The 72,089-nt window shown below is 40.6% G+C and overlaps 2 protein-coding genes and 1 pseudogene across 2 annotated transcripts in view; 1 reads left to right on the forward strand and 2 right to left on the reverse strand.

Moving 5' to 3' along the window:
- Positions 1-3,774, forward strand: part of LOC147612113 (cytokinin hydroxylase-like) — a 5,666-nt gene extending 1,892 nt beyond the window's left edge. The window contains exons 4-5 of the mRNA XM_086783992.1: positions 1,586-1,943; positions 3,043-3,774. Of these exons, the coding sequence (XP_086640118.1) occupies positions 1,586-1,943; positions 3,043-3,480 (796 nt within the window). The 3' untranslated portion in view covers positions 3,481-3,774. The remainder of the gene's footprint in view (positions 1-1,585; positions 1,944-3,042) is intronic.
- An 11,756-nt stretch (positions 3,775-15,530) lies between these two features.
- On the reverse strand, positions 15,531-25,173 carry LOC147612114 (uncharacterized). The gene is made up of 3 exons (XM_086784167.1): positions 24,043-25,173; positions 23,823-23,970; positions 15,531-15,592 (listed from the first exon to the last, which is right to left on the reverse strand). The coding sequence occupies exons 1-3, from the start codon at positions 25,171-25,173 to the stop codon at positions 15,531-15,533; spliced, it is 1,341 nt and encodes a 446-aa protein (XP_086640293.1).
- A 31,074-nt stretch (positions 25,174-56,247) lies between these two features.
- LOC147612115 (uncharacterized) lies at positions 56,248-66,889 on the reverse strand (annotated as a pseudogene).
- Between the last annotated feature and the right edge of the window lie 5,200 nt (positions 66,890-72,089).

Raw genomic sequence — 72,089 nt, forward strand, 5'->3', positions numbered from 1 at the left:
TGGAATTTGGCGTTTAAGAGAGAGAGAGAGCCTGAGAGGGGCTCGAGCGTCGAGGCTGGTCCACCATGCAGAGTTCAGAGTCCAGACTGAAAAACCTTTACGAGTTTGAGCCACAGCCTAGTAAGTTATAACACAGAAATTGAGGGAGTTTTGTTTTTCTCCAATCTAACTTCTATGTCCAAGCATTGCTCAAAGCCTCAAAATTTGGGAAAAGACAGGTTAGTTTTATCCCCGGAGCTTGCTTAACTTTTTAAAAACCAGCCTCATCTTGAAAGGAAAAGAAAAAATACTCCTTTCTTTTTTTAAAATAATAGTAATTGGATGGAAGTATGAAAAAGTGGTTGCCTTTTTCCCTTCATGACAGCTTGACTCTAAAATATTTCCCTAACAAAAATATTTCCCTAACACTGCCTCAAATTACCTATTTCGCTCCCAAGTCCAATCACTGCTCAATCTTACAGCCTTCAACTCGTATCATTGTCTTCCAAAATTCTATAGGCTTGCTCTCGAGTCCTAAACTGCATCCTTTTTTTCAATTAAACATGGAATCTGGGTCATAGTCTATTATTAATTAGGATTGGTTTACAATGAGCAGAGTGGACATACATCTAGTGTCAAGGAAAAACCATCCTTCAATGTAATTTTCATGGCTCAGTTACTAGTTTTGAATTTTAAGATTCAAGTTTTTTGAAGTTATAAAACCAATTAATTTATGCACATTTCCTATAAAAATGTGTTGGGATTGAAGGTGATCCTTTTTTTCAACTTGTTAGAAAAAAAGTTTATTTTAAAACTACATCCAAAAAGGTGCGTGGTCTGATATGGCGAGGAGAAACTTGAAAGGTATGATATGTTTGTCGAAAAAAACCTGTCTGACTTCACTAAGTCGAAGTTTGAACCAGAATTGTTTTTTTTCCGGTTACCCTTGCCCTTCAAATAGTTATATTCTAGTAAATTTTTAAAAAATTTAGTATAAATTTTTAAAAGCATTTTAAAATTTAACTAGTATTTTACTGTGGAAGTGAAACCTGTCAAAAAGCAACTATGGTTGGAACATACAATGAACAAGTACTAAAGACTTAAGTTCAATGAACCCCATCCGGCTAGTTGTCCGCCGCCCTTATCTAGCTCCGCCCTTCTTGGAATTTATTTCCTCTACAATCACAAGAAAGTATCCATTAATTTAGTTGAAGTTGCATTACAATATAATAAGCGAAGCTTACGGTAGTATTCTATTTCAGGCAACGGGTCTTTGTCCTTGTTTTGCACCCTAGAGGTTAGTATTTTCCCTATCTGTCTACGTGCCCCCTTCTCCGCCTAGCATCCCTCGTGCTATTCAGCACTGGGTCTATCCTGCCACAGTGAGATCTAATCCCTGAAACAATGACGTAGAGTGGCGGACCTGGATCAAATATCGCCTAGCAAGCTTGCCAAAGTCCTATGGGAATCGGGATTCTGGCATCGAGGTTCATTTGGTTACTGATAGTGTATGTAATTCACGTTTACAATGTTCACCTCGTGCGTACTTTGATGATCTCTTTTCAAGTATGTTATCTAATCAGTAGTTGCTGCCTTGTATCCACAGCGTACAGAAGTTGAAGATGGAAGTGGAGGCCTCGCTCATGGCGATCATCGAAGCTCGCCGAGAAGCGATGAGGGTGAGCAGCAGCCCATCGTACGGCTACGATTTGCTGGGATTGATGCTGTGGGAGATCGAGGAGGCGCGTAAGGAGCAGAGACGCTTCCACTACGCCTCGCAGCAGCTTATGGATGAGTGCAAGACATTCTTCTTCACAGGCCACGAGACCACCTCCCTCCTCCTCACGTGGACCCTCATGCTCCTCGCCTCCAATCCCTCCTGGCAAGATCGAGCTCGCGAAGAAACACTCCACCTAACTCAAGGCAACCCACCCGACTCCGACATTCTCAGCAAGCTCAAATTGGTGGGTACCCTTGTGACCATTTGATCTGTTTTGCTATTTAATCGGTAATGATCACAATAATAGTCTGGCTCCGATCACTTAATCCCGTCCATCTGTAGGTACACTTGCCCGTGCTCAATATTCCAATCTCATCTTCCCTCCATACTTCAATCTCATATTCACGTGCATTCAAGAATCAGGATAGCTTGAGTTTGGGTTAGAAGCTATGTATTGAAGATTATATCGGGCTTCTTAGCACTAAATATCAAGGTAGCATCTACAGACGAAATTCAAAAGTGATTGAACTGTACAAGCTTCGAAGCCTTAATGACATTCATGTGCACAGTCCGCGTTGATGTTTAGAATTTTTGTCCAAGACAGCTTAGACAAATCACAGTTCTGGTAGCCACGATTGAAAAATTATTGAAATCTAATGGATTTATCTAATTGTTGATTCTATTGGGCATTTAAGAGAAATTAGACGACCGGCTGCTAAGCTCAATTAGTGGTGCCTAATGGTGTTTGTCTTCAAGATTTCATCTCACCTTCGCCTGGAAATGTAGAGTCGATCGCCAGATTTTTCAGTGGGAAATTTATTTTGCGGAAAGATACAACAATCTCTGTAGGGGCATGGACCGTGCAACGTTATGCAGCTGGGATCATGCGTACTTTCTGTAATTGCGACCCTGATCTGATATCTAGTTATATTTACATCAATCACGCCTTAACAATCCACATTTTTTCTCCCTATGTAGTGCTAGCACTGTATGTCAGTTGGCTTGTGCAGCCTAGCATGTAATCTGATCCTCACAAGCTCGTTCAAATTCTATACACTAAATGCTTGGGACACGCAGCGTCAGGTGTCGATAAGCGTACCTTTATTTGCGAATAACACCCAGGACTCTGTTCGAAATGAAAGAAACGCATGCTCATTATACTCTTTAATAGATGATTGATGAAGCAGAGCTTGAATGTACTATTTAGATCTTGGTAAAGCGATGCTAACGTAGTTGAATGTACTCTGGATTGATGTATTATAACGGTAGGTCTCCTACTCTTTAGATTGTCGATCCATGTCTCTTATGGTTAATTTGCCATTGATATTTGTTTTTGTGTGCAGCTTGGCATGATATTGTTCGAATCGCTGAGGCTGTACACACCGGCAACGCTGCTCGCGAGGCAGGCGTTCGCGGACATGAAGGTGGGGGATTTGCACATACCAAAAGGGCTGTCGGTGTGGGTGCCAGTGCTGGCGATCCACCACGACAAGTCCATATGGGGTGAGGATGCGGACGAGTTCAGGCCGGAGCGGTTTGGAGAGGGAGTGGCGAATGCGTGCAAGCATCCCATGGCTTACATGCCCTTCTCCTTTGGTCCCCGCAACTGCGTCGGCCAGAACTTCGCCATCATGGAAGCCAAAGTCGTCCTGTCGATGCTTCTCTCCCGCTTCAGGTTCCATCTATCCCCCCATTACAAACACGCTCCTGTCTTCGTTCTCACCCTCAAGCCTAAGCACGGAGTCCCCATCATCTTAGAACGCTTAAATCATTCGAAATAAGCATATGGATGTTTTATAAAAAGGCCCACACTCACGCATATGTCGCTGTCGAAATTGTCCAACTTTATGGATAAATCTTAGCCATGGAAATAGGATGGATACGTTAGATTATCCGTCTAAGCCATGGCCATCCAAAAAAGTAGATTATGTGTGTAAAGAGCCTCATTTGTATCGTAGCACTTACTATGTTACGGAGGATCAATCTCGTGGGTGAGTACATTTAGGAAAGGCAAATTTTGTAGTAAATAATGTATAATATACGAGGAATTGGTGGTGCAAATCAGCTTGACTTTTTGGTGGATTTTTCTACATATTTTCCCGAATTTTTTCCTCCAATAAGTTTGTCAAAAGAAACTAGTTGTCTCCTTTAAAAGTATAACTTAAAAGTATATATATTTCATATAAAAAACTTATTTTTGATTGCCAAAGCGGCATGCCCATTAGAAGTGTGCAAATCTATCAAGCCTAGAGAGGCCACTTTTCATTGAGAGTGGGAAGGAGCTTAGCGGTGTTGAGACATCCTTGTAAATTCCCTCCTTTGTCCTTGCCAATGGGTGCCAAAAAAAAAACTTAGTTTATAAACCTCTTTTAATGGCAAGCTCTTCATACCAACCCCACGAACTATCTTAGAATGTCTAGCTCCTCGCTCTACTTTTTGAAATGTCTACACTATTATTGCGCTTTTTCAATTGGCCGAAATTCTTATAGAAGTTCTAAACTAGCCACTGCGATTTTCAACCAGATAAAGATGAGGCAACCCTTTCTAACACTGGAACATTGCCTCTAAATAAGCCACATAAGCAAATAAAGTGCCACAAACTCATAGAAAGTGTGAAGAACAGAGATCCAAATTTTATGAAGGAGTGTGATGTATGTTTTCTTTTAAATTGTGTTCAACATGGTGAGTGGTGTATGGAATTATTGGTGAATACATCATGCTCATATTATATATGGTCCAACGTCACTAAAAGACAAGTGTGCTAGTGCATAAAATAATCACGACATGAAAATCTTTTGGATAGTCTCTGAAAGACAAGTGAGCTAGTCCATAAAATAATCACGACATGAAAATCTTTCGGATAGTCTTGATCTTATGAGTGGAAATTCTCACCTAGTGAACTTTAACAAGCAGTTTCTAACTCTTGATCACCTTAACAACCCCAATAGATGAAATGATTTTGGCATGATGATTTTCTTATATCACTCACGACATAGATTTCTTTGGGATAGTGACGTGGTTCTCTCTAGTTTTTCACATCAAGAATCTTTTTGGATAAGAGGAAGAGTTTTTGGGGATAAGACTTTATATTTTTAGCAAAGACATCCAGGGCGAAATTATTTTGGGGGCTATTTCATGGCATTAATTTCTCAAGTTATTCTTAGTGTGAAAAACTAGTTTAGGCTTTGGATCTGATTTTTTGGGGTAGAAAACTCGTTTCTTCCTGCTCAAAAAGTGTGTTCTAAGCCTTCTAACCTAAGCCAAAGCATTGATACCTTTAGTAAGACTCAAATAACATTATTTTATATGATGTTTGTGTTTCTATTAGAAAGTGAAAAACAATAAGTACCCTAGTTTTTCACGTGAACAAAATAAGAAGGGGTGCTTAAAATAGAAAAAAATGAAAGATGATTGATTTGTTTTCCTCCAGGCTTCCCCAAGTACTTACACCTCATTTCCTTAATAAAAAATAACAAAAAATCACACTTTCATTGCGTAATACATGAACAATCTTATCCACACATGCCTTTATCCAAAACTTCACCAAAACTCAAAATGTTGATTTGAAACATGCTAGGAAGGAGTTGAGTGCTCAAAGAAGAGGGAAGAAGAAAGAATGCCTCCCAACAATAGTGGTGCTAAAAATGTTATGGCCCGCTTTTATCCCCTCAAGACTTCCTTATTCAATAAGGAATGAAAATGGACAACAACTATCGTGGGGATACTTACCTTGCTTCTAATCTCAGAATCTCCACGACCTCCAAGCTTCATCAGCGGCAGCTATCTCCAATCTTGCAAGTCTTCCTCTTGCTGTTAATAAGAGGTTTACTATACCTCTTTGCAAGGGTACATATGTCTCGCTCTCTGCACTCTGTCACATAAAGCATAAAGAGGCATATGTGCCAAGAGCAATAAGTATCTCCTCTCACCTCTCTACACTCTCTCTCACAAAGCATAAAAAGGGACATGTTCCAAGAGAAATCAAGTATCTGCTCTCTCAACTCTCCCTGACTCCTATATACAAAATATCAAAGAGCAACGAGAAGGCAAGATCTCAATTAGCATAAAGGGGGATTGTGCCTTTGCATTATGAGCAATTGTCTCATATACAAGTGGTCCTTATTCACACTTGGGTGCCCAAACTTATGAAACTAACTACTTAATCTTGGTTATTGTCGGTGGTCAATCTGATGGACAAGACAGTCACTATTGGTTGAAAGTAAATCTGTCAATGCCTAAGCCCAATGGGTTTAAAACTCACAAGCTCACAGATTGATCAGAGAATACACAAAAAACAAAAATGCTTAGTCTCTCACTCGTTCACTCAGATAGTACACAATGAATAATGTTCAAGCACTCTGTATTACTGTGCTCCTTAAACTTGTTCGATGCTACTCTACTCAAAACTATCTCTATCTCGACTGTTCTCTCTATCCCTCTATATCTCTATCTCCTAACTGCTAAACTGCTTCCTACTTTACTATCTTGGAAGGACCGTCTCTTGTCCCATCTCATCGTTGCCCTTACTATTACAAGAGCATTCTATTATCAAACTGTTACAATAGTATACATATGATAACAATAAGGGTGCATCTGCGCTGCCATCTATGCATTGTTACTTTACTGTCGATCTATGTTCTCCGGCCAGTTCTTCAGGTCCCACTAGTCTACAGCTTTTGTTGGAGAGTTAACACCTGGCACGCCTGCTGGTGGCTTTGCACTAGAAGAGCCAAAACTTCCTCAGAGGAGGCTGATTGGAATGATTGATGGATGGGTGGGGGTGGCCTAGTGTGGTCAGACTAGAACCACCCTTTATTCTTCCGCGCGAGTTCATGTCTGCATGATCTTTATTAGCATAGGTGTAGCTGATGAAGATGCTTCACACACTTTCTGAAGACACTGAAGTCATCTATAAACACACACATAGGCGTAGCTGATGCAAATGCTTCACACACTTTCTGAAGACACTGAAGTCATCTATAAACACACACATAGGCGTAGCTGATGCAAATGCTTCACACTTCCCGAAGACACTGAAGTCATCTATAAACACACGCATGACTTCCATTAGCTAATCATCGAAAATTCCTTGTACCATGCGTTGGAATGTTATGGGTGCATTCCGGAGTCCAAAGGTTGATTGGTGAGGAGGGGGTGGAGGGTGGTGAGGAGGGAACTGGGGGGCGGGGGGATCACTAGGGGACTTGTTGGGGCCTACCCCGCCATTGTTGTGGTCATTGTTGTCGGAGCAACAATTGGGGCGTTTGGAGTAGATGATGGCATGGGCTTCTTCCGCCTCCTTCGGGGACATGTGGAGGGGGCTATGGCGTGAGGGAATCATCGAATTGTATGATCCCAGTTGTGAGGATGACCAACAACAATAAGTGGAGGTAGCATCGGGGGTAAAGGATGAGAAGCCCATTGGGGGAATAGGGTGGGAGCTCCCAGCTTGATGGGCAGAGGGATTTGTAGGCCCAATAAATTGTCTCCCACCCCTGGTGCTCAAGGAGATGGAGGGCTCTGCTGATTTGGAGGATGGGTAAGGGTGTGGGCAGAGGCCATGGGAAATAGCAAGGTTGATGGAGGGTTCATCATTTGTGGGATGCACATACCAAATAAGGTTGACCAACTTGAGGAGGCTTGCACTAAGAGGGTGGATGGGAAGTGCTAAGAGGGTGGATGGGAAGTGTAAAGAGGGATACAGGTTTAGAGAAGGAGATTTGGGTTTGGAAGAAAAGGGTGACGAGAATGGAGATGGAGTCAGAGGGAAGTTTCGTGAGTAGATAAGAGAGTTGTGGGGGAGATGGGGTTGTCGAGGAAAATGTCGTGTTGTGGGAGATTGAGGCGGAGGGCTCGATGTTGGAGGTCAAGGAGTTGGTTGGGGTTTTGCGAGGGGGAGGCGAGGTGTGGCAACGCTATGGTTGAGTCCATGAGGGTGTCAACCTTCCTCTTTGATAGCGTTGGTGGGTACCGGCCCCAAAGGGTGGGGGTTGAGGTTGGATTGCGCAGGTCTCCGGGGCTTGCAGTTGGGCATCCTTCTGGCATAGGGTTTCTTCCGGCACCTATTGGTAATGGGGTTGAAAGAAATCCAAAGGCAGTTTCTTTAATCCTTGGCTTGTGCAACTCTCCCCTCTTGAGCTCTTGGTCTTCGTTGTGGCCGAGGGAAGGGGCTTGGGTGGCCTACTGTGTAGCCTCTTGAGTGTCTTGTAGTCGTTGCTCTGGAGCTCCGAAAGGGTGCCAAGGGTGGTGTCGAGGGTGGCCTCTCAGTCCTCCAGGGCTGCATGCAGTTCTTGGTTGGCTATGGTTGCTTCTTGGAGAGTTTCCTAGGTTTGTTGATGGTCTGCCTTAGCTGGGAGCATCTGCTACTACTGGGCGGTTGTCACCTATTCTTACTGACATTTCATGTAATCTATCATGGGAACTCACATGTGAGGTTAGAAAAACCTTGGGTGAAATTGGGTATGACGGCATGTGTGGATCTAATTTCTTTGGAGTAGGCGACCTAGGAGCAAAAATGGCCCACATGGACCTAGTGGAGCATATCCACTGTATGCCTTTGAGATGAGGGTGATGAAATGCCTTCTTCAGAAAACATCAGGGGCAGAGAGGAGAAGTAGTGGCCACTAATGACTGGGGGTTTCAATGAGATTTTCATCTAAGAACTAGGTGGTTTGGCGGATGTCCTCCTCTTCATATGCCTTATGCCGAGCTTTGTCCTCCTGTTCAGCTTGAAGTTGAGCTTCGACCACAACAACAGCCTATTGGTGGGTGGCCTCATGTTGTTGGATCTAACGTGATGGCATTTGGGGGCTCGAGGGGGTCACTCTATGTAAACCCTCCTATTAAGCTAAGATTCGACCATAATACCAGCCTATTGGTGGCTGACCTCATGTTGCTGGGTCTAACGTGATGGCATTTGGGGGCTCAAGGGGGTCAGTATATGTAAACCCTCTATATCACATGCGTTCAAGGCCTATTTTAAAAACCCCTTCTCTGTGAATTTTCCATGAGCAGAACAAACCCTTTCCATATAAATTTGTGAAAATCATCATTTTGCATTTAACCCTTGGTTAATGCCTGCAAATTACACTCAAATTCAAGATTCTCTCAATGGTAATAAGGTGGAAGCTTGTCCAAGAAGATTACGACGCTCACAATGGAATAACGGCATGGTGATGCGGTGGCTTGGCGTGGCTACCTTGATAACAGCATTCTATCTTCAAATATAATGGTTTTACTTGATTTAGGGTGCACACATTGTAAATGCCACAAGTATGCTTGATAAATACTTTGGTATGGTAGATAGGCTAGTGATGTGGAAAATAAAAGTGGGCCTTCATGCTCACATGGATTTTCATTGTATTATTAATATAGTATTCACCATAAGGCTACAAGTTGCGGAGTGTGGAAGGCATGTGGAGGAGTGTGTGTAGGTGCATAATTGGGAAAGATTCTTCTAGAATGCCTACATGGAAAAGAGGAGAATTCCGCCATGTGTAAGTGGGATCTCCACCTACATTCCACTTAGACTGGGCTATTATCTCATCACACTTTCAAAGTCAAAAAGTCTTCAATTTAATAATCAATAGAAGACTTATCCTAAGAGGTTAATTGATGGTGACATCTACCCTTATGTCGCTGAAGGGTTGTAGATTTTTATGTTGTAATTTGTAACAATGGAAGAGAGGGTGATTCTCCACCTATAAAAGGAGCCCTCCTCTCCCTTTAAAATCAATGAATGAAGCCTCCTCACTTGAGCATTTTGTGTCATTGCCATTCTCTTATCTTCAAACCCTTATTCAAACATTCTCTTTACATGTGAATGCCTCATTTAGCATTAGCTCCTCATATCATTACCGCTAAAACCATTGGTACCTCCAAAGGAGGGCGGCAATAAGGCAAGGGCTACCTTGAGAAGTCATAGGTCCACCAAGATAATAACTCCTTATCCCACTTATCATGAACCATCAAAGAGGTCGAAAATTGGGTTAAGCATGAGGAGCTATGAGACATTCGCATTGCCCTTTTATACAATTCTTGGAGATTAGGACTCCTTGCCTTATATTCTCCTTTCATTTGTCGGATGACCAATTGTGAATCCCCTTTAACCTCTACCTCTTTAATACCATCTTTTATGCAATCTTCTAATCCCCAAATTAATGCATTGTACGTAGCCACATTATTTTATATAGCCTTTGGAAATTCCCTACCCTTGGCCCATACCTCTTTTCCTTTTGGATCAAATAAAGCTATCCCCCCAGCCCCACATTGCCTGGAAGGGCTAAAGGCTCCATCAAAATGCATAGTGAAAGCAGTTGGTGGTGTCTCCAAATCTTCATATACTTCTTCCTTTGCTCTTGTTCCTTCTTTCTCATCCTTCCTTGTAAAAGCAAATCTGCAAGAGAGGCCCTAGTGGTGTTTTCTGTAATAAAAGTGAGAGAATTCTTGAAGCTCACAAATCCACTTTGCAAACTTCCCTCCTGTAGGATTGGGTTTGTGGACCAAGAATTGTAAAGAAGGTTGAGATGTGAGGAAGAAAAAAGGGCGAGGTAACAAGGATGACACCTGAACTGCTTTACTGCAAAAACAAGAGACAAACCACCTTTCTCCATTTCACCATACCTACACTGGTTGCACACGCCCTTGCTCTCCCTTTTACAAGAGTATAGCACCCACTGAATGTGATGAGACACTTGGGTTCACATAAAAGTCCTCCCCCACCTAGGCGGCTGCACCATTGGACTTTGACTCATGCATTCCTTGAGCAAACAAAAAGATTGAATTTGATCGGGCCCCCATTGGAAAGAAACATTCTTCTTTGTCAACAAATTTATAGGATACATCTTCTCAGAGAACATGTCAACAAAGCGTTGGTAATACTTTGTTTTACCCAAAATCCTCCTTACCACCCTTACATTGGTAGGTGGTGGGATGGCCTCAATTGCGTGCACCTTCTCAGGATCCATCTCTATGCCTTCTTCTAAGGTAACATGTCCCAAGAGAACCACCTTCCTTCGTGCCAAGCAGCATTTTCCAGGATTAAGATACCCTTTTGCTTCATCAATACTTTGCAAGGCCAACCTCAACTTTTCCAAGTGATCCATGCGGTTTGAATAAATGCAAAAATCATCCAAAAAGACCCTTATAAACTTTCCCAAGTAAGGTGCAAATACCTGACTCATGAAGCGTTGAAACATTGCTGGTGCATTGGTCAAGCTAAATGGCATCACCCTATAGGCATACACTCCCCAAGGGGTGATAAATGAGGTTTTCCTTCGATCTTCTTCACAAATCCGGATTTGAAAGTATCCAAAGTATCCATCACACACTGAATACATCAACTTGATCCAAAATCTCATCCTGAAAGGGTAGAGGATAATAATCCCTCTTTGTGCATGCATTCAGAGGACGAAAGTCCACACACACACACGCCATTTTCTACCCTAGCTTCAAGCAAATAAATCCAGCTTCAAGCAAATAAATCCAGCTTCAAGCAAATTAGTTACCTCATTCTTAAGCACCTCCGCTTGCACTACTCCCAAATGCCTTAGTCATTGTACCACTGCCTTACTTTGGGGCTTGAGATCAATCTTGTGCTCTACTAGGGTAACTTGGTGTACTTGTGAGTAGCTGTTTGCAAAAAGGTTAGGAAATCCATCCAACATTTTTAAGTAATTCTCCCTTTCAGTACTTGCTATGGACTCATCAAGAAGAAGTTCATTCTATTCGTGAAGACTAGTGAGGTCCACATCTCCTTTCTTGAACATGGTTGAAGAAGCTTCCCCTTCCAAGGCTCCATTGTCTTCAGCATCCCCTCGATCCCTTCCCAGGGAAAGACCAAATGCAACTCCCTCCACCTCCCCTTCTGAGATGGAATCCTCAGAGCTACCACTTGTCTCCTCTTCATCGGATGACTCTGACTTTGAACTTTCGGAAGTTGAAGGTTCACCTCTTACCACTTTCTTGCGATGACTCTTGATGTTGTAATGGACCTTCTTATTCTCACCTTGTAGAATAAGATCACATGTCTCCCACTTTTGAATTGCCTTCACTTGGCGAAGCCATGGCTTGCCCAATATCAATGGGTAAGCCCTAGCATCAGGCTTTGTAGGAATGACCTGGAAAGTTGTAGGCACAGAAATACCACATACATCCACTTCCAAATTCCTGACAATTCCTAAGGTTTTCACCCTAGTATTATCAGCAAGTTTGATGCGATAGGGAGAGTTGATAGAAGACAACTTTAAATCAGCATCTTTCATTATTTTTTCACTCATGACATTGATTGACGCATCTCCATCAATGTATGCATTAGAAATTGTTTGCCCCCCTCAATGATATCAATCATCACAGGCACATCATCTCCTACATCAATATCCACCTTTTGAGCCATAGGAGTCCCATTATCCCTCTTCTTCTTTTTCTTAGATTCCCTTGTGCTAGCCAGCTTACCCCATTCCTTCTGAGCTTTGGAGGAGAGAGTGCCAAAAGCTGCCCAAATGTGATTTGTGCTGTTTTCTCCCTAAGATATGTTAAGAGGTCATAACTAAGAGATCCTTGTCCAAGAGGAAAGTCAGATTGTCCAATTTTTCTCCTAGGCGACTTCTTCTTCTTCTTATTTTTCTCCTCTTCTTAAGATTTATCTTCTTGTTCTTCTTGACTCCTAGTTTTACGACCCCTTTTTGCCATTAATAGTATCAATGTTTCCTCTTCTTCTTCTGAGCATGTTTTCTCTAAAAGTGCTAAACTATATCCTCTCTTTTTCTCAATTTTGGACACTCAGTGTGTGATAGTGCCCCTTCTCTTGACATTCATAGCATGTGACACTACTTCTATCCCTAGGTTTATCCTCAACTCGTGGAACCCTCGGTGGCCTTGCGTTGACTAAGTGTAACTTCAAATCAGCAAATTCTGCCATAAGTTGTGCAATGTTATGATCCAAGGATGGAGCTTGTACCTGAGATGTTGAGGCTATCTCTACTCCTGGTGGGGTCGGCACACTCTCGGAGAAGATTGGAATGTGGACTCAATATGAAGAGTGGCCTCCTTCTTCAAAGCAATACGAAGAGCCTCTTTAAAATTAGTGGGATCTTTGTTAAGAACTTTTCCATGTATGCGGGGATTGATAAACTTGCTCATCTTAAGGTGCTCCATTGCTAAAGAACTCTTTGAATCTCCCATAGAAGGTTAAGAAGAAGAAGCAACAACATGTAAAGTAGCTTGTTGATATTTGATGAACAAGGCTTCATACCTCACTGAAAAGGCTGAAACTGACTCTCCTTCCTTTTGGAAAGTTTGATCCAATTTCAATAGTAAAGCATTTGGTGACTCCACTGATCCAAATCTCTCCTTCATTGCTTTGGTCAACCTTTCCCAATCATTCTTGGAATCCTCTGGCAAAGCCTCATGCCAAGTTAAGGCCACACCCTCCAAGAAATCTGGAAGTATTTTTGCCCTCTCCTTCATACACCAACCCGTCAAGCAGCATGCTCGGTTAAACTCTCGGAGATAATTCCTCGGGTCTTCTCCTTCCCATCCTTGGAACACCGGAATGTTAAACATCTTGCACCAAAAGATGAGTAGTAACAAGAGAAATTTACTTATTTCAAAATAACTTTTCTTTAATCATGCGGGACCTTGAGGTTAAAATAGAATAATTCTAAGTAAAACCTGCCCACCGTCTCCACCAAAAGATGTGACACAAAGTTGGGGTTTTGACTTCAGTCACTTCTTAGAATTAAAACACACTTATATGAAACCTCACAACCTCCTCACCTCCCTTTCTCTCCCTTTCTCTCCCTAGGTTAAGATAAAGATAAACACATCAAAGGTGAGATCATAATTCATGGAAGGAAAGATGAAAGGCTCAGGAGAAGGAAGAATTTCTGCCAGTCTGGCAACTGCAAACAAGAGGGCAATTCTTTGTTGGAAGAAAATCTTCCGACTCATAAAATTATGTGAACGGAAACATACGGGGAATGTTGGTAAGGTTCATCCGTTCGAATTGGGCGATTTGGACAGAACATATTAAAGTAAAAGAATATAGCAATCACTTACAAGAGGATAAGACACATGGGATTGGCCTTTTGATAAGAGATTAAGAGGAATTAATCACATTATTAAGAAGAAATAATGGCCAAAAGTCTATAAAAACAGAGATACACAGAGAATTGCAGTTTTAAATCCATATAGACTCTACAAAAGAGGATAACATAAGTACGTAGAGCTTGAAGAGAGCTTTCGCGCCTATATGAAAACTTTAAAAACGGGCAACCGAGCGAAAAGTTATGAGCATTTTACTACAAGACTATAAAACTGCCAAAATTCACCTAAAAGTGAGCAACTTTGGGAGAAATTCTGATCATCAATGAAGTAAAGGATTAAGAAATTAGTTGTGAATGGACGTAGGAAGATACGTATAGATGGCCTATGAGTGAAGCGCTAAGGGGCCTGGGGACTCTTTTCTGTGGTACCCAGGACAAAACATAACCAAATTTTGTAAACGGATCCTATCAATATAGTGGTTGGGCGGTTGGCTATTGGCTATTGGCTAACCCATGGGACTGGATGGGGTTACGCTAGACTAATGGATCCCTATAATTAAAATTTAATTTTGTTCAAGTTATGATAGTTGAAGTAAATCACGGATCACCCTTGTTCTATGGAAAAGAACCAACGGCTGTGCCTCTTTGACGAGGAAAAAAGCATTGGTCTCTATGATCCAAGTGCAAGTTCCTCCTTGATCCAGCCATGTGATTGCGGGTTTGGTCAGAATGAAAAAGGGTAAGTTAAGGCCTTTGATTACGTTAGAATAATTCTCCTAGAGGAATCGCCTATGCTTTCTGGGCGAGGGAAGTTTTTTTCGGGTTCGGTTTTTGGGAGAACCGAGGGATTAGTCTCTTGTCCGAACTTTCATGGGCGAGGCCCCGAGTGGGAAACCCTACCCCGCGCGTGAGGTTACTACTTCCACTACTAGCTTCCCAGATTCCGGTGCGCGGAGGGGACACGGGTCTCACACTCTGCCTAAGACATGGCCATTTCCTTGTCAAAAATCAAAGGCATGCCCATACTCTCTCAGGCCATGGCCTTCTCCCACACTAAGACACGATCGTACCCTTCTTTACCCACGGGAGGCTGTAAAAGAGAATGTATAAATGTGAGAGAACCTATGAAAAGGTGAGAAGAATCTACTAGGAGAGAATAAAGGGTAGCATGAGGAGATTTAGGAAGTGTGGAGATATTATGGGAGAGGTGGAGAGAATCAAGCAAAAGAGGTGGAGTGAATCAAGGAGAAATCAGTGGGATTAGATGCTTGGATGTAAACTCTATAAATTGAGGCATTGGCCTAATGAGAACTTGCTGGTTTTTGATTATGCATGCCTACATTAAGCTATTAGTTAATTACTCACTAATCACTTTATTAATGATGTTGATTACTCACTAATCACATCATTAATTATGCATGCCTACATTAAGCTATTGTTAATTACTCACTAATCACATCTTAATTATCATCTAATCACTTTGTTAATGATGTTGATTCTAGCATTTGATCGACCCGGTAGCTCATCACATTGCTGTAATTTTAACATGGTATCAGAGCCTAGCCTAGAATCCATCAATTTGTGAGTCCATTATCTTGCTAGTCACCTGGTTAATCCATCAATTTGTGAGTCCATTATCTTGCTAGTCACCTGGTTAATTAGGATTAGTAAAAAATTAATATTTTCACCTCTTTTTCAACTAACCTCTGCACCCCCAGCTAGTGGAGGAGCTCCCTCTCCTTGTAGGCTCAACATTAGCTCAAATGCTTCTAGCCCAGCCAAATGAATCAGCGCAGCAAACTGCCACCCACAGCTCCCAATTTTCGCAGATTTACAGGCACCGTTTTTTCTGAGAAAAATTGACATCTTGTCTTCTCAAGTTGTAGTGGGTCTGATTCCTCTTAGCCCCAGGGTTTTTCAAGCATGCTCTACAAGCTGGTGAAGTCAGAATTTGATTTGATCAAGTCTACAGTGAGATCCAAGCTCTTCATCAAATTTGCAGGTGACTTTGGTAAAACAGAGATTAAGCATTCAATGTTTGTTCAAACCTTGTGTTTCTTGGCTTAATCCTCTACTAGACTAATTACTATTGATGGCCTTGAAAGGATTTAAGCTCATTTGAACTCTAAGGTCTCAGATCTGGGCTCCCCGCATACTCTGTTTTTTGCACACAAAACAGAGGATTAATTTGCTAATCAGTGATTAATCAATGCTAATCACCATATTTTGGTGCAATTGAGGGTTCGAATTAACCATTAGGTATCTGATACAGATCCTTATAACTTCAGATTGCAATTCGAAGATGGTTTGATACTCCAACCATTCCGTACAAATTGGTTACCCTTGATTTAATGTAATTTCTGGTGATTTTATGCTGATAAATCTGTTGTAATCATCTCCTAAACACCAGATTGAGTTGTAAAAGGGTAGACACTGCCCTTGAATCTTGAAATTGGATCAAGAGGTAAGACCCCCTTCACATTATCATGAGTACAGCACAAGAAATAGCCAAATTTAATGGGGAGCAGTTTTACACATGGCAGACAAAAACCATTTATCTGCTCATGAGGAAAAATCTGTGGGGGTCAGTTGAGGGAAGAGATGAATGCCTAGAGGTGAGAGGGAAAAATGAGTGGAAGAGCAAGAATGAAAAAGCATTGTGACTTATTGCACTCAGTTTAAATGATGAAATCATTCATCACATCACAGGGGTACAATGGGCAAAAGATGCATGGGATGAAAATAAATTATTTGGCGCACAAGCTAAAAATTCAAAGGTAAATCTGTTAATGCAATTCTACAAATTGGATATGAAGGAAAGTGAACCTTTAATCACACACTTGAACAAATATAAAAGCATTAAGCAACAACTGGTAGCTATTGGCAAAAAGGTAAAAGATGATGAGACACTAACAGTGCTTCTGAAGAGTGTGGACAAAGGTGAATATGAAAACATTGTAGCAACACTAAAGAATGTACCTGAATTTAAGCTACACGAGATAGAAGGAGCTCTACTAGAGCAAGAGAGTAGAGGCAAAGAGAAGAAATGGCTCGACTCAATAGCAGGAGAAGAAAAAGCATTCTTCACCCAAGGAGGATTCTCTCGAGGGGACGAGGACGAGGAAGAGGCAGAGTAGGAGGAAAGACCTTCACTTGCCACAACTGTGGAAAGCCGGGACACATGGCAAGAGACTGCTACAACAAACCCAGTGGAGAAGGAGCAACATCGGCAAACTTCATGGAGGCTCCTAAGGAAGTGGAGTCGGATCATTTTTTCTGAGAGAGAGAGAGAGTGAGAGAGAGAGAAAGAAACCCCACAACCCAATGTAACCTTCCCCAACAGAGTAAAACCACCTCTGAGCCACCATCCGCCGATGATGTAGGCCATGTGGTAGATGTATGTGTGAGCACTTTAGTCAGGTCACGGGCACTTATAGTAGCCTTGGACACATAGAGAGAGAGAGTGTCAAGGACTATGAGTCTAGGGACTTGAGGCACTGGTCGTGGACTATCAAGTAAGAGGGAAACTTGGTATCATTAGGGGAAGGTTGAGGTCTATGGGGGCCCTTTAAGCTGCCATGAGATTAAGGAGATGATTAGTGTGAAGGCCAATAGGAAAAATACATGTGTACAAAAACGTTGGGTTGATTAAGACCCTAAATCTTGTGGTCAAAGGTGGAATCTTGCCTTTTTCAGATCTGCCAGCAAAGAAAATCTTCAATATCTTTTTTTTAAATATTTTTTTAAAGGAAAAGTTTCAAAAAGTTACCCCCCCTCACTTCCCTCTTCCCTCCAAAAGTAGGGGCGTGTTTCTCTCTCCTCCCTTTTAGACTAACCCACTTTCCCCATCTACCACTCACTACACCCTCACTTGCAGCCCTATCTTCATCCCCAACTTGAGGAAAGCTCTTTGCTACCACCTACTCAGAGAAAGCTCTGTTATCAGCCTCTTTCTCTCTCTAGAGGAAGCTCTGTTATCAGACTCTATCTCTAGGTCTCTCTCTCTCTCTGTGTGCAAGCAGGCACCTAATGCAATCTCTCATTAGCTTTCTTTTGAGGAAAGCTCTTTGCTACCAGCTACTCAGAGGAAGCTCTGTTATCAGCCCTTCTCTCTCTTTCTAGAGGAAGCTCTGTTATCAGACTCTCTCTCTCTCTCTCTCTCTCTCTCTCTCTCTCTGCATGCAGGCACCTAATGCAATCTCTCATTTGCTTTCTTTTGAAGGTTTAGCTTTCTGTGTGTGTGTGCATGTGTGTGTGTGTGTGTGTGTATTGTGTGTGTGTGTGCATGTGTGTGTGTGTGTGTGTATGGATTTGCAGCAAACTTCTTTGAAGCTTTAGCTAGCTCTCTCTCTCTCTGTCTCTGAGCAGGTATTTGCTTTTTTGCCATATTCTTAACATTCACTTTCTTTTCATTTGGGCCATCTATGGCTCTTCAGTGTGTACGCAGGCCATCATCCACTATCGAGTCCATGGCTATTTCCACAGTACAAGATGATGAAGGTTATTGGATTCCTACCGTTTTTAAGCGGTTCATGTGGATAACAATGCAGCCCAGTTTGAGGGGTGCACACAAGGTTCCTCGAAGGCACATGGCTTCCACAAGCCATCACTGGAAAGGAAGGATCTTAGAATTCAAAGTTTGCAACAAGGATGGAAAGCGGCTTGCAAAGGTGCAACATGTTTACACCTCAAGCCAAATACATCTTGAAGATGAGAACTCACCACGGTTCCCAACTAACTGTAAGTTTCAGTCCTTGTTTAATGTTTCTTTGCTTTGGAGAAATGCTTGCATGAAGACTATGTGAATATCAAGAACTCCAATGTATTCTATTGTATGCAGATGTTTTCCCTTCAACATGTGTGGAATGGCAGCCTCTAGAATGTTTTACAGGGACCTTCGAAGCATGTCATGTTGATCTAGGTAGGCTTATGTATGCTGGGGAAACAAGTTCCGAACTTGCAAATAGAGGAGTATTTTTCATTGCTGCAACATATGTTGTGCCACAGAGGGGAAGGTTTGGAGCACTTGAGCCAATTTCTCCTCCTGCACTAAATAGCCCGGAATGGCCCATTCTAGACCCCACTACAATGGAGAGCTTTCAGCGCAGGATTTTCCATGACATTCAGTCAAGCCTAAAGGCTGCATATGGATCCCACAGGATAAGTGTATCTCTTTTCATGCCTTTACATGTGTTTATTGCTATTTTCAAAGCAGGCAAGTTCCATCGCACCCCAACAATGTGGATAAGCAAAGATGGGGCCTTTGAAGCTCTAGATACATTTCTAAAAGGCGACTGGACCACCAAGGTGGCAGAACATAAGGGCGATGTAACAAAGTGCTCAGCGGTAATGTCAATGGTAAGATGCAGGTATCAGATAGGCAAGCAAAATCTAACTATGGTGTACCCTATTAGAAGGTGGAAATGCTCGCATGGTGAATGGGAGGCTTTGGACTCTGATCTCTATGCTAGGGAGGAGGTAGAACTTCATATTGAAGTTCACCCAGGAGAGGAGCATACAGTGGTAGTTAATGATGATTGGAATTTTGCTCAGTTGAGAGATCGTATTGTCATGTCCTTTAATGTAAGGAAACAATTCAAGTTTGTTGTTTCTAATCGACCCATGCGTCAAAGGTCAGAGAAACATACACTCTGTGTGTCATTGGAGCCCCCTATAGGGTCCTTAGCTTGAAAGACTGTTAAGTTGCAGACTTAGGTAACATTTTGAGTGATTTTGGGCGATAATTTGTAGCGGTGTACTTCTGAATACAAAATTATTGATTGCACCATAGTCCCAATGTCCTCTGTATTTCACTGCAATTTGGATTTTAATTTTGTTAAATTTAAAATTTTTAAGTATGTTCTATAAATTTATTAAACTTTATAGTGAAATGCTTTATAAGAATAGGTTTTGCTCTATAAAGCTCATTTCATTCTTAAGATCTTGCAGTTTCTATTTCCCTTCAATATCCCGCCATGGCTTCAAGCTCTAACTCGCTACGCGCAAAACTTGAGAAAATTGGGCTCTCAGCAGGTGCAGGTGAGAACACGCCATTTTTGAGGGGGTGATCGATATGCAAAAAACTATAGACCTTCATGCAGAGGCTTTTCAAGAGCAGGTCCAATACATGAATGATGTAGTGGCACAATATGTCGTGCAATTGCCTGAATCCACCACTAAATGGGTTCCAGTGGACTTAATCAGGCATCTGTACCATGGTGACAAGTCGTTCCGATTCAGGCTCAACCGATTTTTGAAAGGGCTTACATCTAGCAATTATAGGGTCGAAGATGATGACACCGTTTATGAATTGCAGGTTGGTAATGTAGGCACCACCTTCCTTTCATGGGATATGACGTTAGCACTGTTTTTGCAAGAAGCCAGGGATACAGAAAAAAAGAAGGGAAAGGCAGTGAAAAAGGAAGTAGCTCTTGTGAAGGAATCCAAAGGCGAGGTGGAAGAGGTTTTCTCAGAAGAAGCTGAAGCGTCCATGGCCTTGGTGCTTCTCCAACAAGGGTCAACTGAGGATGAAGAGCCTCATCGTGACCTCGAAGGGGATGAAATTGTGGAAGAGATCCCTGAGTTGGATGTAACCACTTTGAATCCCATCATCATGGATAACAAGGAATTTCTTTTCCTTGATGACATTTGTAAATCCTTGGGGTTAAGGGAGGATGAGGCCTTAAGCATATTAGCAATTGGGTCTGGTTTCTGCAAAGAAGACACACTTGAGCAACAGCTTGCAGGTGTACAGATTGATTTTGATGACCATGATCTTACCAAAGCGCTAGCATTCCAAGGTTATGATACAGAACGTACAATTGAGGAAACTGTTTCCAATGCTCTTGTTGCTATAGAAAATGTAGCAGCAGAGTATGAAAGTGTCCCTCAAGAAGCATTTCAACCACATAAGCGCTTGCATGTAGATACATCAGTTGAGCAGCGTGGAAGCAGTATAGACATATGCAACCCACGCATTAGCCAATGTGATGATGACATTGAGGTGGGTTTAAATCAAAGTTGTGCCTTCATATTTATAAGTGAGTTATTACTAACACCTGATTTTTTTCTCTTGTAGAAAGCTTACATTTTTGACAAGTTTGCTGCACGTGGAGGTGGAGTTCGTGTGCAATCCGATGGACGAGACACCTCCCTGATTCATTACCTTCCTAGCCTCTCTCCATCATTTATTCGAGTAATCCATTTAGAGTACTCTGAGGAGGCACAAGCAGAGCTCATCAAGTGTAAAGCTCTAAGTGGGGTTCTCACCGAAGATGGGCTAGCAAATAATGCAAACAAATGTATACTTATTAGCAGGGAGGCAGCCATGTACACATTTGCAGGCAACTACACCGGCCACGTGCTAAGCCACTGTGCCACTTCAATCTCCAAAGGTGTAACCAATCCTATTATTATAGCTAATAGCCTAGGTGAGAAAACCACACAGAGTGACGAATCTAAAGAAGCTCTCAGAAATCTTCTCAGGAACTTGTAATTTTCTTTCTACGAAATCAATACAAAATGTATACTTTTTTAATTGTAATGTTTCTAAGAAGTCTGAACCATTTCTCTTGTTTATTTGATGTGTCAGCACTGTGCCCTCTAAACTTTTGGCAGGCATGTGAATGTGTAGGAAATTTCATTGATAATGATCAAATATTTGTTCTTTGAATGTCACTTAACATCCAGCTGAAATCTGGCAGTACAAAATCTGAACAATTTTTAAAAAATCAAAATTTTTTATGTTTTTTGATATTTGTAAGCATATTTTTCATCAAAAAAGTGCACATACTCCTGGATAGAGTCAAAAAATTAAAAAAAAATGGCTGTGCGCTACGGCGCGAATTTCAGCCTTTCAAATTGCAGGCCAGGCTTAAATTCGCGCCGTAGCGCACAGCCCTTTTTTTGATCATTTTTTCACAAAAAAATGCATTGTGTGCACTTTATTTTGATGATTACTCTGCCTAGAACCATAAAAAAAAAGAAAACTGTTGCTTTTATAAAAAATGTTCTATCTAATGCCAGACTTCACCAGGTGATTTTGAGCACCAAATAACTTTTTTTTTGTCCCTGAGCTTTTCTAAGGCCTTATTGAGCTTTAAGCCTTTTTTTCGGACCGAAAATAAATTCAATATAATTTTGTTTCTGCACTATGTAAGGATCCTCTGTTCAGTGCCAACAACAATGCCACGTATAACAAGATAATGTTTCACAATCACCTTATCAGTAATATAAATTTTGTTCCTGTTTAACTAAGGCTCTTAATACATGATCAACAGTTTCTCTCATTCAAACAACAGTACAAGAAATGAAATGTCTGCTTTTATAACAGTTGAAACAAATGAATACGTTGGTTAACGAGTCATTGACAATATCTTATAGATTCAAAAAAATGTATTACAATGTCGAGATTACAAAAGGCACAAAGGCCGCCGCCTAAAAGCTTAATCCTATCCTATAAAGCCTTCCTTATGGAGCGCTTTATCCTGACATAAACGTAGTGCAAGTGCCATGTCAACAGGCTTTAGGGTCACCCTTTTGGCGTGAGCATAGCACAGCACCGAATCTTGAAACAGAGAGACCAAAATTGTTTCTGACACCTCTTGGAGGGCCTCCAGTGCCGTACTCTGTACCCGAGTGACCCTGTCACTGTACTTGTCGATGACTTCTTTTACAACTCTTGCAAAGGGGGCCTTCGCCATGATGGGGTCTGTGCTCTTTTGGTACTTTCAGATTTCTCGCAGAGCCACGGTCCCTGGTTTCCATCTTCTCTTCTTGTTGGCTACGGGGGGTGGTGGTGGATGTGACCTCTCTTCCCATGGTTGTCTATCATTTCTAAATTTTTTTCGCCTTTCTTGCTCGGCTGGATCTAGATTTAGTCTTCTCTTACTTGCTTCTGCCTTCTTCTTTTCTTGTTCTTGTTTTAATCTGCGTGCTTCTTGAATTCTTTGTTCCCGTCTTTCCCTCTCCCTTTGCACCTCCTGCTCCAGTCTTTCCCTCTCCCTTTGCTCCTCCTGCTCCAGTCTTTCCCTCTCCCTTTGCTCCTCTACTTGTCGTCGATCCTCATCTTCCATCTCCACCTCTTGCTGCCTGTTTGCACGTTCCTTCTTTCTCTTGACACGAATCTTTATTCTTTGTTTTTTAGGTGGAGACGGGGGCTGACGCCTCTCAAGTTCCTCATGTAGTGTTTGTGCTAAGAGCCTATCCTGCTCTTCACGATGGCTTATTTCCTCTGCTTCATAGAAGTCAGCAGCCTATTGAAACTGCTCTTGCTCAATACACAGAAGTGCTTCCTGGTCTTCCTCAAATGCGACCCTTAGCTCCTCTTGTAGCTGCTGAGGGAATAGGGCTTGCTGTTGCTCTCTTCTTCTATGCTCCTCCTCATCAATCTGGCGTTGTTGCTCTTCCAGCACACGCTCCTGCTGCTCAGCCTCTGAGAGAGGTCAGGGGAATGGTGTACGTGTGGCTCTAAATGAGCCGGTGTCTCCAGGCTGCTTGGAGACATCCTCAATATTGTCCAGTCCCGAGAACACATTCGGCTGTACATCTTCCTGTCTAGTCTCTACCTCTCTGTCCATGCTTGTATGCTTCTTTTTGATACGTTTTTGCACTTGTTGAAATGCCTGTGCCGCGGCTACTGCGTGTATTAAGTTGTGTGCACCAGACGGTACGTTTGGGTTCTCAGTTTTGCGTGCAGTGTGCTTAGTTCTAGCCATCCATTGACTTACACGAGTGAATGAACGTGAAAATGTAATTTTAAAACTCACTTTCACAGGTTTATATAGTTTTTGAAAAATAACTTATTAATAAAAAAAATCTCGACATTAATAAAAAAAGCTCTAACTTAAAAAAGGTTACAATTTTCTAATATGGAACCCATTTTCGACCCATACGCCTCCGCGCAGCGAACCACTCACGCATCCCATGCACGGCACTTGATGCTCGCCATGCAATTGCTCGTTGCAGATTGACATTTTTTACAACCCTTCGTAGTAATGACACCTACCCTTTTGGTTTCTGTCGACGTCGACCTCCCAAACTGCGATAAAACCAATTAAGCATCTCATGCAAGGCATTACTTTTTTCCTTACCACCTCCACCATGTCGCGTGTTCTTAAAGTATGCTGCCTTAGCTTGATAATGAGAGCGCTCCATTCCTTGGGTGCTCCAAATTGCCATTGGACCATATTCGTCGAGAAAAAACTGTGCGTGGGCAAATATAATGTGCTGCAACAAAGATCATATCAGAATTTTACTATTTGGCGATTAATATCAGTAAATAGATAGAAAGGTAAATACCATATAGTGGGTGATATGTGTTTCTCCCCATGCATCAACCATTTGCTGAGTAAATGTATGTATTGCAGTCTTCAAGTTTGCAATCTCCTCGGCAACAAGTGGAGCCTTTTCTAGCAATTGAATCATTTTGTCAAGTGACTCCCACAGCCTTGCCCGCTTGAGACCAAGCTCTGCATTATTCCCACGATAAGTGGTGCATTCACAAATGGCCTTCCATAATTCATATTTTGTGTGACTATTGTACCCCTCGTAATTTGAGAGAAGGTGTCTTGCTTTGGACCCACCCATGCATATTTTGTTTGGATTATCCTGACCCGGTCCCGACTTTTTAGTATCCTTAGTCAGCTTTACAGCACCACCATGAAGCCCCACACTTGAAAGGACATCTTCCAGCTTACTGATGCATTCGTTGCGAAGATGTTCAGGCTCCATATTCCATGCATAATTGATATGTAACTTCAGTAATTTGTCCATTATGCGTAACCTAGCATGAAGCGTGCAAATATGAACACGGGAAAGTGGAATCTCTAATATAGGGCTCCATGAGATATCTTCTTGATCACGATTAGGCGGACAATTGGTATTACAATTCATGATGCCATTAACCCACTGCATAGGTTTCTTTGGATCTTTGTTTTGCGTTGCACTCATTGAAGTTGGTTGTACATTTTTCTTGCCCTTTGCATGAGATTTGGTCGTCTTGGTGGCTGCAACCTTGCCTGAAGCTTTGCCGCGATCAATATACTCTGATTTTGAATGGCAGCAATAAATACATGGAAAAAAAGTATTTGCTCCTAGCTTGCATCCCAGCATACACTTCAATGTCTTTAAATCACCTGCCATGTGCCACTCAACTGTAAATGTTCCTACATCTTCCACATGCAAAGTTTCTCCTTTTGATTGCAATGATATGACATTTGGGATGCCTGTTCGGGTAAGGTACCATCGCAATGTATCATTCGTCTCCTGTGGAAGCTCAAATGCTGCCAACCACCATATATTCTTTTCTGATTGCACTCCATAGTAATCTTTTCCCTGAGATTGACTTCCCTTGTTGGAATTTGAGGCTTGTGCACTACAGTCAAGAAGATTATCATCCTGTTCCAGATTTCCTTTCATAGCCCTGTTCATAAGTATTAGGCTGACTCTTTCTAATTTTCGTCCTTTTACAATTTGACACTCATCAAGCTTTAACACAAACACAGCCTGACCTTGGCACTCCTCAATGCTTAGACCATAATAAGAAATCATAGCTCTTTGAAGGGTCCTTAAATCAATAAAGACATTGTTGTACTTGTTGTATTCAAATACCTTTGTAGTACATACAAGCAGAGCATCCTCCACATGACGGTAGCCACCTAACATGGTCGCAATTTCTGAGTTTGCACTTTTTCTTGCCATGGTTACACTGTATGGAGTTGGTAGCATGGGTCGAAGAAAACCTTTAGCACGATGACCTAGTGTAAACACCCTGTAGATGGCTTCATATCCCTTCCTACTGACACCAGCACTATCACATGCATCCATAATCTCTATGGGGCTTACCATATTTTGCAGCTCTCCAGAAATTCTGTTTCGGATTTGCTTAGATATTTTGCATGTGGGATCTTCTAGCAGCTTATATATGTCTGATAACTTAACAACATGTTTCAATATGCCTGCTCTACATTCCTCAGCACCACCTTCATATCCCATCATATCCCCAGCAATATCTCTACATGGAACATAAATACAAAATAACATCAATATGTTTCACAAAACAGAAAGGCCTGCAAAACAATGGCAAGAATAGAAGTTACCTTGTTGCTCGTACACGTCGTTTTCTTGCTCCACTTAGGATTGCCAAGGTTTCTAGGGACTGACGCTTTCTTTTCCGTTGTCGAAAGCCTACTGGAAGCTTCTTCAGGCTTGCAAGATGTCGTTGCTTGTTTCGTGCATCCTGTTTGGCTGCATTCACCTTGTCCCGTTCAGTATCAAAGGCCTGCTTAAGCAAAAAGTTGTTCTGCTGGAGCTCCTGATTCTGAGTTTTCAAGTTGTTCACCACTTCTTCAAGCCTATCAATGTCCTTCTTGTGTTGCTTCTACAACTCAAGCCATAAGCCTCGGAAATGCAGTCTTGAATGCGATTCCTGAGCTGCAACAAAAGAAAGCCTCCTACAATAGCCAAATAGACCATTAGCTCCATCACCTACATAACTAAGAAATGTAGTGATATTAACAAAATGAGGTGGAGCATTGGTGAGCGGGTCAATAGGGTATATGAATCCATTCGTCCAGAGGTCAATACATTTTCGCCCTTGTGATCGAAGAGTACCCAATGGCACATCGGTCACACCACTTGATTTTGTGCTGCGGATTGTAGCATACTCAGCAGCCAAATCTACATGTAACCTGAACTTTGGGGCTCTGTTAGATATATCTTCAAGTGGCATTTTCTTTAGGGTTAGGCAATGCTGAAAAGACCTTCTAGTAGAACACAATGCAAGAGTGAGGATAGGGTATTCTGAGGAGAGTGCAATGAAGTTTTGCTGTAAAAAATATTAGAAGGTCATAGATCTTCTGATTAGGTAATAGGAGAAAGGACAAGGAAGATGGCAAGAGGCATAGAAAATGGTAGATTGAGGTTTTGCAGCATAATGCAGTAGAGAGAGAGAGAGAGATGTAGATTGCAGACAGAAGTAGGGGATATGTATGGTAAACAATGCAAGAATGGAAAATGGTAAGCTTTGAAGCTATGGAGGTTGACAGAGGGATTTTCTGCACTTCAATGGGGGAAAGACATGAGAGAGAGAGAGAGAGAGAGAGAGAGAGAGCAGAAAATGATAAAAAGATGAGGCATGGAGGATGAGAGAGTGTGAGATATCTGCATTTGGAAGTTCAGAGGTTATGGAAGCTTACTTATCAGAGATGCAGAGCCATGGCACACCCAAATGTGAGAAAGGGGAAGAGAGAGAGTGGTAGAGAAACGAGGGCGTCTTAGAGAGAGAATGTAGAGAGAGAAAGTGGGGGGGGAGCTAAACGTGGAGGGAAGAGAGGAGGGAAGGCTTTCCAGCCATTTTGAATTTGGGGAAACCAAAAAGTTACCCCCATTTTAGCTCAAGCAAATATATATTTGAAAAAATAGAAATTCAAATAATGAATGCATAAAGATCCCCTTGTCAGGCCTAGTCAAAGTATGCTTAGAGTCCTTAAGCAAAAGTACTTAAAAACATAATATGGCAGCTTAAAGGGCCCCCATAGACCTCAACCTTCCCCTAATGGGGGTCCAGGTGTGCTAGGAGTATTCACTTGAGGGGAGGTGTTGAAATATACAAGTGAATAGGATGTGTGCGGGAACAAGCCCTTGGTTAGACGCTGTAAAAGAGAATGTGTAAATGTGAGAGAACCTGTGAAAAGGTGAGAAGAATCTATTGGGAGAGAATAAAGGGTAGCATGAGGTGATTTAGGAAGTGTGGAGATATTCTTGGAGAGGTGGAGAGAATCAAGCAAAAGAGGTGGAGTGAATCAAGGAGAAATCAATGGGATTAGATGCTTGGATGTAAACTCTATAAATTGAGGCATTGGCCTAATGAGAACTTGTTGGTTTTTTATTATCCATGCCTACATTAAGCTATTAGTTAATTACTCACTAATCATGTCTTAATTATTATCTAATCACTTTGTTAATGATGTTAATTCTAGCATTTGATCCACCATAGCTCATCACATTGCTGTAATTTTAACAAAGCCATGGTCATACCCTTCTTTAGCCATGGCTATACCCTCATGACAACACGGTCATACCCTTCCTCAAAATCTACAAAAGGGGCCCACCACTTCCATTTCCCTCACGAAGATACGATTTTACCCTTCCTCAAAATCTATAAAAGGGACCCACCACTTCTGTCTCCCTAGCTAAAATCTTGCAGTTTTTTCCCTTGAGCTCTCACCCTTCCCAACTAGCCTCCTACTCCTAGCAGCATGGCCGAACATTCAGATTCCTCGTATGATGTCCTCACTCATACAACCTAGAAGAAGAAGCGCCCAATTGGGGGCCATTTTGAGGAGTATGGCAAGTACCCCACCTAGCTATCGCAATTGGGTGAGGCCCTTATACTCCAAGTCATGAAGAACAACCATAATCTAGAGCAAAAGATTCTATATTACACAAGGCCATATGGTTCATAGTCTCATGAAGAACAACCATAGCGGCTAGAGCACAAGATCCTATATTACACAGGGCCATATGGTTCATAGGCTCATGAAGAACAACCATAAGCTAGAGCACAAGATCCTATATTACATAGGGCCATGCTATAGGGTCAGCACCGATCTCGGAATCATGGCCCGCAGCTTGGAGCAAATCAGGCTTGGTGGGAGGACCACAATTGCCTGCACCTTCTCAAGATCCATCTCTATGCCTTCTTCTGAGATAACATGTCCCAAAAGAACCACCTTCCTTCCTGCTGCTGCCAAACGGCATTTTCTAGGATTAAGACACCCTTTTGCATCATCAATACTTTGCAAGACCAACCTCAACTTTTCCAAAGTGATCCATGCAGCTTGAATAAATGCAAAAATAATCCAAAAAGACCCTTATAAAATTTCCCAAGTAAGGTGCAAATTCCTGACTCATGAAGCGTTGAAAAGTTGCAGGTACATTGGTCAAGCCAAATGGCATCACCCTATAGGTATACACTACCCAAGGGGTGATAAGTAAGATTTTTCTTTGATCTTCTTCACAAATCCAAATGTGAAAGTATCCAGAGTATCCATGAATACAACTCATGACCTGCAACTTGATCCAAAATCTCATCCTGAAAGGATAGAGGATAATAATCCCTCTTTGTGCATGCATTCAGAGGGTGAAAGTCCACACACACACACGCCATTTTCCACCCTTTTTGGGAGTGACTACAAATGGCAAAATCCACTCTGAATTCTCTACTGGAAAAATAAATCGAGCTTCAAGCAAATTAGTTACCTCATTCTTAAGCACCTTTGCTTGCACTATCCCAAACGCCCTAGCCGCTGTACCACTGGCTTACTTTGGGGCTTGAGATCAATCTTGGGCTCTACTAGGGTAGCTTGGCGTACTTGCGAGTAGCTATTTGCAAAAAGGATAGGAAATCCATCCAACATTTTTAAGTAATTTGATGTGTGTGTAGAAGGTGATAAAGATTAAGGTTCCATCCCAATGAGACCCAAGCAATGGCCAAGAGATCTCCGCCAAGAGAATCTAAAAGCCGCTAAGTATCTCAAGGGTGATAGACCCTTTTTCTTTCTTTTATGACATAAGGAGTACCCCATGAAGATGAGGGCATCGGTCTCGAGGGTCCATAATGTACCCCAGAGTCCTACCAACATCGATCAAGGCGATAGATTCCTTGAAGGTCCTTTTTTGAAGCTTTTAGACGTTAGTGTTCACCCCATGGAAACCAAGGCATCGGCCCCAAGGTGCTAAGACAACCCCAGGTCCTACCAAGCATTTCACATGGCGGTAGACACTTCATGTCTCAATTCACTTTGTATATATTTTTTTTTGGGTATATTTTCATTAATTTTTTTTATTAATCCTAGCACCTAGCTCATACCTAAGAGGTAGCTAGGGATAACTAATATACCTTGAAAGCATAAGAACTTGGCATACTCCATTGGTATATATCCTACACTGTCTTTAAATAGAAATATCTTCTACTAAGTTCACTAAGAATCTAGAATTCACTCACCATATTTTAACAACTAATCAAAAACTTAAACCAGCCAACATTGGGTGAACATGCAAACCATATATCCAAAAGATAAAAGCACAATAAGAACAAAAGATTAAGATTTGAATACACCTGTTGTAGTGCCCCCGTTGATGTTGTTCGTTTGCATTGATGCATTGCTGATTTTGTGTAGATTGCTCCTCCTCGGTCTTTGTAGGCGTAGCATGTCTCCCCCCTTCCTAATTTGTGTGCACGATAGGTGGACTATTGGGGCGTGTTTGATGCTCTTGTTTAGCGGAGATCTCTGCAAAATTTTTATTAACAAGCAAGAAAAGAAAATAAAGGAATAAAATTTGTTATTGGTGCCAATCACCGAATATAGCCGAGGGGAAAAACCGAGTGGGAGAAAAGTGCCCTGGCTTGTCGATCTTATTGTGGAGTCGATGTGCTTACCCTTGCGCTGGTGGTGGATCCGTGTCCACGTCTGCTGGAAAGATGGTATCAATTTCCTCAGGATGCAGTGACAACCCCTCACAAAAACCGGCCTCTAGAGAAGGTGGTAGAGGAAGGAGTGCTTCCTCACTAAAATATGGCATTGGTTCTATGGGAAGGTTAAGCAGACAATTTCGATTTTGGAACTGCGCAATATAGGTACTCATATTGATCCAATATTGACATGTTGAGGCTTGGGGAAGGAGGACTTGCAAGATAGGTGGTTGCAAGTCATTTAAGCTTGTATCCCTCCATTGTTGTGCTTGAACCTCCTCAGGTAATCTACGTTGATTTGGCCCTCTCTCTGGTATTCTCACATTAAGAAGATTATGGCGTTGGGGTGTAATTCCCACAATTTGTTTCATTAAGCCCGTGCCATATCGTCTAAAGTAAGAGCGGCATATCCAACAAATATGTGAAGCTTCTCCTAATACGAGTCGTGCACACTCTTGACAATGTGGAAATGGGTGATGCTGTTGATAGAATAACGTGACAAAGTGATGCCCACAGCAAACCTAAGGGAGCATAGAAATACCTAGAATGAGTTTGAAACGGAGGAGCACTATAACCCCCGCGATGATGAGGTCGAGTACTATCAGGGTCAATGCATGGTGGACATGTATCTCGCCAAATATCCATCAGGAGTTATCTGGACGTAGAACAATGAAATTTAGAACACTCATATCCATCATTACAATTCCAATCAAAAACAAGATTATCTCAAAAAGAGCACAATCCTCTAAAGGCATAAGGAACCACATTATTCAAACATTGATTTACCAAAGAGCTTCAATTGTAGTGTTAATGCCTTATCTTTGGTTTTAGGTATATCCTTTTTAAGAGGCGAGAATTTTAGCAATTGTCTTGGAATTTGAGCAAGATAAGAGGATTTAGGTATTGAAATGCTAGAATCTATGCTCAAATGAGACTCATTTGGACTTGTCTTAGGTACACAAGTTGATGGTGGAATTGTGTAACAAGGAGAAATTGGGACAGCCGGTGTTTCAATACATGTTTTAGGAAGATCAACACAAGTAGATTTGTAGGTGCTATCACAGCCACCTATCCTATCTTGAAGAGTTTGTGTTGAGTTCTTTTGCACCCACTGATATGGAAAATCAAGGGTGGCTTTTGGAATCTTTCTGAAACACTCTTTTACCCCTAGCAAACCATGGCATTTGGGAAGCCAAAGTGTTGTTGTACCCTCATAATAGCCTTGTGCTTTAAGAACCTGTTTTGGGACCCAACGAGTAACAATCCGAGTTTTAGGCTTGGAAAAGATGTGCTTCTTAAGAGGCTTAGCAACTGGGCTAGATGGTACAAGTTTGTACGCATCTTTGGGTAGCCAAATTAATAATTCCTTCTTACCTGGCCTTCTTTGAGCAGCAACTAGAGTAGTTGGAACATGCTAGCCATGGCCCTCACTTGAGTACTCAATTATCCACATCATTTGTTTTGGAGCTTCAAGAGCAGATTTTGAGAGTGGGTTGTGTAAGGTAGAAACATTACCCTTTTGACACGATAAAGCTCGTGGAGTAGCAGATCCCAAGATGCAATCAGAATCAATTTGCAACTTGTATTGTCTATTCTTCCAATCTAATGAGCAATTGGTAGCCCTTAACCACAAGAGCCTCTACTACTACCTTGGACTTACTTGCCACATAAAAGGGCACTGACATCTGGTGATCCTGGATGGACATCATAATGACACATTTTCCCTCTATAGGGTTATCTTCACCTGAGAAGCTTCGTAAGTCAACAGGAATTTGCACAAGTGGTGGTTGACCCAAGGCCATCCATGTGTCAAACGAGAGAACATTATAATCTGCACCAGAGTCAATTAAGGCAGAGACAAAGTAGGTAGTCTCATGAAGATGAAGGCACACTTGAATATTGAATGGATCGACATATGGTTCATCAGTAGCCAACTATAAGGCCATCATAGAAGCCTTGCGACGCTCCTTGGCTTTTGCAACCCTAGCTTTAGCCTCCTCTCGAGCCTGACGTTTAAGTAGGTCAAGTGCTTCTTTCCGTGTTTGTGCAGCATGCATCTGTTGAAGAGTGGCTTCAATTAATGGTTCATTGTGTTTCTTGAGACGACTTCCATTAATGAAATTAGGCATTTGCTCACCTTCTAGTGTCTCTAAACGCACTGCACCACTTGGAGTAAGCTCATTAATTACAAACGGTCCTAGGCCACGTTTCTTGAGCTTTCTCTTCTGCTTCTTAAGTGTGTACAAGAGCACCAGGTCTCCTTTTTTGAATCGTCCAGTTATTACATTTCTATCGTACCATTGCTTCTGTCTCCTTTTCTCGGCATACATCCCCATTACCGCCAATAAGCGGGTCTCATCAAGCTTTTCCAATTCGTCTACGCGTTGTAAAAGCTCATGACCAGTCCAATTCAATTGTTTAGCTACTCGTAGAGTAGGTACAAGAAATTCAATGGGAAGAATCGCGTCTAGCCCAAAAGCAAGTTCAAATGGGGTTGTGCCCACAGATGTTTTATAGGCTGTCCTATATGCCCAAAGAACTGAGTGCAACTTTTGCTCCCAATCAATCCTATGTCCCTCAACAATCTTTGTGAGTGCTATGCAAAGAATCTTGTTAGTACTCTCAGCTTGTCCATTGGTCTGGGGATGATAAGGTGCAGAACGCTTGTGAATTACCATAAATTCTTGAAGCAAAAATTCTATGACTTCATTTACAAAGTGTACACCTTGATCACTAACGATCTCAATAGGTAAGCCATAGCGTGTAAACACGTACTCATACAAGAACTTGGCTATGGTTCTGGCATCATTTTTGACTGTTGCCTTTGCCTCAACCCATTTGGTCAAATAGTCAGTTGCGACTATAATATATTCAGCATGCGTGTGACGAGCTGGAGGTTTAATGGGACCGACAAAATCAATACCCCATTTTGCAAAAGCACGTCTGCTTAACATAGGCCGCAATGGCATATTGTCTTTTGTGATGGGAGGTTTGGTCCTTTGACAATCGTCACAACGTTTTACATATTCTTCGGCATCCATTTGTAAGGTTGGCCACCAAAGCCCAGACCACCTAATCAACTTAGCTGTGGTATTGCTCGAAAAGTGTCCACCCCCAACACCTGCATGTGCATGAGTTAAGATTTTCAAATAGTCAGCTTCAACTTACACACATGTGTAAGTTGCCATCCTTGCCTCTCTTGTAGAGTTGGCCCTCTATCAGCATATAGTTTGCCGCTTCAACTTTAATAGCACGCTTTCGATGTTTAGGAATTTTTGATCCGTATGACCATGCTGAAGATAGTCCACAATATACTTACTCCAACTTGGTGTAGTTGAAATTTGGAATAATGTGACATTATGAATTGGCTGTTGAATTTGACATGAAGCACAGTTACGAACAAATGTTTCAGCATCTGCATGCATGGTAGGCCACCATTGCCCATCCTGAGATATACGTTGCACACAAGTAGTAGCTGATGCATGGATTCGATCGATACCTGCATGTGCCCATTCCAAGATTTCCTCATATTGGTCTGGGTTAGGTATAAGCCGCAACACTCCATCATTACCCTGACGATATAATCTCCTTGAGATTAACATGAATGGTCGCCACCATTGGTCCACATTAGGACCCGCTAGTTGTATCTGCCCACTTGTCAAAATTTCTAAAATGGATTCAGACCATCTAGGAGCTGTCTCTACAATGAAAAGTGTTGAATCTAACATATCATCATCCACACCCACAAGAGCTTCGCCAGAGGTGATTCGAGACAAATGATCTGTCCTTAGATGAGTTGTTCCTTTTCGAACTGCCACTTCAAAATCAAACTCAAGAAGGATGATAAACCACCTCACAATCCTTCCAGTTGCACAAGGCTTATTTACCAAATATAGCAATGCTTGATGGTCCACAAAAAATATGAATTTGTTTGGCAAAAGGTAATGGCGAAACTTTTTCACTGCATATATCATGGACAATCCTTCTCTTTCTGTTGTGGTGTAATTCTTCTCAACATTGTTCAACTGTCGACTAGCATATGAGATTGGGAAATCCTTATTATGTTCTCCCGATTGAGCCAAAATACATCCAATTGCAAAGTTTGAAGCATCAATATGGACATGAAAGATTTGGTTCCAATCTGGTGCCCGTAAGATGGGTGCAGTCACTAATGCTTGCTTAAACTTTTCAAAGGATTCCTCACACTCATCAGTCCAATTAAACTTTACAAGAAGAGTATATAATGGTCGCTGGCTAGGACAGCGTACATGTAGATGAATCTATGGTAATAGCCACAATGTCCCATGAATGTTTGTACCGCTTTAGGGTTGATAGGCCGAGGTAATGAGACAATGACATCAATTTTATCCATATCTGTTGAAATCCCATTGCGAGAAACAATATGGCCCAAAATTTTCCCTTGTCTTACCATGAATTTGCACTTGTCAGGATTCAAGCATATACGATAAAGTTGACACTTTTGAAACACAAGTCTGAGGTGTTCTATATGATCATCACGCTCTTGTGAGTGAACACATAAATCATCCATGAAGATCTCAAGAAATTGCCTAAGGTACTCCTTGAATACATGACTCATTAACCGTTGAAAGGTTGCTGGTGCATTTGTTAGACCAAATGGCATAACACGATAGGCAAAGATGCCATCTTCAGTAGAGCAAAGGCTGTCTTGTGTTGATCCTTTGGATCAATTGTAACCGGAGAATCCATCCAAGAAACTATATGCCTTTTTCCCTGCAACTCGTTCCAGAACATGATCCGTGATTGGAAGTGGGTAATGATTACGCACAGTAGCTGCATTTACCTTTTTGAGGTTTACACATACTCAAAGTTTTTCATTTTTCTTGGGCACCACTACAATAGGGGAGACCCATTCAGTGTGTTCAATCTCATAGATAAATTCTGCCTCTAAGAGCTTGTCTGTTTCTTTCTTTATCTTCCGTGCGAAATTTTCATTGTAAGTATAAGGACGTTGCTTGGAGGGCTTTGCATCCTCTCGCAATGGAATTGTATGCTGACATATGCTTGGATCAACTCCTTTGAGGTCTTTATGACTCCAAGCAAAAACATCGCGATACTCCTTTATTGTTTGAATTAATAACTTCTCCTCATCTAAGGACAAGTCTGTGGCAATCCACACATAGCGAGGCTCTTCTCCTGGATTAGCAATATCAATCTTTTTTGCATCTTTTGGACCATCGTATGAAACCCCTGGCATGCTTGGTTTTTGTCGCATGGGCTGTTGAAGAACAATCTTCCGATCTTGAAGAGTGTACTGTGTGAAATTGGGAGGAACATTGAGACCTTATTCTTGTCCACTTGAGTCTTCACTCATTGAAGACCATGCGGTTTTGAGCTCTCCTTTGCCATCTTGCATCGGATTTTTTTGTTCAACCGTTGTCTTTGCACTTCCAACACTCTCTTTTGAATCGGTTTTAGACTTGAGTTTTGGTTTTTGTTTCTTCGTTTTTTTATGATTTTTGCTAACATTTGTTAGCTTTTCTCCTGCTTGGAATCCATCTGATCGTTTTACTTCGTCTTTGATACTATCTTGTGCTTGGACATAGTATAGATATCCGTTCTTTCCTGAGAAGTGAGGTGGTGGTCGAGAGAGTTCACTCTTAGACTCCTCCTTGTCTTTTTGTAGTCTTTCACGTCGTTCCCGCTCATCTTGTCTACTGATTCTCTTATGGCTCTTACAGCATTTACGTTTGGGTCGGCTTCGAGGGATCTCTACTTGAACCTCCCTTCCTCTCAAGAGTAAGCGTGCCTTTCCTAACTCATCCTCAGGGATTATCACATTATTATCAAAATCAAAGTCCCATCCATCTTCCTTATCAGCGTCATTAGCAGATTCGAGTGTTAAATCCTCCACTGAGACTTCCTCGACATGCATAGCTGTTGTGGATGTATCCCTATAGTACAAATCATCTAGAAGGGCACGTGGTTGTACCATTCGTATAGGAATAATATCATATCCATCTGAGTCACAAAATTGAATTGGCTTCGGTAAAGCACATGTCAATAATGTTGCAAGGACATGACTCCATTCTAATGGATCAATTAAATGCTCAGGGAAGGGTTGTGGAATGTATGCCTCGTCTAATACACTTCGATTACCCTTAAGTCTCTCAGTGTTGAAATCCCTACATGAGGCTCCACACATCCATAGATCTTCTCGCCCATCTGACAATGTAACTCTTGAGCCCTCAGATGAAGTAGAATCAAACTCATCTATTGGAGACCTTGTTACATCACGATATGAGTGATTCCTTAGGTTGACCCTTGTGATGACAGAATCATGTCGGAGGTACAAATAATTGTATCCCCAATCTTGAATCATTTGAAATTGTCGCATGAATGGTCTACCCAATATCACTTCATAGTTTGGATGTTTTCCAAAATCCACTACTGCAAAGGTGTGCTCATATTCAATCCCACATGTGGTGACCAATATGTTCTCAAGCAGCCCAAGGGGATGTTCTAAGCTTCCATCTGCTAGCTGCAAGCGCATCCTGGTACTCCTAATAGCTGGTTTGCCCCACTTTTCCCAAATGGACCTTGTCACAATGCCCACTCCTGCACCACTATCAAGTATTGCAGTTGAAGCTACTTTTCGCACTTCTAATGGGAGGGTAGCATTTCCCTGATCGTCCTCACAAAATTTTCCTACTTTGTTGATAGGAACTGGCATAACATGCTTTGTCTCAGGGTGTATAGTACACTCATGGTGACCCTTTTGTAGCAATACCTGCTCTGACAAACATGTGGCAATATCCTTCCACAACTCAGGACGAATTTTTATCAAGTCAAGCAAAGGTAAGGTACAAGCCACTGGTGCTAACAAAATAGCTTGCACGTTACTCATATCCTTCTCCTTTGTCAACCTTTTATGCATGGAGGGTATCCTCAAGGTTTGAGAGCAGTTCTCATATTCTCCCAGATATGATGGTAAGGTTTTCATTGTATGCTTACTTCTAGGAGAAACAATTGTTTGAACTTCCTCCTGGATGTTTGGGCGTCTAAAGTTGTTTTCCGTGCCCCTGGTAAAATCCACCTCAGAGAATGGAGGCGAACTAATAGAGGACATGTTCTCATTAACTTTCTCATTAACTGCGGCCCACATCTCATTTGCCATGTCCTCGTTAGCATCAATAACTTCATCATTGCATGGGAAGACAAGGCTAGGTGGTGGCAGAATACCTCCTTTCAATTGGGTGTCAATTGGTGCAGACCTTTCGCTATGAGCTTGTGAAATGAGCTCACTTTTCATTTCCCGACTTGATGACACTTTTGGTATGGTTTCTAATGTTGGCTTAAGAGAGGTTGGGCCCCGAGGAATAGGTGGTGGTGGTCCCTCAAGTATTGACTGAGCTTCCCTAATGAGTTGCTGATGTACAGCTAGATTGATCTTCTCCTCACGAGGGTTTGGGTATTCTTGAAGCTTCTTGGGTAGCTCAAATAAAGCTGCAATGCGACTTCTATGAGCATCAATGATGGCATCTAGAGTCTCATTCACTTTATCCACAAAAACAGAACCCCCAGAACTATCCTCGGTCGTACTAGTCTCATCTTGTTTAGCACTAGGCCCAGGTTGAGGTTGATGCTCCTCATGCACTTCTTGGGATGTTAAAGTTTTATCCCTCATGTTTTGTTTAGAGGCTTCTTGAGAACTAGTGGATGCACTTTTAGTTTGCTTGTTTCGGTTCTTCTTCCTCCTAGTGGTCTTTTTTCTATTGGACTGTAGGGTCTTGTCCACTAGATTTGTCTTTGCATCCCTAGTTCGAGGTGTCTCATCAGTCTGTATTTCGGCATTTCGTGTCTGTGATCTAGTCATGACTCTAAGTGGCACGACATCCTCATTCTCAGATGAAGGTGGTGATGGAACTGCCCCTACAAGGTTGAGTGAGAGCTTTGGTTGAGAGGTGCCTTCCTCATGTGGTTTCAGCAGACAATCCTTTGGGAAGTGTTCTACACAACACCCTAGACAATATCTTTCAATTGGTGGAAACTGTTGTACTGTTGTATTGGATCGAGATGCTTGCCTTGAGCGATGTGGACAATCACGAGCCCAATGGGGTTCTCCGCACTCATAACAGGGGCCCATTAATTTGGCTTCTACTTTCCTTTGCTGCCATTGACCTGAGGGGCCTGGAGTCCTAGGTTGGTAGCCGCCTAGCAACATTAAAGAGATTTGTTCCCTTGGTTGAGTCTCCAGTGCTGGGCTTGGGTAGGCGAGACTTTCAAAGAGATTTTCCTTGGATGAATATGATGCATATTCCTCCTCCACATAGCCTGGGTTTACCAAGTCTCTACACATATTTGAATTGTCGTAGTCAACAACCCTCACAGGAGCAGTCCCAGGAGCAGGAGGTTGGGCACCAAGAACAGGTCGTTCTTGCTCTTGTGCTATCGGTGGCTTACGTTCAAAATTAGTATACTATTGATACATTTGTAGAGCCACTCCACCCCTTGGCTGTTCACGCTCCTGTCTCATTCTTGCAATGCGAGTACATTCCTGTGTGGTATGGGTAAAGTTCCAAGCACAAGCCTGGCACCACTTCTTTGTGGGTTGGTTTGTGACTAGAGGAGAAAAGGTATTACATTCCTTTGTTTTATGGTTAACCGCCACATGCTCCACAAAGATGAGGACCTGTAGGAAGTACACTCCTCATTCTCTGCTGCTGTTGTTGTGGCTGCATGGTTGGACGATAGGTCTGTCCCAATCTCCTTAGTACTAGGTTAGCTATCTGGTCTGGATTTACTAGCGCGCTAGACCCTAAACTTTGGTCATCACCCCACTGATCTCTAGGTTTCACCTCTGGGCCAGAACCATCTTGGAATTTGAAGTTATCGGTGAAATCCATAGCATCATGGCAACACTCATTGAAATTTGTATGCTTCTTCGCATAGAGATGTGTATGTAGTGTTGAATTTTTGAGTCCTTTTAAGAAGAGAGAAATTAATTGACTCTGGGAGGGCTTCTCATCTTCTGGGCAACGATTAATGTACTGCTTCATTCTATTTACACAGTCTCTAACACTCTCATTCTCGCCTTGCTTGAAAGAGTAGATGTGTGCTACCGTGTCATGTTGAATTCCCATCAAGGAAAAAGCAACAATGAATCTCTCTTCCAAAACTTGTAAAGAAGATTTGTCTGAAGCCTCTAGTGCCTGAAACCAAGCAAGGGCCTTTCCCTCAAGAGTGAGTCCAAATCCTTCAATTTGAGTATGCTTATCAGCCACTTGCTCAGCTCGAACTGCTTGCCTAAATGCTGCTACATGGTCATATGGATCTCCCGACCCTTCATACTTCTTTACCAGTTTCTGAAGAGTTGATGGCCTTACTTGTCTTGAATACTCATCATAGGGCCTACGGCCTCTCACTCTCAGTGGGAATTATTCCTCTCTTTGGTAAGATGGTCCACATGCATCCAAAATTGGTGTAGGTCCCCTATTACCAGCCTCACCAAACCCCTCCAAAGATCTTGTCACCCGTTTCAGGAGGTGCATTAATGGGAGGCCGAGCTGGCTCCCCTCTCCTCCGATTGTCATAGTGAGAAAGATGTTGTTGTGGTGTGACCGGTGGTCGCACATTTGGTGTAGGACTATATCTTGGTGCTAGAGTTGGGCTACTAGCAGTGGTCCACTTTGATGTTGAGGGTCCCTCTCTAGTGAACTCTCGTAGGGGAGGAGCAACAGTTTCTCCAAGAAAGGCTGTCTCTCTTGGTTTGGCTGTATTTGTTGAGAACACTTCCATGAATAATGGTTGTCCTTTCCACGTGAGCTCCCGAATCTCTTTCCAATCTAAGGTTCGGTATTCATTGGCCCATTTATCAATTATTTGGTTCATGTGTCCTGCAAGCTTCTCAACTACCACCACCAGTGCTAGAGGAAGATCGAGCTGTGGCAATCTAGTTGTGGCATAATATCCCTCTAACGAGTCCTTATAGACCTCTTGAAGTGGGTCATCCTGTAAGACCTTTTTAATTCCATTTGAATTTGTCGTACAAACTCCCATTGGTTCTCAGCCCCCTGATCCATTTTGCTCTTGCCTTTCCTATCCCTTTCCAAATTTAGATCTACAAGAAGTAAATCATCAATGGATAGCTTTGAGAACTGGGCATTGGAGGGTCCAGGCATGTCCGGCTCAAAAAACCAGTCATCTCTAGACTCCCTTGTGTTGGAAAGCTTCGATAAGTCTAAGAACTCGGTTTTATAGAGTAGGTGACTTCGTAGCGAACACCATCTCCACCCATGTACATGTTACCCTGGTCATTGACTAGAGGTGCTCTATCAAGTTCTGAGAAAATGTCTGCAATCTTAACAAGATACCGTTGTTGTGGGTCCCTAAAGATCTCAGCTCCTTGAGCATTCGTGTAGACATATTGGAGTCTCACATTAAGTGTTAACCCCATGGTGTCGGCTTCAAATGGATTAAAAGATCTTGTGGGTGTTCTATTTGGGGCTAAGGGATGACTATTTGTCGGCCCTAGATTGTCCATGGACAATGAGCTAGTTGTTCTGGAGGAAAGAGTATCGGATTGGGATTCGGAAAGGGTTTCAGCAATATCGGCCAAATTTCCTACCGATTGGGTCCCACTTTCCTGCATAGGTACTCTAGAAGGTGCCCTAGACCCTATGGTAGAATCTATAAGACGTCCCGACCGCAAGTGCATAAGGTCAAATTTTTTTGGTTTTTTATGTGTTTTTGTTTTTTTGTTTTGTCTTTGTTTTTGTTTTTTTTGTTTTTTTTATTTTTTATAAATATATAAATATATATATGTATATATATATATATATATATATATATATATTTTAATCCTACCTAACCACTAATTATAACTAAAATGAGTACGTGTGTAACTATCTATCCTCCTTTTTTTTATTTTTTTTATTTTTTTTGAACGATTTTATTTTTTTAAACCTTTTTTTTTCTAATTACAAAAAAATATGAATCATGCTAAACAAAATACTAATTATGCACACAATTACAAAAATTTTTAAAAAAATGCAAGTTACTCTAATTATGCAAAATTTTACAAAAAATTTTAAAATAAAAAATTACAAAATATGCAAAGAATATGGATTCCTAAAAAAAACACATAATTTACAGAATTTTTCTATTTCTATTTCTTTTCTTTTCTTTTCTTCTGTTTTTTTTTAAATTTTTCTTTTTCTTTTTTTGATATTTTTTTAAATTTCTTACTAATTACACAAAAATACTAATTATGTACAAAATTACAAAAATTTAAAACAATGCAAGTTACACTAATTATGCAAAAAAAATTACAAAAGTTTTAAAAAAAAGTAAATTATGCAAAGAATATGGACTCAAAATAAAAACACAAAAATTATTATATTTTTTTTATTTTTGTTTTTTTTTCTTTCTTTCTTTAAAATCTATTTTTATTATTTTATTTTTATTATTTTTTATTATTTTTTAAAAAAAGTACAAACAACATAAAAATTAACAAAAAAATAACAAATTATTGTTTGGGACATCATAGCATAGCGGAGGCTACACTCCAACCCACACACTTTGTCAATCCGTGAATGCAACCCGGTTAGCGCCGCATAGAGGCTATCCCGAATGGGAGAAGATTAGTTAACCACACACTAATGACTTCTAGTCCTACTCAATCCTTCTTCAACACTCAAGCAATCAATCTAACACAATCAACGCATCAAGATTAGGCTACACGTAAGCACAAAAATGCAACTTATGCAAAGAATCTAACATGCAAAGAGCTATCACACAAGCCTTAACTACACATCATTTCATGCACAAGCTTCATCACATGCACTCCACAATTCACAAATCAGATTTTAACATCAAAACATCATTAAGAAATCTAGATTAGCAAGTGTGTAGACCACAACCTCAAATCATTGAATACATAGAGAATAGAGAGTACAAGATTGAAGCAGGAATGGAGATGGAGAGCCTTGGGAGAGCACATGAGAAGGAGCTATGGAGCAAGCTCTCTCTATGAGCCTCTCAACCAAATGACCAAAGAGTCCTCCTCTATCTCTCAAATGAGCCACTTTTTATACAAAAACTCTAAAACTCCAAAAAGTTTCCATGTGGGATTATTGTCAAGCCCTCTCCCACATTTATCTACAACTTGGAACTCTTTACAAGAGCCCTAAGTGTCTTTTTTGTTGCATCCTTGCATTGATCTTCATTCGTCATGCAACAGATGTATAGATGTGAATGGGAATGTGGATGTGGATGTATGTATGTATGTGGATGTGGATGTATGAATGAGGACGTGATAGTGGATGTATGCATGTGGATGTGGATGCATGGATGTGGATATGGATGTGTATGGGATGTGGATGTATAAATGAGGATGTGAAAATGGAGGTAAGCATGTAGATAGGGATGTATGGATCTGAATGTGGATGTGGATGTGGATGTATGGATGTATGGATCTGGATGTGGATGTATGGATGTGAATATATGATATGTGATGTGAAGGAATCTGAAGTGAAGAGATGGAAAATGATGTGATTGGATGAGTACACATATAAATGGAATGTGGAATAAGTAATGTGGATTAATGAGGGATAATGTGGAAAAATGAGAGTTAGTATAGAAGTTGTATCTGTAAACTGTTTGTAAATGCTGTTTGTAAATGGCTGTTTTATGTCAAAAATACTGGGGAAGCATTTTGAGCGTCTTGTGATTAAGGTCGTGGAGACCTAACTGATAAAGTTGCAACTCTGCTGACGGAGAGTCAATGGAGGACGTCTCGCGTAGCAAGGTCGACCGAGGTCTTGACCAGTCTCGGTTCGATTAAAATGGTGAGCTTCCAGTACGGTGGATGCATTAGGACCTCAATGGAAGGCTTCTTGGGCCCTTTTATTTGGCAGTTTAAGGAGTCAAACCTTTTCTCTTAAGAAGAAACGTTTTCTAATTAGAAGCTTCAAAACGGCTAATTTATTCAAATTTGAATTTTGGGGGAAAAATGAAATTTAAAATCTAGCGGACAAAACCATATCATGTAACATATCTATGGAAAGCTCTTGATGCGTAGATCATGGATCTATAATCTCTGCTCAAATCGGAGCTTGTATGTAGAAGTTATGGAGATCTGAAAATTGTAAAATTACCTCCCCCCTTTTTGGAGGGAAAAGTGCACCCTTTGACCACTCTTACAACTCTCTTACAAACCCAACATTTCAGTCCACATGGCAACCCCCCATTTGGCTATTCCTTAATCACCTTGATTAGGCTTGGGCAAATTAAAGGGCCCAAGAAGACCCCATTCACTTCCTAATGAGGGACCAAGGAAGCAGCCTATGAGTGAAGCGCTAGGTCACTAGAGGGTGCTGACCATACGGTGCTCGGGCTCTGGGTCGCCCACGATACCCACGCGTGCGTCGAGGAAGATATTGGAACAAGGAGTAAGAGTTGTTTTCTGAAACCGGGCATGGATCTGGTTGATTGACCTTGCTGGTCTTCAATGGATGAGTCCATGGCTCTTTATATGGATCTGTTGGTTGATCTTGCTGATCTTCAACGAGAGTCCATCTTGATAAGTGATTATATTGCCGAGTATTATGGGCTAGGAACTATTGAAACGGCCCCTAAGTGGACAGGTGGTGAGCGTTCTAGTTGCTAATGATGCCATAAATACTCTGATATTGAAGGAATGATGGGAAATTGAATCAACCGGATAAATTGGAAGATTGTGATCAGTGATACTATGGTTTTATTAAAAGATTGTTTTAAAGTTAGCTGATGTTGAGAAAAAGGCAATTTCATATTGGGTGTGTAAGTGGTGTGACTAGTTTTATGTTTGCATGAACTTTCGGCTAGGGGGCCTTGGAACTCTTTTCCTTGGTACCCGGGACAAAACCTAACCAAATTCCTAATTGGATCCCATCAGTACAGTGGTTGGACCCATGGGACTGGATGGGGTTAGGCTGGACTGATGGATCCGTAAATTGAGACTCAATTTTTGTTATTACGATAGATGAAGTAAATCCCGGATAGTAATTGTTCTATGGATAGGAATCAACGGCTGTGCCTCTTGATGGGAAAAAAAGTGTTGATCCCAATGATCCAAGTGCAAGTTTCTTCCTTGATCCCAATGATCCAAGTGCAAGTTTCTTCCTTGATCTAACTGAGTACCTTTATAGGTGCAGTCAGATCAGTTTGATCAGTAATAGTCTTGACTACATTAGAGTAAAAAGTTATCCTGGTGGAATCGCCTGTGCTTTCCGGATAAAGGAAGTTTTTTCGGGTTCGGTTTTGGAAAAATCGACGGATTAGTCTCTTGTCCGGATATCCGTGGACGAGGCCACGAATGTGGGATCCCTGTCCCGCGCGAGAAGTGCTACTTCCGCTGTTGCTCGGTAGGAACAGGGATCTCACAGTTGGTATCAGAGCAATTAAAGATCAACTGAGAAGACAAATATATCAAAAATTTATCAAGAAACACAAAAAGGTTGTAATTGTGTGATATAATTCATACAAATTGATATTTAATCTGAAAATTCATAAATTAGTAATTGGGTCTGCAAATGGAAGTACCGCAATTGTATGGAACCCTGACTTGCTTGAGACCTAGACATGATGGTATTTACCTTATAGTTCCAAGTATTATGACGACCCGTATATACCGAGGGTATAACTGCAGCTCTTTACCGGCAGTATATACGAGTAAACCCAAGACTTGAAATTATAAGCGTTAATGCTATCCAGATGATGATTTCGAATGTGGTTGATATGATTTTAATTTTGTTTGAGAACTGATGAATTGATTTGGATTCTCATTGAAAATGATGATTTCTGAAATTTAGTTGAAATATAATAACTTGAGAAAAACTACAATGACGATGAATGGGATGAGTCCCTGTGATGATAAATGATGATAATGATTTCAGCAAATCACTATGAGATTAGTGGATTGTGCTGTCAATTTACTACTATTAACACTTGACCGTTAGATCAAGTTAAGGGATGACAAATTGAGAACTTACTTGACAAAAATTCCCGTGGAGGAATGTTCAGAAGAAATTTTTTCGGTCTAATGGACCATTATCATGTTAAAGATATGAATGATATGATCTGAATGAATTGTTATTTAATGATGAGTTCTAAGGGATATTTATCCCAGTATTCTGTTGGGTTGACCAGAATATAAGGAACCCCAGAATAAAATTGGATCTTAAGAAAAAGAGTTGTCCTCTACCTTGCGAGATGAGGACATCTCGCACTTTTTTAAGTGGGGTAGAATGTAAGATTCCTCCCCAGCCTTCGAGGTATACAGGAGTAAAAATCTCCCTTTTTGATCTTATAATTATTACTTCTCTAAAATAAAAGAAAGATTTTGTTTAAAAAAGGAAGACCCTCTCCCTCTAGAATACTTCTCAAGAGTCCCGCCTGTTTTAAGGATTCAGAACATGAGTTCAGAAGTGAAAATCGGTGTTTTGGATACCAAGGTTTTGGTTCTCATTCGAGTACGGCCCAAAAGAAGTTCTTTATCTCTTGGGGAGTATAAAAAGTTATCCCCCAGATATTGTGAGCCTTATATCTGAATTCAATGAAAGTAGGTGAATACTACTGCGTCATGAGATCAAGACATTTTGGGTTTTCTGAGCGGGTCTTCTTACTGGCGTGTTTTCTTCCTCATCAGAAGATATGCCTTTACCCCATTTTTTGGCTTGCCTCTCAGAGGTCCTTTTGTTAGATCACCTCATACCACTGAGATAGGTGCGGCAATAACCAACAGAATTATTCCCATAGATGAGTTACCTTATACGTGCGCAGCTTGTGAGTGCTGCTTTTGTGATCATATGATGGACGGACTTATGGAAGTGTAAAGAGTTCTTCTATCTTTACTGTATATGTTCCAAGAATGAATAAAGTTTAAATCTTGTTCTTGTCTTGACCCTTACTCTCTTTGAGATTTTTTATTTGGTGGTTAATCTTAATTAAATTTTTCTCTAAGTCTCATGTTCGTGCATCTTGCGAAATTATCCCAAGTTTGCGAGATGAGGACATCTCGCGTTTTTCAAGTGGGAGAGAATGTAAGATTCCTCCCCAGCCTCTCAAAATGTCTAGCATCTTCCCCTGTAATCAATCCCCTCTTCAGAAATATAAAAGACCTTGTTTCTAACTGTTTTGACTTAGAGAGAGAAAATATTCTAGAGAGAGAATATTCAGATTTTGAATATTTGTAGATAGAAAAATTTCTCATCTTATTAAAATAAGTTTCCCTGAAACAGAAATTCGAAAAGAACTTTCCAATGTGCAATTGGAATTAATTGAAAATAATTGGAAATGAGTATGAAGGACCTTAGCCTAAGGGTCTAGATTTTCAGAAATTTTTGGATTATGGTCCAATTAAGGTTCCTATGGGCCAATAGCATCAAATCCATGTGTAGAGAGGAGATAAATCTAATTTTGTAAAAGAAGATACCCAAAAATGAGTAAATGCTCACATAAGATGAAGAGTTGACTATGTACAAGGTTAATGAGTAATATCAAAAATATGAGATATTTTGGGTATCCAAAAATGAGTAAATGCTCACATAAGATGAAGAGTTGAAAATGTACAAGGTTTATCAGTAAAAAACTATGAGAAATATTAAAAATATGAGATATTTTGGGTATCCAAAAATAAGTAAATGCTCACACAAGATGAAGAGTTGAAAATGTACAAGGTTTATTAGTAAAAAACTATGAGCAATATTAAAAAATATGAGATATTTTGGGTATAATGATTTCATTTTGACACATATGTAAGGAAGGGGAGTTTTTTAAAGGAGGTGCATATTTCACATGCTTGAATGAGTTTTAAACTTAAAAATAATGTGATATTTTTATCTCTCCTCTCTCTTGAACCAAACCAAATCAAAATGGAACCGTAACCAAACTAGATCCAAATCTAGTCCAAATTCAACCAAACTGAATCTGGAATATTCTAGAATTCAGTTAGCTTTGGTTAGAGCTTCCCTCTCCTATAAATAGAACATGAATCCTTTGAAAAGAAAGGGAAGAATTTTGCTATACTAGAGTTATGCTGAAATAATGCTAGTTTCTACTATTCTCTAAAATTCTCTCCAAATTGAAGAAATTGGAGCTTTCCTCTTTCTTCAATCCCCATTGGTGGCTCCATCAACATACTTAACCAATTGATTGGTTGGGGGCCTCTACCGTGAACAAAGAATCAAGCAATTTGTAAGGTAAATGGTGAATTTTGAACTTTTCTATAATTTCTCAATGCTTCTCTCTTCTCAACCCCTCTCAAGCTTGAGAAGCTTAATTGGAATGGTTTTTGAATGCTATTGAAGTTAATTGATGAATGGTAGTGAAGAGTTACATAATTTGATGAATGCTATTGAAGTAAATTGATTAATGATAGTTAAGAATTACATAAATTTCTATTTATGCTTAATTCAAATGGTTTTTATGTAAATTCTCTCTCTCACTCAAGAAATGGTCATACTCATGACCCATTCTCAATCCAAATGAAGCTTTTCATAAAGCTTTTCCTTAACCCAAGATTAATCTATGCTTGAGGCCAAATTAATGGCTTTTTTCTATGCTTTTAGTTTATGTATATTGATGATTCAATCCATTATGGATTAATGATTCAATTAGGGATCATTCTAATTATTTCCTTAATGATAAGCTTTATCCCTTAGAAAAACTGAGATTTATCAATCATAGCAGCGGAGCTATGGCAAAATTTTTATAAAAATTACGCATAAAATAATTTCATTCAAAGCATGAAAAGAGGACTTCCTACCATTTTCTAGGAATTATCATCCTAGATTAAATAAAAGATATTCATTGTAAGCCTAGAGAAATTGATTTTTATATTATGCATAATTGATTTTCATGCATAGAGGTATGCATAAAAGATGATTATTTTATTACAAAAGTGTTACTTTTAGCACAATTGAATTTCATGCATAGAGGTATGCATAAAAGATGATTATTTTATTACAAAAGTGTTACTTTTAGCATATTTAGATTTCATGCATAGAGGTATGCATAAGAGATGAATATTTTATTATAAAAGAGTTACTTTTAGCATAATTAAATTTCATGCATAGAGGTATGCATAAGAGATGAATATTTTATTATAAAAGAGTTACTTTTAGCATAATTGAAATTCATGTATAGAGGTATGCATAAGAGATGAATATTTTATTATAAAAGAGTTACTTTTAGCATAATTGAATTTCATGCATAGAGGTATGCATAAGAGATGATTATTTTATTATAAAAGTGTTACGTTTATCACAATTGAATTTCATGCATAGAAGTATGCATAAACGTTGATTATTTTATTATAAAAGTGTTACTTTTATCATATTTAGATTTCATGCATAGAGGTATGCATAAAAGATATTCTTTTTATACTAAAAGTGTGATTTTCATCATAAATGGATTTTATGCATAACTTAGATGCATAAGAGAAATTCTTTTATTCTAAAAGTGTAATTCCTACCAAATTGAATTTATGCATAAGAAGATGCATAAAAGATTGATTTTTAATTCAAAAGTGTCATTCTCATCTAAATTGAATTTATGCATAGGAAGATGCATAAAAGATTGATTTTTAATTCAAAAGTGTCATTCTGATCTAAATTGAATTTATGCATAGGAAGATGCATAAAAGATTGATTTTTAATTCAAAAGTGTCATTCTCATCTAAATTGAATTAATGCATAGGAAGATGCATAAAAGATTAAAATTTAATTCAAAAGTGTCATTTTCATTTAAAATGAATTTATGCATAGGAAGATGCATAAAAGATTGATTTTTACTTCGAAAGTATTAATCTCCTTAAATAGAATTTATGCATAAATAAATGTGTAAAGAAATCTTATATCAAATATAAGGATTCTCTTGTATTCTATAAATAGATATGGGATGTGATAGGATGTGATAAGAGGTGTATAAGATGTGATAAGAGGTGATAAGATGCTTATGAAATAAGTTAGGAGGTGATAAGATGATTTAAGATGTGATAAGATGTGTATGGGATGAGGTAAGAAGTGTATGTGATAGGATAAGATGTATATGGGAAGTGATGATAGGGCGAGAATGGATGTGATGTAAAAGATTAGATGTGAAGGCATATGGGGTTATATGAATGGGAATGTGGAAATGGATGTATGTATGTGGATGTGTGGATGTGGAGATGGGAGTGTGGATGTATGAATGTGGAAATGGATGTATGCATAAAGATGTATATGCATAGATGTGAATGTGGATGTAGATGTGGCTGTATAGATGTGAATGTGGAATGTGGATGTGGATGTATGTATGTATGTGGATGTAGATGTGGATGTATAGATGTGAATGGGAATGTGGATGTGGATGTATGTGAATGTGGATGTAGATGTGGATGTATAGATGTGAATGTGGAATGTGGATGGAGATGTATGTATGTATGTGGATATAGATGTGGATGTATAGATGTGAATGGGAATGTGGATATGGATGTATGTATGTATGTGGATGTGGATGTATGAATGAGGACGTGATAGTGGATGTATGCATGTGGATGTGGATGTATGGATGTGGATATAAATGTGTATGTATGAATGTGGATATGGGATGTGGATGTATAAATGAGGATGTGAAAATGGAGGTAAGCATGTAGATAGGGATGTATGGATGTGAATGTGGATGTGGATGTGGATGTATGGATGTGGATGTGGATGTGGATATGGATGTATGGATGTGGATGTGGATGTATGGATGTGGATATGGATGTGAATATATGATATGTGATGTGAAGGAATCTGAAGTGAAGAGATGGAAAATGATGTGATTGGATGAGTACACATATAAATGGAATGTGGAATAAGTAATGTGGATTAATGAAGGGATAATGTGCACTATTTGTAAATGCTGTTTGTAAATGGCTATTTTATGTCAAAAATAAGAGTTAATATAGAAATTGTATCTGTAAACTATTTGTAAATGCTGTTTGTAAATGCTGTTTGTAAATGCTGTTTGTAAATGGCTGTTTTATGTCAAAAATGCTCGGGAAGCATTTTGACCATCTTGTGATTAAGGTCGTGGAGACCTAACTGATAAAGTTGCAACTGCTGACGGAGAGTCAATGGAGGACGTCTCGCGTAGCAAGGTCGACCGAGGTCTTGACCAGCCTCGGTTCGATTAAAATGGTGAGCTTCCAGTACAGTGGATGAGGGACCAAGGAAGCGGCCTATGAGTGAAGCGCTAGGTCACCTGCGAAGGATCCTAGAGGGTGCTGACCATACGATGCTTGGGCTCTGGGTCGCCCAGGATACCCACGCGTGCGTCGAGGAAGATATTGGAACAAGGAGTAAGAGTTGTTTTCTGAAACCAGGCATGGATCTGGTTGATTGACCTTGCTGGTCTTCAATGGATGAGTCCATGGCTCTTTATATGGATCTGTTGGTTGATCTTGCTGATCTTCAACGAGAGTCCATCTTGATAAGTGATTATATTGCCGAGTAATATGGGCTAGGAACTATTGAAACGGCCCCTAAGTGGACAGGTGGTGAGCGTTCTAGTTGCCAATGATGCCATAAATACTCTGATGAAGGAATGATGGGAAATTGAATCAACCGGATAAATTGGAAGATTGTGATCAGTGATACTATGGTTTTATTAAAAGATTGTTTTAAAGTTAGCTGATGTTGAGAAAAAGGCAATTTCATATTGGGTGTGTAAGTGGTGTGACTAGTTTTATGTTTGCATGAACTTCCGGCTAGGGGGCCTTGGAACTCTTTTCCTTGGTACCCGGGACAAAACCTAACCAAATTCCTAATTGGATCCCATCACTACAGTGGTTGGGCGATTGGCTCTAACCCATGGGACTAGATGGGGTTAGGCTGGACTAATGGATCCGTAAATCGAGACTCAATTTTTGTTATTATGATAGATAAAGTAAATCCCGGACAGTAATTGTTCTATGGATAGGAATCAACGGCTGTGTCTCTTGATGGGGAAAAAAGCGTTGATCCCAATGATCCAAGTGCAAGTTTCTTCCTTGATCTAACTGAGTACCTTTATAGGTGCAGTCGGATCAATTTGATCAGTAATAGTCTTGACTACGTTAGAGTAAAAAGTTATCCTGGTGGAATCGCCTGTGCTTTCCGGATAAAGGAAGTTTTTCTGGGTTCGGTTTTGGAAAAACCGACGGATTAGTCTCTTTTCCGGATATCCGTGGGACGAGGCCACGAATGTGGGACCCCTGTCCCGCGCGAGAAGTACTACTTCCGCTGCTAGTAACCCGAATCCGTTACTCGGTAAGAATAGGGATCTCACAGTAAAGCATCTTATCACCTCTTATCACATCTTATACACCTCTTATCACATCCTATCACATCTCATATCTATTTATAGAATACAAGAGAATCCTTATATTTGATATAAGATTTCTTTACACATTTATTTATGCATAAATTCTATTTAAGGAGATTAATACTTTCGAAGTAAAAATCAATCTTTTATGCATCTTCCTATGCATAAATTCATTTTAAATGAAAATGACACTTTTGAATTAAATTTCAATCTTTTATGCATCTTCCTATGCATAAATTCAATTTAGATGAGAATGAAACTTTTGAATTAAAAATCAATCTTTTATGCATCTTCTTATGCATAAATTCAATTTGGTAGGAATTACACTTTTAGAATAAAAGAATTTCTCTTATGCATCTAAGTTATGCATAAAATCCATTTATGATGAAAATCACACTTTTAGTATAAAAAGAATATCTTTTATGCATACCTCTATGCATGAAATCTAAATATGATAAAAGTAACACTTTTATAATAAAATAATCAACTTTTATGCATACTTCTATGCATGAAATTCAATTGTGATAAACGTAACACTTTTATAATAAAATAATCATCTCTTATGCATACCTCTATGCATGAAATTCAATTATGCTAAAAGTAACTCTTTTATAATAAAATATTCATCTCTTATGCATACCTCTATGCATGAATTTCAATTATGCTAAAAGTAACTCTTTTATAATAAAATATTCATCTCTTATGCATACCTCTATGCATGAAATTCAATTATGCTAAAAGTAACTCTTTTATAATAAAATATTCATCTCTTATGCATACCTCTATGCATGAAATCTAAATATGCTAAAAGTAACACTTTTGTAATAAAATAATCATCTTTTATGCATACCTCTATGCATGAAATTCAATTGTGCTAAAAGTAACACTTTTGTAATAAAATAATCATCTTTTATGCATACCTCTATGCATGAAAATCAATTATGCATAATATAAAAATCAATTTCCCTAGGCTTACAATGAATATCTTTTAATTAATCTAGGATGATAATTCCTAGAAAATGGTAGGAAGTCCTCTTTTCATGCTTTGAATGAAATTTTTTTATGCGTAATTTTTATAAAAATTTTGCCATAGCTCCGCTGCTATGACTGATAAATCTCAGTTTTTCTAAGGGATAAAGCTTATCATTAAGAAAATAATTAGAATGATCCCTAATTGGATCATTAATCCATAATGGATTGAATCATCAATATACATAAACTAAAAGCATAGAAAAAAGCCATTAATTTGGCCTCAAGCATAGATTAATCTTGGGTTAAGGAAAAGCTTTATGAAAAGCTTCATTTGGATTGAGAATGGGTCATGAGTATGACCATTTCTTGAGTGAGAGAGAGAATTTACATAAAAACCATTTGAATTAAGCATAAATGGAAATTTATGTAATTCTTAACTATCATTAATCAATTTACTTCAATAGCATTCATCAAATTATGTAACTCTTCACTACCATTCATCAATTAACTTCAATAGCATTCAAAATCCATTCCAATTAAGCTTCTCAAGCTTGAGAGGGGTTGAGAAGAGAGAAGCATTGAGAAATTATAGAAAAGATCAAAATTCACCATTTACCTTACAAATTGCTTGATTCTTTGTTCACGGTAGAGGCCCCCAACCAATCAATTGGTTAAGTATGTTGATGGAGCCACCAATGGGGATTGAAGAAAGAGGGAAGCTCCAATTTCTTCAATTTGGAGAGAATTTTAGAGAATAGTAGAAACTAGCATTATTTCAGCATAACTCTAGTATAGTAAAATTCTTCCCTTTCTTTTCAAAGGATTCATGTTCTATTTATAGGAGAGGGAAGCTCTAACCAAAGCTAACTGAATTCTAGAATTTTCCAGATTTAGTTTGGTTGAATTTGGACTAGATTTGGATCTAGTTTGGTTACTTTTTGATTCGGTTTGGTTCCATTTTGATTTGGTTTGGTTCAAGAGAGAGGAGAGAAAAAATATCACATTATTTTTAAGTTTAAAACTCATTCAAGCATGTGAAATATGCACCTCCTTTAAAAAACTCCCCTTCCTTACATATGTGTCAAAATGGAATCATTATACCCAAAATATCTCATATTTTTAATATTGCTCATAGTTTTTTACTAATAAACCTTGTACATTTTCAACTCTTCATCTTGTGTGAGCATTTACTTATTTTTGGATACCCAAAATATCTCATATTTTTAATATTTCTCATAGTTTTTTATTAATAAACCTTGTACATTTTCAACTCTTTATCTTATGTGAGCATTTACTCATTTTTGGATACCCAAAATATCTCATATTTTTGATATTACTCATAGTTTCTTACTAATAAACCTTGTACATAGTCAACTCTTCATCTTATGTGAGCATTTACTCATTTTTGGGTATCTTCTTTTACAAAATTAGATTTATCTCCTCTCTACACATGGATTTGATGCTATTGGCCCATAGGAACCTTAATTGGACCATAATCCAAGAATTTCTGAAAATCTAGACCCTTAGGCTAAGGTCCTTCATACTCATTTCCAATTAATTCCAATTGCACATTGGAAAGTTCTTTTTGAATTTCTGTTTTAGGGAAACTTATTTTAATAAGATGAGAAATTTTTTATCTACAAATATTCAAAATCTGAATATTCTCTCTCTAGAATATTTTCTCTCTCTAAGTCAAAACAATTAGAAACAAGGTCTTTTATATTTTTGAAGAGGGGATTGATTACAGGGGAAGATGCTGGACATTTTCAGAGGCTGGGGAGGAATCTTACACCCAGCCATAGTAACTTCATCAACCACATGAACTAGCAAGTGCAATTGAATGGCTAAAATACTTGTTGGAAAGTATTTCTCAGCCATAACAGCCTTGATGGAGTGCGTGCTACTTCCAATGTGTCTCTACTAATCTCTTTCCTTGATATCCAACATACCATTGCACCAATTTTGTAAATTGTTGCTCTAATGTCATCATTGAGGTAATCCTGATGGCTATAGGAAGCACGAATTGCAAGAATTTATGCCACGAAGCTCATCGTCCTTTGTAAATGCTCCCTTCAAGCAATGCATGCATCCTGTAGGGGTAAGAAACTCACTAATGCACTTCTTTACAAGTCCTTGCTCATCCTTTGTCATGACCCAAGGTGCTTTTGGTAGCTTCACCTTTCCATTTGCTCTATTTTGGGCCCATAAGTGGTACATGAGTTAAATCTCTTGTAAATCATCTCATTGTGCCTTGCTCTCCTTTGCTCCTATGATGGTTTTGCAAAGCACCTCATCTATATTCTTTAAAATGTGCCTTGGGTCAAGAAGATGGTTCACTAAAGGTCATTCCAGTATGAAAGTTGATGGAAAATGGATAGACGCTTCATTCCTAGAGGTGTACAGGTTGGATCCAGCTCCTTAAGGTCCTCCAATCACTGCTCTTCCATATCTGAGAGGAGACCTCCCTAGAAATCCCTCTCACACAAAGGATGGTCCACTGGGAGAGATACTTCTTATGGCCCTCGTATACTATCTTCTTCATAGACTTTGAGTATCCAGCCTCAAGTTGCGGCCGACATAATGGACATCCATTATACCCTGACACCGAAAGCCCTGTAGAACATCAAAAAAGATTATATAGCAGGTAAGTTTAGATGACAATCATGACTTAACATAATATATTAACAAGCTACAGTATTACCTGAGCACTCTCCATAGCCAGGCCATTTATGCATAGTCCACATAAGTATTCCTCTCAATGTTAGCGCACGTTGTCCATACCTCTTGGAAATATCATGAACTTCAATTCCCTCCCATAGAACACGAAGCTCCTTAACTAAAGGGGCTAAAAACACATCCACATTCTTCACCTTGTACTTTCTAGGAACTATCAAAGATAATAAAATATGCCCTTTTTTTATCGCTAGCCATGGTGGAAGATTATAGTTTCCTAGACAAACAGACCATGTACTCCATAATGAACTTCGTAGACCAAATAGATTCACTCCATCCATCGCTAGTCCGAGTCGAATATGGCGAGCCTCCTCCTGAGAGGCTACCCACTTCTCTTCAATGTGATTTTATGTAGGGGAATCTGCGGGCACACGCATAACACCATCCGTGGATCTAGTGTTACAGTGCCAAGTCATCAATCTTGCAATGGATTTGCACTTGAACATTGTTTTAATCCGAGGGATGATGGGAAAGTGTCGTAAAACTTTTTCTAGTACCCTTTCTCCTTGCACATCTTGTCTATATCTCGATGTACCACAATGCGGACATTGTACTGCGTTGTTATAAATAAAGAATACAGTCATTTGGACAAGCATGGTTTGTGTTGTAGTCCATGCCAATTGAGTGCAACATTGCTTTTTCTCAACTACGGTCCACTAGCATCTCATTATCTTCTCGCAATATTTGATGTTTCAATAAGTTGTTACATAAAATAGTCAGGCTAAGAAAATGCATATAGAGGTACATAACTCACTAATTACATAATATATCATCACTTACGCAAAAAGTTTTGATACGCTCGTATATTAGACCATCCAAAAATCAATTGCAAGTTTAATAAGCGCGTAAAACAGACACATGTGCTCCACGATATAGTGGAAGACGAGCAAGCTTGCTTAGCTATTTCTCTTCTTGGGAAGCGTATTCCACACATTGTGTGTTTTCTTCTACCCCTTCGTGTTCCAAACCGTGATTTTCTATTCCATCCTGTCAGGCATTTATCATGTCATCCATGTCATGTTTTAGTATTTTCTCTGAATCCGCCTCAAGTTCCTCGGGTTGTTGGATCACCTCGTTTGTGGCTACTCTTCTTGGTCTCCATCGTTCTTCACTGGTTCGTCATTGTTGAAGTGCACATTGCCACTAATTAGATGTTCTAATCACTCCACCGAAAATATTCTCTATTTTTTGTATGATCGTTGCAAATTTGTTGACGTCGAGCCACTTGGTATTTGCAGCGAGTACATGGGCAAAGTGTCTTCTCCTCTAAATCAACAAAATTTGAGGGTGTGGCATCGTCCATGGTTTCCATATTGATTTGCAATGGGAACGAATGCTTATTTTTGGAGGGGAATCCTCCCTTAAGTATTTGTGGAGGGTGCTAGTCGGTGATAGGTAATTTGAAATGTTGGGGGCGCGCAAGATCTGAAAAGATTTTGAATTTGAATGAAAAGTAGCGATCGTCAAAATAAGCGTTGAAAAGGTCGTCCGAAAGAATGTCGAAATATCCATCGAAAAGAGTGTGGAAAATTTATTTTTCAACGCTTATTTCCACGTACTTTTTGACTCTTTTTTCCACGTACTTGTTGATGCTTCTTTCCACCCTGATTTCGATGCTTTTTTCCACAGTTATTTCAATGTATATATCGATCGCGCAGGTTTTTATAGTAAAACAAAACCTCTCTTTTTTTTTGTAGTTTTTTTCATGCGCATGTGTTTTGCTTCCTCGCCAAGTATGCCACCTTTTCCCTCACTCCCATCTCCTATTGGTTGCATGTACATGTGTTGTAAAATGTCTGTGTGTAATTATGGGTAATTTTCTTCTTTTGGTTTCTCATTTGTTTTGCAGGTTCTTTGCTCATGTCAGAAGGAAACTCAAGTGTGGACAAATAATGAGCAATTTGGTCATACCACTCACGTGCATACTCAATGCGAAACAACTGAGGTGCAGGTGCAATAGGCTCATCTTTGCATGGGATTACATCAGCTAAGCAATCCACTAACTTTTGCAATGCAGGAGGTTTAGATTTAAGCTCATAGTCAAAGGCCTGCAACTCAACAATCCATCGTATAATATGCTCAAGGGGCTCTAACTTATTCAATAAAAGGCGCAATGAATCTTTAGAGACATAGATGATGGTGTAATGGATAGCCGTATATGTGCGAAACTTCCTAGCACTCTCAGCAATAGCTAGACAAGCTCTCTCAACCCATGTGTAGCGCGTTTCAGCATCTTTAAGCTTGCGGCTATAATATGAAATGGGGTGCATTTTTTATCATAAAGTTGTGCAATGCAAGTGGATATTACCAAATGGGAACAAGAAAAAAATAAATGAAAAGGCTTGGATGCATCGGGTGGTTTGAGGATGGGGCGGTAGTGAATGCACTTTTAAGAGAAGAGAAGGAATTTTGTTGAGGTTCCCCCCAAATGAACTTATGCTCAACTCGCAGAAGTGTATTCAGTGTGGTAAAATAAGATGTGCCATATCTTTAATGAAGCGGCTATAGTGTTTAGCAGCTCCAAGAAAACCCCTTACTTGACGCACGGTAGTGGGTGGCAAAAATGCAAGAATAGCCTCAACTTTTTGGGGATCCATAGAAATGCCATGCTTGCTAATGAGGTGACCCAACAAAATGCCACAAGTGACCCCAAACACACACTTTTTTGCATTCAAAGCTATTGATTTTTCACGGCACTTGTGAAAGACATACCTAAGGGCTGCAACAAGTTTATCATGCGTGGTCCCAATCCCCAAATCATCCATGAAGATCTTTAATAAATCGGTCAAATCATCATGAAAGGATTCATGCTTATAGCGATGATACGAAGCACCCATGTTGCAAAGCCCAAATGGCATGACATGATATGCACATGTGCCAAATATAGTGGTGAAAGTGGTTTTGAGCTTATCGTCATCAGCGATAGCCATCTCATTGTACCTAGAAAAGCAATCTAAGAAAGCATATATCTCCCTCCCCGCCAAAGAGTCAAGGATTTGGTCAATAAAAGGAAAAGGGTAGTATTCCTTAATGGTAGATTTGTTAAGCTACTTATAATCAACACATGCGAAGCTGCTGATTCTTTTTAGGGACTACAACAATAGGAGACACCCATTCAGTGTTATCGATAGGAAAAATCAAACCAACTTCTAAAAGCCTTTTAATTTCTGTGTAAACCCCCTCTCTATAATGCTCAGGTAATGTGCGCTGACGTTGGCGTACAGGTGTAGTGTCGGGTTTAAGAGGAATGCGGTGCACGACAAGCTCGGGTGGGAAACCTCTCAACTCGGTTTAATCCCATGCAAAGATGTCCTGATACTCCCGACATAAAGCAATAATCTCCTCCCTTAATGGTGGATCTAAAGAAGTTCCCAAAAGCACAACTTTCTCATCCCCCTTTATAGGAACTCTCATAGTATCCTCCTCTCTGGCCAAAGGTGGAGTCTCCTCGTCATCATTATCAAGGGTAATCTCAACAGAATCAGGGTAAATGCAATAGGAACTCGGTGTACATGAAGAAGTAGAACTCCGGTCATCATCCCCATCACTCTCAACATCAGTAGTAACCCCAGGGCTCACAATAGAAGAAGGGTAAGCAGGGAGAACCGCTTAGGAAGATCCTCTACCAAGAAGCAACCGCCCTCTAGGAATGTCAATAACGCAATCAGTCTTCCATATCCAAGGTGGCCCTAAAAGAGGCTGGTACTGGCTAGGTCCTGGGACTAAGCCGCAAAACATAACAATCAATCTCTGCCATATGCCCAGCGACAGTGATGACTGTGGCAAACCCTGGATGAAACCCTCAGCTCTCACTGGGTCGATGATCACCCATACACAAACTAGTAGTAGGAACTCCATTGAAAGATAACCCGAGATTGGAAAAGGTAGAATAACTCAAAACATTGACGCCTGATCCTCCATCAACAATAGAATGTGGAATTACTAGCTATTGGATCATGCACTCCACTCGAGGACACTCACGCTCAGCAAGAAGGGAATCCACTTTCTAAACAACAGGAAGATTAGGACCCACTCCCTGGGAAGAACTCAAAGATCTGCAGTACCTCCGCAAAAAGGGCTCGGCTAGAAGGAGAAGTGAGAAGGTATTGTGGAAGGGACATGGTAAGTTCTACTCGATGAAGAGCAAAAACAAGGTCAAAAGAAAGAATGGGGGAAAACAACTTACTTGGAGTAGGGCGTGGATGAGTGTGGCGAGGTCAAGGTAAAGGATCGGCAACAACAGGAACAGCGACATGGGTGCATGGGTGGGTAGCAACAACAGGTTCAGGGTCTCCCTCTTCATCAACAATCTTGTATTTCCTCTTTCGTGTGATGGCTCGCACGGGTGATGAATCTAACTCGATCATATTAATCGAAGGGTTCTCAGTGGTGTTGAAAGAACGGTAGAGGAGGAGGAGACACACACAGGAGCAAACCCTAATGTATATTGCAAACCCTAACCATAGAGGGAAGCCATGTCCACTCTCACACAAAGCATAATGCACTAATCCATAATCCACACCACACACAATGAGTTGTGTCCACACTCTTCTAACCCTAGCTAATGTCCACACACTATGACCAGCTGGACACGCGGTCATTTATGTCTCACACATGTTCCTACCTAATCTGCCAGCACATAGCATAGCTGGCTCACACTGACATCGTGCTTGAATCTCAACAGCCCCTCTCAAGCTCATGATGTACTGCCGATGAAGATGTAGATGAGCTTGGGATATCAAGACTCTCAACACTCCCCCTCAAGCTCATCCCATGTACTCCCAACATAGTCCGGAAGTACTCAAACTTCTCCCTGCTAAGTGGCTTCGTAAAGATATCAGCCACTTGCTCATCAGTCTGAAGATCAACTGTACCATCCAGCACCTTCTCTTTGACAAAGTGATAATGGACCTCTATGTGTTTGGTCCTCGCATGAAACACTGGATTCTTTGCCAACTGTATACTACTCATGTCACAATGAATGACAACTTTGCCATCAATAGGCTCACATAAATCTGTCAAGAGACTCTTTAACCATATAGCCTCACAAGTAGCAATGGCTGCACCCCTGTACTCAGCCTCTGTATTGGATAAAGCAACTGTAGGTTGCTTCTTGCTACTCCAACTCACCACGGCACTTCCAAGTGTAAAAGCATATCCACTAGTAGACCTCCTGTCATATGCGCTACCTGCCCAATCAGCATCTATGTAGCCATGTATGTCCAAGCTTTTACCACTCTCATAAAATAGACCATAATGTGCTGTGGTCTTCACATATCTCATGATGCGTCTCACTGCATCCAAATGTGGTTTCCTGGGGCTCTGCATAAACTGGCTGACTAGCCCCACAGCATAACTCAAATCCGGGCGTGTGATAGTCATGTATATGAGACTACCAACCATCTTCCTATACATAGAAGGATCATCCAATTCCTCGCCATAATCAGCCCGCAACTTAACATTTTGCTCCAATGGTGTACTCATAGGCTTACACCCTGTCATGCCATACTTTGCCAACATATCCAATGCATATTGGCGCTGTACTAACCAAGTACCTGCATGATCTTTTACCACTTCAATTCCAAGGAAGTATCTCAACTCACCAAGATCTTTCATGTCAAATTGCCCACTCAAAGCTTTCTTGACATGCATCACATCTGCACCATGATCACCTGTGATAATCAAGTCATCCACATAGATGACTAGTAAAACAATCCCATGCTGTGTCTTCTTCACATAGAGTGAAGAATCTGCTGTAGAAATCTGAAAACCAAGTGAGATAAGATATCTGCTCATCTTATCACTCCAAGCACGAGGTGCTTGCTTTAGACCATATAATGCCTTTTTCAACCTGCATACGTGAGTGGGATATCTTGGGTGTATATACCCTTCTGGCTGTGCCATGTACACTTCCTCTTGTAGATCTCCATTCAGAAATGCATTCTTGACATCCATCTGATGCATTTCCCAGCCATTAGCTGCAGCCATAGCAATGACTGCTCTCACTGTGCCCATCTTAGCCATTGGACTAAACGTCTCATCATAATCCAATCCTTGGGTCTGTGCATAACCCTTTGCTACCAATCTTGCTTTATGTCTCTCAATAGAACCATCAGATTTGCACTTCACTTTGTAAACCCATTTACATCCAATAACATTCTTATCCTTTGGTAATGCAACCAAGTCCCATGTATCATTATGGACCAATGCGTCCATCTCAACATCCATACGTGCTCTCCAATAGCCTCTGTATAGCATGTAGGTTCCACATGCTTCACCATAGATGTCATATATGCATAGTGCATAGCAAGATCTCTATATGTCAATCTGTCAACAGGATATCTGACTCTCTGGGATCTCCGCAATGCCTGCGGGTCACTCTGTACACCTGTAACTCTAGCATGTGGTGGCACATATCTATCCTACCTAGCACCAGGTGTGCGTAAAACAGGTATGCCAAGCTCCTCATCCAAACTTTCTGAACTAGATGACTCATAACCTGTGATTCCAATTCCTTCGACTTTCTTTTTGCCTTTATCCAAAGCACTACTCCCAGTGCTCACACTCTCATGCCTCAAACGTCCTGACCATGGACGTACACTACTACTCTCAGCTTCTGCTGGCCCAGACATAGTAGTAGAATTAGAACTTGCTTGTGGTGGCAAGTTCACATGAACATCAGCCTCAAGTGACTCAATAACACCCTCATCTTTTGCTTTATACCAACTAGCAAGCTCATCAAACACCACATCACGTGAGATGACCACTTGTCTAGTTTGTGGATTATAACATTTGTATGCCTTTCGATCCTATGCATATCCAGCAAATACACATTTCTCTGCTTTAGGATCCAACTTCCTTCTTCTTTCATCAGGCACATGTACATAAGCTATGCATCCAGAAACTTTAAGATGTCCAATGTCTGGCCTGTAACCTGTGAGCCGCATCTCTAGCGTGCTTCCATGAATGGCTGCTGTAGGTGTTTTGTTCAATATATACACTGCAGTAGCACATGCTTCTGCCCAATAGTAATATGGCATGCTCTTTTCATTGAGCATCACCCTAGCCACTTAACATATGACTCTATTCTTCCTCTCAGCCACACCATTCTGCTGAGGTGTATACCTGCAAGTCAACTCTCTTCTTATTCCATGCTTCCTCAAGAAATGCTCAAAAGCTTTTGAGGTGTATTCACCGCCTCCATCTATCCTCAGACATTTAATCCAACAGCCATATTGCTTTTCTGCAAAAGCTTTGAAATCCATGAACTTTTCCAACACTTCACTCTTCTCTTTGAGAAAGTATATCCATGTCATCCTACTAAAATCATCTATGAATGTAACATAGTATAAACTGCCTTTGATAGATGGGTTTTGTGCAGGACCCCATACATCACTGTGTACTATCTCAAGTGGCCTGCTACTCATATTTCCTTCTCTAGGAAACCTCAACCTTGCCTGCTTTCCAAACTGACAGGCTTCACAAACATGCATATGTCCATCATATTTGAACCTAGGCAATCCACTGACAATGCCTCTTGTTTGCATGTTCTTTAATCTCTGTATATTGACATGTCCAATCCTCTTATGCCACATATCAATGTCCTGTACCACATTCCTGCTCTTTGAGAACATGGCTGATTTTAGCTCAGGAATTCCAGCATCCAGCTTAAACAATCTTCCTTCTTTCTTGCCTTTAGCAATCACTCTACATCCATGTTTGAATCTTCAATGAAGCGTCCATGCTCGTTGAAACGAACCTGTAATCCCTGTTCTACCATTTGACCAACTGAGGCCAACCAACTTTTGACCAACTGAGGCCAAGCTTTTAGTGATCAAAGGTACATACAGCACATCTGACATAGACTTTGTCTGACCATTGTGCATGACCAATGGTACACTTCCAACATGTGTAATGACATGCTGGGTATCATCACCTGTTTCCACATAGCCTTTCACTTCCATAGGCTTCATATGCTCAAACCATTCACCATGACATGTCATATGGTTTGATGCTCCTGAGTCCATATACCATGTATCATCATTCTCAGCATTTGTTGTCATAGAACCCACAACATGCTTCATGGCAAACAAATGATTTGCAGTTCCATCATTGCTACTTGATGCATAGTTACCACCATGTTGTGCATAGTTTCCACCATAATGACCACCACGTTGTGCTCTTCCCCCTCTCAAATCATTCTGTTTACGGAAACAATCTCTCGCCATATGACCATATTTGCCACAATAATGGTATTCCACGTCTTGCATAGAATTTTGTTGGCCTTGCCAACATCCTCGACCACGGGGGGTACCTCTGCCTCGCTGAGGTGCATATCCACGACCACCTCGAGTACCATATGAAGGCTGAAAATTCTGTTGTGGAGGCCTATCCTGCCATCCACGACCATTACCACCACGTTCACGTGATGTGAATCTCCCCCTGCCTCTAAAGCCTCTCTGTGAGTAGAAAGCCCGATTTCTGCCATCATCATGGCTAGTAGATGCATCCAGAAATGAATCACTGAGCTTGATTTCCTCAACCAACAAGAGTGAAACCAACTCATCGAAGTCGGGTAAACCTGTACTCCTCACTGAGATAGATGTATCAAAAGATTTGTATTCCTTGCCAAGACCATGTAAGGTAATATCCACCAAATCATCATCAGGCATGGGGGCATTTATTGTGGCCAATGCATCTGCAAACTTCTTGATTTCTTGCACATAATCATGTATGCTCCTTTTATTCCTTTTCACATTATGTATCTGCTGTCGCAACTGAGACTTGCGAGCACTCGTATCTGTATCAAACATCTTGACCAAAGTATCCCTTGCATCTTTGGGATTCTCAGCATCCTGAATGTGTATGAGCATAGCATCAGAAATACATATAGACAGATAATGCAGCACTTTGAATGCTCTCTCTGACCATTGCTTATGAGCAATAAGCTGCTGCTATGTAGGTTGTCGAGGTAGCTCAGGCTCAGGCTCAGCACCTGTAATGAGATTCCAAAATCCTTTCCCTTTCAAGAAACTCTTTATCCTGTACTTCCATGCCTGGAAGTTCTTCCTATCCAGCTTTTCACCAACAATCTGAACTGGATTGTCCGACATGTTTGCTCAATGCAGACACCTTTCGCACACTTCAAATCTGTAAATGAGCCTTCCTCAGCTCAACCACTCTCCAATGAATGTTCCAGATACTCCAAGGTAGCCAACAAACTCCAAATTTGATGTAGAAAATCAACCTGTAATCATCCAAGATGAACTGACTCACTCAGTGCGGGATACCCTGAATTGACACGCCTTCCAAGGCTCCAAATCACAATGTAATGGTGCAATCAAGTATGGGCAACTTGCATTGACACCTAATCAACCTCAATGTTGAGTATCAACACCATCTGACATGTGTACATATCGATTTTTGAAAACCCCTTTCTCTGTTTTGGGAAAAACAAAAAAAACCAGTAGAAAATTTGCTCTAATTCCTTCAATATTTGTCCAAATTGGGCAACTAGGCATTCATTAGCTTAGCATTAGTGTCCATCAACTCCATGTAAGAGAAATTTGTCCAATTGTAAAACACCAAGGATTAATTGCTTGATTAAAAATGCTCTGTTTCTCTGCAACCAGTGGACAGCCTATTTAATCAGCTCATTCCCAGCTCAATTAGGCATCATTGACCAAGCAAATTACATAGCCCTCTTCTCCAAGGTGTAAAGCATCCAATTTATAAAGAAGTTGTGGAAGATATCAAGCACCCACTGAGAATTTGATCTCCTCGTAGTCAAAAAATACAAAATTTGCCCTGTTTTCTCTGTCTGGCTGCGTCGCTTGCTGTAGAGCCCTTTGGGAGTGGTTGTAATGCTCAATGATGAGGTAATCAAGTCCCCAACACTCCTAGGTATGTGTGCAATCCACCAATGCTTTGATTTTTACCAAATACATGCTCCAATTTCATCAATTTTTGGCTTCCTTTTCTCTGTTTTGTGTGAGCTCAAAAACCAGAGTTTTTCACACTTTGAAATGCATTCAAATTGCTCCAAAATTTGTTCAAGGCTTGCACATGGGTTGCCAATACATCCCTCTTTGTCAAATACATATGTCTTTTGCCAGAATCACACGTATTTCCACCATACATCAATGTTCCCAAGCTTTAATGGAAAGCTTCAAAAACCAGAATTTTTCTTTGCTTTGATTTGCTCTATTTTGCTTTGCTTTTGCCTGTATCACCTGCAATCCGCTCAAGGATGTTTAGAAGACCTTACCCGGTAGGCCAAGCTCTCAGATCTGATAGTATTTGGTGTGCTCCAAGCTTCACAGCTCCAAATGGCAAGCTTCACAGCTTCTTCTTCTTCCTCTTCACTCACTCACTCATAAACCCTAATAAACAGCACAAGGCTCTGATACCATGTTGAAAGAACGGTAGAGGAGGAGGAGACACACACACAGGAGCAAACTCTAATGTATATTGCAAACCCTAACCATAGAGGGAAGCCATGTCCACTCTCACACAAAGCATAATGCACTAATCCATAATCCACACCACACACAATGAGTTGTGTCCACACTCTTCTAACCCTAGCTAATGTCCACACACTAAGACCAGCTGGACACGCGGTCATTTATGTCTCACACATGTTCCTACCTAATCTGCCAGCACATAGCATAGCTGGCTCACACTGACATCGAGCTTGAATCTCAACAAGTGGTGTGGTAGGTGGTGCACTAGACAAAGCAATTGCTGGAGAACTAGGAGATCCCCTCTGAAGAAGTGTCCAACTAGGGCCTGGGGGTTTCTCGGCACCAATACGATGATTAATGGGGCCGGCGGGGGGTGGCAAAGTAGTGCTCCTATTCATCAAATGGTGCATCTTACTATAACACATATCCTTTGTGTGTCCCCTACCCAAACATTTCTCATAAGTGCAAATAATAGTGGGGTAATCTTTGGAAAGATGGCCGGATTCATGACAAGCCCGACACACCATATTGGTGGGATTAGGCTCAGGGCGACGTGCAGACAACAAGTTTTATTGGCGCTTTAAAAAATTCACATCAAAAGTCACAGCCTTCACATTTTCATTAAGTGGTTCATGTAATTTTTCATCATGTTTTTCAAATCCCCAATACTAGACGCGGTGCCTTCATACCCATCCCCCCCCTTGTGATTTGCTGGTGGTGGATTGGTAGAAATAGAATCAGGGTAAGTCACATATTGTGATGGAGCATGAGGGGCAAGAACATAATTTTGTGAAGAGGTTAGGAGAGCCACAACGCTAGAAGAAGGTGGGGGTGCTAAAGGCAAAAGAGGTGGTGAGTTCACTTGAAGGTGAGGTGGTACAACAGGTGGAAATTGGAATGGGTGAGTTGGTTGAAGTTGAGGCACATACGATGAGGTTGGCCAAGGTTGTTGCGGGGAGGGCAAAACTGGAGTATGTGGTGCTAGCCATGGATAATACAAGGGAGATGGAGTCGAGGCCTGTTGTGGCTCATAAACACATCAATAAGAGATCTCCACATTAATAGCAAAAGTGATGGCCGTATTCAAGTCATTTGGGGCTTGAGCTCTAACCAAAATTTGGATGCTAGGGTGTATGCCTCGTAGAAACGAGTCCATGATGGTGAGTGGGTCAATGTTAAAAACAGGAGTGTAATGATCAATAAAGTTTCTAAACCTCGTGGCTGCTTGTTCCACAGTCTCATGCGGGTGATTTTGCTTGAATGAGCGTAATTGCTCAAAAAAGGCGAAGAAGTTTGGAGGTTTGCGAAATTCAGCCAAGAATTTTGCTCAAAATCGGCAAAGTTTGGGATGGAGTTTGGTTGTTGCTTGGCAAACCAATTTGAGGCCTCTCCCTTGAGTGTAGTGCTAAAGTAATTCATCACATGCCCTTCTTCCACGATGTGTGAGGCCAAACAAGCAATTTTGAAATTGTTTAGATGAGCGGTGGGATCCTCCAACGGCATCCCATAGAATGTGGGGAATGGGATGAGGGGTGCATCAGGACGGGCCAAATTTGGTGGCAAAACCAAAGGTGATTAAATGGCGAATGGAGGAGGAAGTGGTGGTTGAGCCATAATTGGAATTGGTATAGAAATTACTATTCCAGGTGAACTCCCTCCCGCCGATGACGGCGAAGGAGGTGAACTTTGTAATGGAAAAGTGCTAGTGGGACTAGAGTGAAGTAGGTGTTACTTGGCTTTCTCCGTTTTATAGTATCTCTTAGCTCGGTCACTCTCTCTCAGGCTATCTTGCCAATCTTTGCACTTTGCATAAGTCCCCTTTCCAAGTAGGTTCGTGTCGCAGAACCAAGACTAAGTCAAGGTCCCACCGGGCATGCCACTGTCTAGGAAATATCTGGACGAGCAAGGCAAAGAGGACAAAACCCGACAACCCCCCCAGATATCCAACAAGGAATAATGCTACACTGTCCCAACACCTCAATGAAGAAGGCACTAGTTAATAGGAATGTATGCTATGAATCTTTCTGAGAAATGACAAAAGAGCGAGCAGCAAAATGTAGTGTGAAATATGCTTTGTTTATTGAATTTGATGTGCACGGTGCTTGATTTACAAGATGAATTATGTAGCTCTTTATGATGAGAAAAAGAGAGCGAGGAAATCTTATCTGGCCACTTCTTCTTGATGTTGATGAAACTTTTGTGTGCTTGTCGATGATGCCTTCCACGAGAAACAATGCCCTCACGGCCCTCAAGTATTGAATTTTACAATGCTTTCAATTTTTTGAATACAAACACTTACGAGGGTTGCTAACATGTGACTATATGAGGAGTGCGAAACCAGGTTATTATTTGTCACCGGGAATTGATTCTTTGTTGCCAATATCTTCTTCTCTTTCCCGTTCCCTTCTTCTCTTCACATGCAATGAAAAGAAATAAATGAATTATGCTTTCTCTATTCCTTTTCTTTTAACCTTTTTTTTAACTCCTTTTTCCTCTGATCAAATGGAAATGGGAAAAACCCTTTTTAATGATACTTTTTTTTACTTATTTATAAAGAAAAGTTTAAAAAGAACGTAGAATGTGAAGATCGCTTCCCCGCAATCCTGCTGGCGTTTCTCGGCGATCCCGGCAAGATGGATCGAAATTCTTTCTCGTTTTGCTTTTCATGTGAGGGAGCGCACAAGTCGGCGCTGTCTCCCTTCTCCTCCACAATCTCTATGATAGGTTGGCTGTAGCGACGATCGGTAAATCTGGCTTCGCTTCCCTTTTATTTTTTGCTCACAGCACCAAGGGCCGGCAATGCTTCCTTGTCCTTCATAGCCTCCGCGCGACAGGCTGGCAACAACGACTCACGAAGCTCACAGCACCAAGGGCCGGCGACCAAAATGGTCACACCCCTTCTCTCTTCAATTTGGACGCGTGGGCTGGCGGCGACGGTTCATTTCAGGCGTGCATGGCGGTGCTTCACTTCAAGCATGAAGGTTTAGAACCTTTAAAATTGGGATTAAGGTTAAAACCTTTAATATTGGCATTAAGGTTTAAAGCCTTTAATAAAAAAAATAAAGTGGGCCAATTTTCCCTTCAAGCTAATGTTTATAGCCTTTAAAAGTTAAAGTGGGCAAAGCCCTTCAAGCTCACACATGCACTATCTGCGGCGCCTTGATGCTAGCATCTGCTTGCAAAAAAAATGTAGTGCGCATGAAACAAGTGAGGGTACGAGGTGATGGATAGGGCGGAAAAAAAATGCAACACATGCACTCGACGTGGGCTACCAAGTAAGAGGGAAACTTGGTATAGGGGTCCAGGTGTGCTAGAGTTATTCACTTGAGGGGAGGTGTTGAAATATACAAGTGAATGGGTGTGTGCGGGAACAAGTCCTTATCAAGAGACTGTAAAAGGGAGTCTGTAATTAAGTGGGTAGCAGTGAAAAGGTAAGAGGAATCTACTGATGAGAGAATCAAGGGTAGCATGAGTGAATATAGGGGTGTGGAAATATTCTAGAAAAAGGTGTCCCCAAATGTAGGAGAGGTGGCACAAATCAAGGAGAGGTGGCACAAATCAAGGAGAAATTAGTGGGATTAGATGCTTGGCATCTTGTGGATGTAAAATCTATAAATTGAGACATTGGCCTAATGAGAAATTGCTGGTTTTTGAGTATCCATGCCTACATTAAGCTATTAGTCAATTGTGCACTAATCTCATCTTAATAATCTATTAATTACTTGCTAGTCGATCCTTGCATTTGATCCACCATAGCTCATCACATTGCTGCTGCTAACTTTGATCTCCAACTAACCCCTCAGCTGACCTTAGCTAACCACCAGCTAACCAAAAACACTCCTAGAGCTGGCTGACATAAAGTGATTAATTTGCTAAACCAGCAACAACCAAAAGCATTGCAACTACACCTTGCAGGCTTCCACCATCAAACACAACAGAGAATTGTTAAGCAAAGACATAGGGTGGTCCAAGTTCTAACAGAGTTGCTATGCCTAGAGGTCCTAGGGCACAAACCTCCTACAAGACCCTCTATCACCTTACCACCCTCTACCTGGGAAAACCCAAACCTCCTTAAGCAAATCTTGCATCGCCTACTTCTCCCAAAAATGAAACAATATTCAACAGAAAGCTACCATAAAGCTTCTTCACTAAAAGACCCCTTGGCTTTCACACACAATTTCTCTCCACAATTACTCCCTCCTACAATGCTCACCACTATTATCCCCTTTTCTTCCCTGCCACCATGTGCTTCTTTGTCAACTATTCTACATTCCCTATGCATACATAAACTAACTGGAGTGACAACAGTAGTTCTTTTTCAAAAGGTGGCCATGCAACAACCATACTCGACAATTTATTTCAGTGTCTAGAGTTGGGGTGGTGGACACATTTATTGGGCACAATAGTCTTGACATAGAAAAAGCCCATTAGCGCTATGTAGCCAGATCAGCGTGTATAATTTCTATAGTTTGTCTCTTTTGAGATATCATTTGTTTACAAATTGCTATAATAGTTATATTTGGTCAATTGTACAGGACACAGAGGAGAGGTACATAGAGGCATGGTTATGTCACCCAAGACTCTCAGTATAGAGGTGCTGACGCACGTATGAAGTATGTTTTGTATGTTATACTAGATATTTCAATGTCTAATAACTATTTGTTTTAATTTCCTTATAGGAGTAATGAACGGAGTATCACAGATTTGCTCGAGTAGCCAGTCCCACCACTGTTAGTGCCACAATCTTTTATAGGGATGTGGGCGTAGAGTGCTCCATCGAACGAGTGGAAACACATTGTGGACCGAGAAGAGGCAAGTTTTTTTGTCGTCTGCCTCCGACACCTTGTGGACCTCTATATGCCTGAGATCCACAAGCTATGGGATTAAGAGATCTTTGATTATAATATGATATGGTTGTAAATTACAATTAAACTGATTAATAAACGTAGAGTTTTCTTTTAAATGCAGGGGGCAGGATGTGGTTAGCAAAAACATTATCATCGCACAACTAGAGCGAGATTTTAGGGTCAGTTGGAGCCACAAGGGTTGAAGAGCGGTTCTCTCTACTGTGGAATATAGTGCTTATAGAGTAGTACCGATCAACAAATGTGTTGAGAAACACAATGTCAATCCGAGGACTCGACCCGATTAGTGCATGAAGGCTTATCCCTTGCGGGAGAGCTCACATACACGAACCACCACTTGACGATTCAACCATTCAACACCTCGATCAATCTCTCAATCCCTTAAACCCACTACACTAATCAAGAGAACAAGTAATGCATGGCAATCTCTTAATCCCATTCAAACATTGATTAAATCTTAGCTTTCCCTAATGCCAGCAAACCCATAAGCGTGCATCTACTAACCCACAAGCTTAAGCAAGCATAGAATGTAACATTCACAAATCCACAAGCTCATAGAGAGTCTATCCATGAATAACTCATTGCCAATGAAGTGGGCAAGAGCTTGTATCAATGGAGACTACACACACACACACTACAAACATGCATACACAAGAGAAAGAAAGAAGCAATTAACTAATTATAGATTAATCTACTTCAATGATGCTAAAACAGATTAAGAGAAAGAAGTGGAGCTATACTCAATGGAGCTTGATGCTCATTAGAGTACAATAGAGAGAGTTAGAGAGTTGCCATAGCTTGAGAGCTCAAGAGCTTCACTCAGTAGCTTATGAGAATGGCCGAAAACGTGCTCTTTCTTTAGCTAACATCTCTTTTATAGAGATGTCACTAACCCTAACCCTAGGCCTCTTTCACACATGGGTGGACAACCCCATAAGTGAGCCTTGCTTAATATACTTAGAACTCTCATTTAGAACCCATATTGGCCTAAAACGATTTACATTGCACTTCGGTACAAAAATATGGAAAAATTATGTGCGTCTTTATGTTCCCATGGCTACAATCCCGCTCTCTCGCATTAATTGCTTCCAACCTCCTTCCATAATCCGTGTTTCCGTGAGTGTTCCCGTGGACCATTCCTCCCTTCCTAAATCGCGCACGTCCTCGGGTGTGGTAGAAACAAAAGCTACAAAAAACAATGGAAGACAAGTAAAGCCTTTTATTGAAGACAAAAAACAAGGGAAGACAAAAAACTAGCAATGACAATCTCACACATGAGCATGCAAGTGAAAGGCCGATTAGAGTTTTAAAGAGTGCTAAAAGAAGCGAGTAAAGACTAGTCAAAGTGAGACTAAGTGGTAGATAGTGCTATGCAAAGGCAAGTGTGATTGTACACTGCAAGTTATGACCACAGTCCCAATGTCCTACAAGTGTTTAAGTTATTCCTAAGTGGCAACCCTACTCCTAAATATAAGCCATGGTGATTGGACC

Source organism: Cibotium barometz, chromosome 46 (genome assembly GCF_041138505.1).
Source record: "Cibotium barometz isolate CiBa-2024 chromosome 46, ASM4113850v1, whole genome shotgun sequence".
Lineage (NCBI taxonomy): Eukaryota > Viridiplantae > Streptophyta > Polypodiopsida > Cyatheales > Cibotiaceae > Cibotium > Cibotium barometz.

Coding starts and splice junctions, on each gene's coding strand:
- LOC147612114 (XM_086784167.1), bottom strand. CDS start 25,173: ATGAACAGGGCTATGAAAGGAAATCTGGAACAGGATGATAATCTTCTT. Junction 23,971..24,042: donor CACATATCACCCACTATATG/GTATTTACCTTT, acceptor TCTTTGTTGCAG/CACATTATATTTGCCCACGC. Junction 15,593..23,822: donor TGGAGGTGGTAAGGAAAAAA/GTAATGCCTTGC, acceptor AATTTTTCTCAG/AAAAAACGGTGCCTGTAAAT.